The 72,089-nt window shown below is 46.7% G+C and overlaps 1 long non-coding RNA gene across 1 annotated transcript; it reads right to left on the bottom strand.

Moving 5' to 3' along the window:
- Positions 1–46,468: 46,468 nt before the first annotated feature.
- Positions 46,469–52,680, bottom strand: LOC116969640. Its single transcript, XR_004410873.1, has 3 exons — positions 52,670–52,680; positions 48,766–48,768; positions 46,469–46,525 (listed from the first exon to the last, which is right to left on the bottom strand). It is a non-coding gene; the product is annotated as an uncharacterized LOC116969640 (long non-coding RNA).
- Positions 52,681–72,089: the final 19,409 nt, after the last annotated feature.

Raw genomic sequence — 72,089 nt, 5'->3', positions numbered from 1 at the left:
CAAATTCCTCTGAAGGAATCAGAGAAGAAATACACTGCGTTTGAACCAAATGGGAAATTATATCACTACTGCAGAGTTCCTTTTGGGGTAACTAATGGCGTGGCTGTTTTTCAGAGAGAGATGGACAAACTTGTTAAACAGGAAAACCTTAAAGATACTTTCTCTTATCTTGATAATAGAACTATTGCAGGAAAAGACCAAGATGAACATGATGAAAATGTACAACGGTTTTTAGATGTTGTACATTCTAAAAATCTAACATTAAATGAGGCTAAGTCAATAACATCAGAATCATCAATTAATATTCTTGGTAATTGGGTTGGAAATGATATAATCAAGCCTGATCCAGAAAGCCTCCGCCCACTCCAAGAGATACCTGTTCCAGCAACATTAAACTCTCTACGAAGGGTTCTTGTGATGTTTGCATTTTATGCTAAATGGATACCAAATTTTTCTGAAAAAAATCAACCTTTGATTAGAGCCAAATCTTCCCCCCTTGACTCTACAGCAATTGGTGCCTTTACTTCTTTAAAGAAACAACTGGAATCTGCGACATTGCACGCCATTGATGAGGATCTCCCCTTTGTTGTTGAATGTGATGCCTCTGATGTAACAGTATCAGCAACATTAAATCAAGGAGGACGACCAGTGGCTTTCATGTCTCGTACTCTCCAAGGTAGTGAATTGCACTACCCATCCGTCGAAAAGGAAGCTACAGCAATTATTGAAGCAGTGAGGAAATGGAGTAATTTCCTTGCTCGCCAGCACTTCACGTTGATAACAGATCAGCGTTCAGTAGCTTTTATGCTGGATAATCGGAAACGAACGAAGATTAAAAACAGTAAAATTCATGAATGGAGGATTGAATTATCCGCATATAGTTATTCAATTGAGTTCTGCCCTGGTAAGGATAATGTTTCTCCGGACACATTAACTCGAGCATTTTGTGCCTCTGTTCATTCTTCTGCACTCACTGATCTTCACAATGGGTTGTGTCATCCTGGAGTCATTCGTTTGTTACACTATGTTCGTTCTAAACAATTACCTTTCTCTACAGAAGATGTGAAGATGACGTGTGCTTCATGTAGAATCCGTGCTGAATTAAAACCAAGGTTCTTCCGTCCTGAAGAAGGTAGATTGATCAAAGCTACTCAACCTATGGAACGTTTGATTATTGACTTCAAAGGGCCTTTACCATCCTCCTCTCAAAATTTTTATATACTTACCATAGTTGATGAATACTCAAGGTTTCCATTTCCCTTTCCTTGTCCAAATATTTCAGCTGCTATGGTTATCAAATGTTTAGATCAACTGTTTTCATTCTGTGGATTTCCAAGTCACATACATTCTGATAGAGGCACCTCATTCATGTCAAAAGATTTAAAAGACTACATTTCTAAGAAAGGAATTGCAACAGCCCTGGGCGTGAGTTGCTTCGTCGTTATGTCCGATTAAATAAGAATGAACCTTTTGTTGATGAAGTTGAACTGACTGATGTCAACCCTTCTTATGCAACTATCAAGTTTCGGGATGGACGTCAGTCAACTGTCTCACTTCGTGACCTTGCACCATGTCCATCTTCTCCATCAGCTCCGTTACTTCCTGATAACACTAATCGAGAACTTCCTCCGTCAGCTCCGTCGCTTCTTGATAACACTAATCGGGAACTTCCTCCAACACTTCCAGCATCCTCTGTGGAAACTTTTACAAGAAATTCTAAAATTGAAAATCTAAATAACAATATGAGTGAAGTTGATGACCAAGCAATATATCCACCCCCAGCCATTGAATCTCCTGAGGCTCCAGTGCTGCGACGGTCATCAAGATGTATTAAACCTCCTGACCGTCTCAACTTATAAATAGGAGGGGAGAATGAAGTGGGCGCCTGTGCGCATGTGCTGAGCTCTTCTAGTGGGTGCGCATGCGCAGGACATTTCTAGAGTGTGCGCATGCGCAGGACATTTCCGGATTGTGCGCATGTGCGAAGTATTTTGGGCGGGAAAAGCCTGCGGAATCAGCCATGTTTGCCAGACGTTTCTGAGTTTGAGTATTGCAGAAATAGGTTGCTCAAAGCTTAAATAAAGTTAAGTTAATTAAGAGTAGCGAAAGTTTCATTTATCTCACAACACTTCGGTGGCAATGCAGATAGTTCAGATTGATGCACAGAGATTATACCCTTTAAACTGGGTATAAACATTGCATGGTGGGTTATTAACTTTAAACTGGACATATAAACATTGCATTAGGGTTAAATTCACTGCACACTGGGGGCATCGGCTAATGCAGAGAGGTCAGGCTGATGCACAGATATTATACACTTTAAACTGGGTATCTGGAGGGATACAAATATCAAATGATGTGGAATAGATGTAATGCAGAGAGTCCAGGCTGATGCACACAGATTACACACTTTAAACTGGGTATAAACATTGCACAGAGGGGTATTAATATTAAGTGCTGTGGTGTAGATGTGATGCTGTGGTATAGATGGAGAGAGAGAAGGAGAGAAGAAGGAAGGAAGGAGGGGAGAAGAGGAGGGAGCGAAGGAGGAGAGAGAGAGAGAGAGAGAGAGAGAAGAGGGAGAAGGGAAGATGGAGAGGAGGAGGAGAAGGAGAAAGAGACGAGAGAGGCCTGAGGCCCAGGTGGGAGAGAGAGAAGAGAAGAGAGTGAGGAAAGGGAGATAAAGAGAAGAAAGAGGGAAAGAGAAGGAGAGAGAGAAGGAGGAGGGAGAAGGGGAGGAGGAGGAAAAAGAGAGGGGAGGAGAGATGGTATTTAGAGGGACATAAATATTAAATAACGGGGCATGGTTTGCAATGCAGAGAATCCTGACTGATGCACAGAAATTATACACTTTAAAGTGGATATAAACATTGCACAGAGGGATATCAACTTTAAACTGGACATATAAACATTGCATCAGGGTTAAATTCACTACACACTGGGGCAGGGTTGCAATGCAGAGAGTCCTCGCTGATGCACAGAGATTATACACTTTAAACTGGGTATAAACATTGCATCAAGGACACATTCATTGCACACGGGGGGCATGGTGGCAATGCAGAGTCCAGGCTGATGCACGGAGATTGTACACTTTAAACTGGGTATTTAGAGAGATATTAATATTAAATGCTGCGGTATAGTTGCAATGCACAGTTCTGACTGATGCATGGATTATCAACTCTGCACAGAAATTATATAAACCTATAAACTTTATAAAAAGGTATAAACATTAACTGGGATTAACTAAAGATTAGAGGCATATATTAGACAATATTGAATGCTGTTGTACACATGTGATACAGATATCTCATTGATGCATGAATTATCATCTCTGCACAGAGAGAGATATCAACTCCAAACTGGATTTTAAATAAAGCACAGAGGGATATTAATATTAAATGCTGTTGTATAGATGTAATGCACAGAGTCCTCACTGATGCACAGAGATCACACACTTTAAACTGGACATAAACATTGCATTAGGATCAAATACACTGCACACTGGGGAATGGACGAAATGCACATGCGCGCTGATCAACCCGGATCTCTCTCACTGCCGGCCGCCGGCACCACACGGGGAGGGTGACGGTGGCGAGCGTGCGCAGTGTGACGGGAGCCAGGGGGTTGCCGCGCGCCTGCGCACTGCCGGGGGGGGCGGGGGCTGCAGGGGAAGAGAAGTCCCGGACACAGATGGTTTGAAAATAAATGAAGATTAATTTAATATCCGGAACGGGGTTTGTTGCAGCGGGAGGAGCGGGGTTCAGGTGGAATGCAGGGACGGCTCACTCATGCATGGGTTTTTACCATTGCACAGAGGAATATTTACTTTAAACTGGAGATATAAACATTGCATTAGGCAAAATTCATTGCACACTGGGGCACGGTTGGAATCAAAGATCTTTGCTATAGGATATTTGGTTGCAATGCACAGAGTCCAGGCTGATGCACAGATATTATACACTTTAAACTGGGTATTTAAAGAGATATTAATACTAAATGCTGTGGTATAGATGCAATGCAGAGAGTCCTCACTGATGCATGGTTGCAATGCACATAGTCCTGACTGATGCACAAAGATTATACACTTTCAACTGGGTATAAACATTGCATTAGGGTGAAATTCACTGCACACTGGAGGCATGGTTGCAATCAAATAAACATTAACTGGGTATAAAGGTTAGAGGCATATAGATCTTTGCTATGGGATCTGTTGTTGCAATGCAGAGAGTCCTGACTCAAGCACAAAGATTATTACCTTTAAACTGGGTATTTAGAGAGATAATAATATTAAATGCTGTGGTATAGATGTAATGCAGAGAGTCCTCGCTGATGCACAGAGATTATACACTTTAAACTGGGTATCTAGAGGGACAAAAATATTAAATGCTGTGGTATAGATGTAATGCAGAGAGTACTGACTGATGTATGAATTATCATCTCTGCACAGAGAGAGTTATCAACTTTAAACTGGATTTTAAATAAAGCGCAGAGGGATATTAATATTAAATGCTGTGGAATAGATGTAATGCACAGGGTCTTCACTGATGCACAAAGATTAAACACTTTAAACTGGGTATAAACATTGCATTAGGGTTAAATTCACTGCACACTGATGGCATGGGCGAAATGCACATGCGCACTGATCCCCCCCGATCCCTTTCACTGCCGGCTGGTTGCCGCGCGCCTGCGCACTGCCAGAGGGGGTGGGGGGTGGGGCTCCCGGGGTAGAGAAGTCCCGGAAACAGATGGTTTCAAAATAAAAGGAGATTAATTAATGTCCGGAACGGGGGGTAAACGGGGTCGTTGCAGCGGGAGGAGCATGGTGCGGGTGGAATGCAGGCACGGCTCACTCATGCATTGGTTTTAACCATTGCACAGAGGGATATTAACTTTAAACTGGAGATATAAACATTGCATTAGGTCAAATTCACTTACACTGGGGGCATGCGTGCAATGCAGAGAGGCCTGGTTGATGCAAAATGATTATACACTTTAAACACGATATAACATTGCATTAGGGTCAAATTCACTGCACACTGGAGGCAGGGTTGCAATGCACACAATCCAGGCAGATGCACAGAGATTATACATTTTAAACATTGCATTAGGGACAAATTCACTGCACACTGGGGGAATGGTGGCGATGCACATAGTTCTGACTGATGCATATAGATTATACACTTTAAACAGGGTATAAACATTGCATCAGGATGAAATTCACTGCACAATGGGGCAGGATCGCAATCAAAGATCCAATAGCAATAATATGGGACCTTTGCTATATCTTTGGTTGCAATGCAGAGAGTTCAGATTGATGCACAGAGATTATACACTTTAAACAGGGTATAAACATTGCACGGAGGGATATTAACTTTAAACTGGACATATAAACATTGCATCAGGGTTAAATTCACTGCACACTGGGACAGGGTTGCAATGCAGAGTCCTCACTGGTACACAGATTATACAGTTTAAACTGGTTATAAACATTGCATCAAGGTCAAATTCACTGCACACTTGGGGAATGGTGGCGATGCACAGAGTCCTGACTGATGCACCGAGATTATACACTTTAAACTGGGTATTTAGAGGGATAAAATATTAAATGCTGAGGTATAGATGCAATGCACAGAGTCCTCACTGATGCACAGAGATTATACACTTCAAACGCGGTATGACATTGCACGGAGGGATATTAACTTTAAACAAGATATATAAACATTGCATTAGGGTCAAATTCACTGCACACTGGGGCATGGTTGCAATCAAAGATCTTTGCTATAGGAACTGTGGTTGCAATGCACAGGTTCTCCACTGATGCACATAGATCATACACTTTTAGCTGAGTATTTAGAGAGATAATAATATTAAATGCTGTGGTATAGATATCCTCACTGATACATGGATTATCAATTCTGCACAGAGATTATAAACGTTATAACAAGGTATAAACACTAACTGGGACTAAAGATTAGAGGCATATATTAGACCATATTTAATGCTGCTGTACACATGTGATACAGAGATCTCATTGATGCATGAATTATCATCTCTGCACAGAGAGATATCAACTTTAAACTGGATTTTAAATAAAGCACAGAGGGATATTAATATTAAATGCTGTTGTATAGATGTGATGCACAGAGCCCTCACTGATGCACAAAGATTATACACTTTAAACTGGACATAAACATTGCATTAAGGTCAAATTCACTGCACACTGGGGCATGGGCGAACTGCACATGCGCGCTGATCAACCCGGACTCTCTCACTGCCGGCCTCTCTCACTGCCGGCCGCAGGCACCACACGGGGGAGTGTGACGGTGGCGAGCATGCGCAGAACGGGGTCGTTGCGGCGGGAGGAGCGGGGTGCAGGTGGAATGCAGGCACGTCTCACTCATGCATGGGTTTTTACCATTGCACAGTGGAATATTAACTTAAAACTGGAGATATAAACATTGCATTCGATATTAATATTAAATGCTGTGATATAGATGCAATGCACAGAGTCCTGACTGATGCGCAGAGAGTATACACTTTAAACTGGATATAAACATTGCACAGAGATTATACACTTTAAACTGTGTATAAACATTGCATTATGGTCAAATTCACTGCACACTGGGGCATGGTTGCAATGTACAGAGTCCAGGCTGATGCACAGAGATTATACACTTTAAACTGGGTATTTAGAGAGATAGAATATTAAACAATGGGGGCATGGTTGCAATGCAGAGAGTCCAGGCTGATGCACAGAGATTGTACACTTTAAACTGGGTATTGAGCGCCCTGGAGAGGAAAACACTACAAAAAGTAGTAAACACTGACCAGTCCATAATCGACTCTGACCTTCCTTCCATCGACGGGAACTATCGTAGTCGCTGCCTCAAAAAGGCTGGCAGCATCATCAAAGACCCACACCATCCTGGCCACACACTCATATCCCTGCTATCTTCAGGTAGAAGGTACAGGAGCCTGAAGACTGCAACAACCAGGTTCAGGAATAGCTACTGCCCCACAGCCATCAGGCTATTAAACCTGGCTCGGACAAAACTCTGAACGTTAATAACCCATTATCTGTTATTTGCACTTTATCTGTTTTATTTATACATGTGTGTATATATTTATATAATGATATAATTGACACACTGAACTGTTCTGTATTCATGTCGCCTATGTTCTATGTGCGGAAGCAATGCAACAATTTCATTGTCCTATCCTGGACACATGACAATAAACTCACTTGAATCTTGAATCTAGAGAAATATAAATATTAAATGCTGTAGTATATATGCAGTTGAAGTGGAATGCAGAGGATTTGTTGCGTCATCTACCATCAGACTGCTGAAGGAGCTTGGAATCCACGGCCAGGCTCTGCGGAAGACCATAAGCTCACTCTCAGAGGCGGCTGAAAGAAGCAGCCGGTGGATTTGGCTCAAGCAGAAAGACCCATGCTGGGGCCCCAAGTACGTTAGGGTGAATATTTGGGACGGTTTCACTCGGGACACGAGCTGAGGCCTTGTGGAGGGTGTACAGTGTTAAAAGGCAGAACACCCAGTGATGCAAAGGTACATTACTGATGATGTGTCCTGTGCCCAACTGTCCTGAAGGTTACCCAGGCCAAGATATACGTAACCCCCCTCCGCCCCCACCGATGTTGAGCGTCTACCACTCTCAACAATCAACGAATGTCGTGAAATGCTCCCCACCTATTGGCACAAGGGATTTCTTAACATATTTTCCTGTGTATTTGATTCCGATGCAGAGATTAGAAACATAGAAAACAGGTTCAGGAGGAGGCCATTCGGCCCTTCGAGCCAGCACCGCCATTCATTGTGATCATGGCTGATCGTCCCCAATCAATAACCCGTGCCTGACTTCTCCCCATATCCATTGACTCCACCAGCCCCTAGAGCTCTACCTAACTATCTCGTAAATCCATCCAGTGACTTGGCCTCCACTGCCCTCTGTGGCAGGGAATTCCACATATTCACACAACTCTCTGGGTGGAAAAGTTTCTCCTCATCTCAGTCCCAAATGGCCACAGATTTACACAACTCTCTCGCTGTGTCGCGGCCCCTGGTTCTGGACTCCCCCAACATCACCAGCTGTGGGCAATCAGTGGGCATGGGTCAAGCCAGCGGTTCCTCAACATCTGCTCGTTAGTGAACCAGTTCACCCTGTGGCCACTGGACAACTGGACTCAGCTCGCACATTAGGCTGTGGGCCGAGGAGCTTTATTCTGCAGTTTCGTGACCCAAGTCACCAAACTACATGAACATTTCACATATTGTGTAAAAAAATCTATATAAATCACCCTTGATACTCGATATGAAGAAGACTTGCACATTTTTATTAAATTAGAGAAAACCGGAAAATGTTCGGTTAATTTTTAGTCCAATCAAAGGACGTTTAACATTGAGTTACACAAAATTGCTGGAGAAACTCAGCGGGAGCAGCGGCATTTATGGAGCGAAGGAAACAGGCCACGTTTCAGGCCGAAACCCTTCTTCAGACTGATTGGGGGTGGGGGGGAGAAGGAAGGGAAAAGGGAGGAGGAGACGCCCGAGGGCGGGGGGATGGGAGGAGACAGCTCGAGGGTTAAGGAAGGGGAGGAGACAGCAAGGGCTAGCAAAATTGTGAGAATTCAACGTTCATGCCATCAGGACGCAAACTACCCAGGCGGAATATGAGGTGCTGTTCCTCCAATTCCCGGTGTTGCTCACTCTGGCAATAGAGGATACCCAGGACAGAGAGGTCGGATTGGGAATAGGAGGGGGAGTTGAAGTGCTGAGCCGGTAGGTAGGTTATTGCGAACTGAGCGGAGGTGTTCGGCTAAACGATCGCCCAACCTCCACTTATTCTCACCGATGTAAATCAGCTGATATCTAGAGCAGCGGATGCAGTAGTTGAGGTTGGAGGAGATACAGGTGAACCTTTGTCGCACCTGGAACGACTGATTGGGTCGTTGAAATGAGTCGAGGGGGGAGGTGAAGGGACAGGTGTTGCATTTCTTGCGGTTGCAAAGGAAAGTGCCCGGGGAGGGGGTGGTACGGGAGGGAAGGGAAGAATTCTTGAACACTTTAACATTGAGTTGTCGCCAGTTGGTCAATCACGCGCTTTGTTTCAGGCTAGCTCACAACATGGCTTCACAGATGCCTGTTTTACTGGAGATTCCCATTTGTTGTTCTGTGGAATAAATGTCGTGGAAACTTGCAGCAGGCAATTGTATTTAGTGGGGAAAGCAATAAAAATGCTGAAGAAAGTGCTGCGAACTGGATTAAAGTGCAAGAAAGCCTTGAAAGCAAAGTCCCTGCTGAGGTCCTGGAATATAGATTTCCATAAATTCAGACTTTAGATATTCCCTTTTAGTTAGAGATGGTCCATGGCTGTCTAAATCTTTGCGTTCCAGGACCTCAGCAGGTACTTTGCTTTCAAGGCTTTCTTGCACTTTAATCCACTTCGCAGCACTTTCTTCAGCCTTTTTATTGCTTTTCCCACTAAATACAGTTGCCTGCTGCAAGTTTCCACAACATTTATTCCACAGAACAACAAATCGGAATCTCCAGTAAAACAGCCATCTGTGAAGCCCCCTCAGCCATTTGTGAAGCCCCCATCAGCCATTTTGTGAGCTAGCCTGAAACAAAGCGCGTGATCGGTCAACTGGCGACAACTCAATGTTAAACGTGCATTGATTGGACTAAAAATTACCCGCCATTTTACCGTTTTTTCTCTAATTTAATAAAAATGTGCAAGTCTTCTTCATATCGAGTTTCAGGGGTGATTTATATAATTTGTTTTACACAATATGTGAACATTTCATGTAGTTTGGTGACTTGGGTCTCAAACTGCAGAATAAAGCTCCTCGGCCCACAGCCTATCAGCAGTTGAGGGACACAAAATAGTGGAGTAACTCAGCGGGTGTAGAAGGGGCTCGACCAGAAACGTCGCCAATTTCCTCTCCATAGATGCTGCTTCACTCGCTGAGTTACTCCAGCATTTTGTATCCACCAAAGCTAATGGTATGTTGTTCTTCATTGCAAGAGGATTTTAGTTTACGAGGAAGGAGGTCCTACTGCGGTTGTGCAGGGCCCTGGTAAGCCCGCACCTGGAATAGTGTGTGCAATTTTGGTCTCCTAATTTGAGGAAGGACATTCTTGCTATTGAGGAAGTGCAGCTAAGTTTCACCAGGTTAATTCCCGGCATGGCGGGACTGTCATATGATGAAAGGATGAGAGAGGATCTTATTGAAGCATAAAAGATTATAAAGGGATTGGACACGTTGTTGGGGGAGTCCAGAACCAGGGATCAATGTTCAAGAATTATCAATGTAGGTCATTTAGGACTGAGATGAGGGATAGACGGCGGCCGAAAGATAGATGCGAGATCGAGTGTTCGAGAGTGGGCGACGAGGGCCTGTTTGCACACGAGAGGGTGGGGGGGGGGGGTCTCCTTTGTTGGAGAATTCAATGTTCATGTCATGGAAAGATAGAAAATAGATGCTGGAGGAGGCCATTCGGCCCTTCGAGCCAGCACCGCCATTCATTATGATCATGGCTGATTGTCCCCATCAATAACCCGTGCCTGCCTTCTCCCCATATCCTTTGACTCCACTAGCCCCTAGAGCTCTATCTAACTCTCTCTTAAATCCATCCAGTGACTTGGCCTCCACTGCCTCTGTGGCAGGGAATTCCTCAATCCACAACTCTCTGGGTGAAAAAGTGTTTTCTCACCTCAGTCTTAAATTGCCTCCCCTTTATTCTAAGACTGTGGCCCCTGGTTCTGGACTCGCCCAACATTGGGAACATTTGTCCTGCATCTAGCTTGTCCAGTCCTTTTATCATTTTATATGTTTCTATAAGATCCCCCCTCATCGGGTGCCGGAGCACCAGCTCCCCTCAAGGCTGTGTGCTCAGCCCGCTGTTGTTCACGCTGCTCACACATGATTGTGCTGCCAGATGCAGGGACAATAAGATCATGACATTCGCGGATGACACAACAGTGATGGGACTCATCAGCGGAGGTGACGAATCAATGTACTGGGAGGAAGTAAAACAACTTGTGGACTGGTGCGGCAAAAATAATCTAGCATTAAATGTCGACAAAACAAAGGAGATGGTTGTCGACTTCAGGAGGGTGCAGCCAAAACATACACCCCTCAACATCAGATGCACCACGGTGGAGAGAATGGAGAGCATAAAGTTCCTCGGAGTTCAAATTACAGACAGTCTCAACTGGTCCAGGAACAACACTGGGATGTCAAACGGGCCCATCAGAGACTGAACTTCCTGAGGAAACTCAAACATGCCTCACTCCCCACCAACAACCTCAGGACTATTTACAGGGGTACGGTGGAGTCTGTACTCTCGTACTGCATAAATACGTGGTACTCCAACTGTAACTGCTCGGACAGGAAGGCTCTGCAGAGGGTAGTGAGGTGAGGGGAGGGGAGGGGGAGGGGAGGGGAGGGGAGTGGAAGGGAGGGGAGTGGAGGGGAAGGGAGGGGAGGGGAGGGGAGTGGAGGGGAGTAGAGGGGAAGGGAGGGGAGGGGAGGGGAGGGGGGGGGAGGAGAGGGGGAGGGGGGGGAGGGGAGGGGAAGGGAGGGGAGGGGAGGGGAGGGGGAAGGAGAGGGGAGGGAGGGGAGGGGAGGGGAGGGGAGGGGAGGGGAGGGGAGGGGAGGGGAGGGGAGGGGAGGGGAGGGGAGGGGAGGGGAGGGGAGGGGAGGGGAGGAGAGGGGAGGTGAGGGAGGTGAGGGGAGGGGAGGGGTTGGGAGGGGAGGAGAGGGGAGGGGAGGAGAGGGGTGGTGGGAGGGGAAAGGGGAGGGGAGGGGGGGAGAGGAGAGGAGAGGGGAGGAGAGGGGAGGAGAGGGGAGGGGGAGGAGGGGAGGAGAGGGTGAGGAGAGGAGAGGGGAGGCGGGGGGAGGGGAGGCGAGGGGAGGGGAGGGCAGGGGAGGGGAGAGGAGAGGAGGGGAGGAGAAGAGCGGAGGGGAGGGGGGGGGAGGGGAGGGGGAGGGGAGGGGAGGGGAGGGGAGGGGAGGGGAGGGGAGGGGAGGGGAGGGGAGGGGAGGGGAGGGGAGGGCGAGGGGAGGGGAGGGGAGGGGAGGGAGGGGAGGGGAGGGGAGGGAAGGAGAGGGGAGGGGAGGGGAGGAGAGGGGAGGGGAGGGGAGGGAGGGGAGGGGAGGGGAGGGGAGGGGAGGGGAAGGGAGGGGAGGAGAGGAGAGTGGAGGGGAGGAGGGGAGGAGAGGGGAGGAGAGGGGGGTGGAGAGGAGAGGGGAGTGGAGGGGAGGGGAGGATAGGAGAGGGGAGCAGAGGGGAGGGGGAGGAGAGGGGAGGGGAGGAGAGGAGAGGGGAGGGGGGAGGGGAGGAGAGGAGAGGGGAGGGTGGAGTGGGGGGGTACGGAGGGGAGGGGAGGGGATGGGAGGGGAGGTGAGGGGAGGGGAGGGGAGGAGAAGGGAGGAGAGGGGAGGACAGGAGGGTGGAGAGGAGAGGGGAGTAGAGTGGAGGGGAGCAGAGGAGATGGGAGGGGAGAGGAGGAGAGGGGATGGGGGGGAGGAGAGGAGAGGGGAGGGGAGGGGAGGAGAGGAGAGGGGAAAGGAGGGGAGGGGAGGGGACGGGAGGGGAGGGGAAGGGAGGGGAGGGGAGGGGAGGGGAGGGATATTAACTTTAAACTGGACATATAAACATTGCATTAGGGTCAAATTCACTGCACACTGGGGCATGGTTGCAATGCAGAGTCCTCACTGATGCACAGAGATTATACACTTTAAACTGGGTATTTAGAGAGATATAAATATTGAATGCTGTGGTATAGGTGTAATGCAGAGTCCTCACTGATACATGGATTATCAACTGCACAGACATTATATAAACCTCTAAACTTTATACCAAGGTATAAACATTAACTGGGACTAAAGATTAGAGGCATATATTAGACAATATTGAATGCTGTTGTACACATGTGATACAGAGATCTGACTGATGCATGAATTATCATCTCTGCACAGAGAGAGATATCAACTCTAAACTGGATTCTAAATAAAGACCAGAGGGATAAAAATATTAAATGCTCTGGTGTAGATGCATTGCAGAGAGTACAGACTGATGCACAGAGATTATACACTTTAAACTTGGTACAAATATTGCATTAAGGTCAAATTCACTGCACACTGGGGCATGGTTGTAATGCAGAGAGTCTAGGCTGATGCACAAAGATTCTACACTTTGAACACGGTATAAACATTGTACAAATAAATATACATATTAAATGCTGTGGTGTAGATGTGATGCTGTGGTATAGATGGAGAGAGAGAAGGAGAGAAGGAAGGAAGGAAGGAGGGGACAAGAGGAGAGAGCAAAGGAGGAGAGAGAGAGAGAAGAGGGAGAAGGGAAGATGGAGAGGAGGAGGAGAAGGAGAAAGAGACGAGAGAGGCCTGAGGCCCAGGTGGGAGAGAGAGAAGTGAAGAGAGTGAGGAAAAGGAGATAAGGAGAAGAAAGAGGGAAAGAGAAGGAGAGAGAGTAGGAGGAGGGAGAAGGGGAGGATGAGGAGAAGAGAGGGGAGGAGAGAGGGTATTTAGAGGGACATAAATATTAAATAATGGGGCATGGTTTCCAATGCTCAAAGTCCTGGCTGATGCACAAAGAATATACAATATAAACTGGGTCTAAACAATGCACAGGGAGATATCAACTTTAAACTGGAGATAAACATTGCATTAAGGTCAAATTCACTGCATACTGGGGGCATGGTTGTAATGCAGAGAGTACTGACTGATGCACAGATATTATACACGTTAAACTGGACATATAACCACTGCTTTAGGTACAATTCACAGCACAATGGGGGCATGGTTGTAATGCAGAGAGTCCAGGCTGATGCACAGAAATTATACACTTTAAACTGTATGTAACCATTGCATTAGGGTCAAATTCACTGCACACTAGGGGCATGGTCCTGGTGGCGGCGCGACTCATTGCAGCGGCTCCTACAGCCTGTCTGACTTTTTTTTATTTTTTGTCTAGTTAAATGTAGTGTTTGGTGTTTTTTAAATACTGGTTTTTAAATGTGTATATGTGGGGGGCGGGGGGGGGAGGGGGAAACCGTTTAAAATCTCTTCCCTGTCCGGGAGACCCGACCTTTTCCCTGTCGGGTCTCCGTTGTCGTTGGGGCCTAGCACCGTGGAGCGGCCTCCAACCTGAACGACTCGGGGGCTCGGGAGACTGCGCTGCGGACTACTCACCATCGTGGGGCTGGCCGGCCTCGGAACGTGGGGAGAGGTGGTGACTCGCTGCTGCGACTCGACTCCTGGGGCTCGGAGGCTCCAGCAACGCAGCCGCAGGTCCGGTGGACTGGGACATCGGGAGCTCACGGGTCCGGGGGGAGAGAGAGACCGCTTCCCGGAGCTCCCGCAACGCGACTTCTCCAGCCCGTGTCGCGGGGTTTGGAACGACCCGGAGCGGGGAAGTACATCACCCGGCACGGCTTCGTGGCCGTGGGACATTCCAGCGCCCGCCGGGGGCTCCAACTTCGAGACTTCTAGACCGGGAGCGGGGCCGTAAATCGCCCGGCACGGCCTAAAATGGCCGTGGGACTTATCATCGCCCGCCTGGGGCTTGGACATCGGGAGAGACATGGAGAACAGGGGAGAGAAAATACTTTCGCCTTCCATCACAGTGGGTTCCCTGTGATGGATGTTTGTGTGAACTTAATTGTGTGTATGTCTGTAGGACATTGTTTTTGTTTGTATGGCTGTGGAAACAAAATTTCGTTTGAGTCTCACTGGGGCTCAAATGACAATACATTTGTATTGTATTATTGTATTGTTTGGTGGCAATGCAGAAAGTTCTCACTGATGCACAGATGTGAGATTCAAATTCACAAATGCTCAGAGGCAAAGTCAGAGAAACAAGTTTATCTCATTTATTACATTTCTGCGCAGGCAAGAGTGCCTCTCTGTCGCCCTCTAGAGACACACCGAAGATGGACATGCTTTCTATCTTTATACATTTTCATTTCACGTTGTCACACCCTCATCCCTCCCCATTTAGCTTCTTCCAAACATAACATAAAGCCCAGATTCCCTCGAGAACGTCAAAGACACCTACCCCAACGTCAAGGTTACCTCCTATTACATGCATCGCATGTGCATTTGAATTAGGCATCTTGTCATAGTAGGTGTGTGTACACATGCATGCAAGTTCATTAGGCATGCGTGGTTGTTTATAACCCCTCGCCCTTTTCAACTCTGCCTTACTTCTCTTAAACTTCTACTGAAGTATTTCTATTTCTACTTTTTATCTAGAATTTCTCTCTGTTCTTTATGTTTTTACTTTCCATTCTACTAGCAGTCTGGCTTCTGCTGACACCTTATTTCTTTTTAAGTTATATTTCAGAGTTTTAGTATAAATCAACCATCTCTATTAACCCTTTTCTCACAATTCACCATTTCTCTTTTTGCTACGCAGCTTTTGATTTATACTATATCCTCCATTTCTAGTGCTAGCAGATTATTCGCCCCGCTATCCTCCTCTCGTCGGTCATACTGTGTTCTAAGGCCCAGCGCAGGGAATGATACAACATCCGAAACGTCACAAAGTCAATGTTTCCTTCCATTCTCGCACAGTCCACGGGCTGATATTGTCTGGTGGGGCCTCCACATGACCCTTGAATCGGTTTGCGTGTTTCCACCCTTTTTCTTTTGTTCGTACTGCTGTCTCGGTGATTAATAACACAAGCTAGGGTCCAGTGCACTTAGGTTGCAAGTTTTCTTCTTTCCATGATTTTACAAGATCCCAATTTCCTGCTTTCACAGAATGGATTGGAAAGTCGAGATGGGGGACTCTGTGCCAGCAGCCCCTTGGTTTTTAATTCTGTAATAGAACGAGATACTGCCAGTAAATAGTTCCTTAAGAAAACATCACTGCGCTCTATGGTGGGTATTCCTTCTAACTTTCCCAAATAATAAAGACCTAACTTGCTCAACCTTTCTCTTAGTTGCTGAAACCCAATCAACATTCTAATTGATCTCCTCTGTACTCTCTATTTTGTTAACCTTTTTCCTATAATTATGCCTACCAAAATTATACACCATACTCCACAATCGACCTCATCAATAGCTTGTACAATTTATTATTACAACCCTTCTATACACAATGCTCTGATTTATAAAGGCCAACACATAAAAATCTTTCTTTACCATCCTATCTACATGAGATTCCACCTTCAGGGAACTATGCAGTTGTTCCTAGATCCCTCTGTTCAACTTCATTCCTCAATTCACAATCATTTACCATATAAGTCTAATTTGAATGTGTCCTGCCAAGATGTATCACGTCACACTTATCAACATTAAACCCATCTGTCATGTTTCAACCCACTCTTCCAAATGACCTAAATATATCTGTACATTTTTAAAATCCACTTCATTATTCACAACACCACCTATCTTAGTATCATCTACATATTTCTTAATCTATCTTACCACACCAACATCCATATTATTGATTCACATGACAAACAACAGTGGACCCAACATATATCCCCGAGGTACCCCTCTAGTCACTGACCTCCAACCTGATAAACATCCATCCACCATTACTCTCTGACATTTCCCATTCAGCCACTTTTTAATCCATCTTGCTATTCCTTACTAACATCTTCTTAACCTACCTTATTTCCTTTATTGAACCGTGTCCAAGGCCTGACTGAAGTTCACCACTTTAACCTCATCAATTTCCCTAAGGAAATATATCAAAATTAGTCAAATATCATAATCACAAATCCATGCTAATTCTTTCTAATCCTACCCTATTTATCCAAATTCCTATAATATTGCCTTTAGTATCCTTTCCATTATTTCCCACCACTGATATCATACAAAGTCCTTGTTAATACTCTACTCTTCTTTGTGCTCTTGTTCACTTACCTCAGGGCTATTCGTACCTGTGGGACAGCCCTCATGTAATTATTTAAATTGTACTATGTATCTCAACCTTCTAAACGAACATCGGTCGGTGATTTAGAAAACTCATACATACACATTGTCTTCAGGTTTAATGGGTCCTTCCTCCTGGTCCATCTCCGACAGCTTTTAATTTACCTGTTCATAAATAGACTTGTATATCATAATTAACTGTTTCATATACTTTTTAAATGCTATCTTTAACTGTTCCAAACTCGGTCCCTTGTAGGGATTTCTCCATTGTGCCACCTGCTGGTTAGTTGGCATGCAACGTTTCTTCAGTGCCAATGGCAGGGCATTACACAAATCTTATTTATTTTAACCTTCAATGTTCCATTTATTCTTTTCATCAAATGAAAACAATCCGTTGTCAAAGCTGATTTCTGTAGGTCTACCAAACCTCTCAATTACCTTATACATCATAAACGACACTACAGTGCTCATACCTAAATCGATTCAGACTTACCCTAGACATATCTTCCAGATGCTGTTCCTGCTGCTTTGTCTGCATTTTAATTTAACTTCTTTGACATGTACTTTTTTTCCGTTTCACCATACAATTTCAGCATATTCCAATCTAGTCTGAACTGTATCCTTCCTTTCCCAAGGTCATCATCCGCTGTCTTATATTATGAAGTATTTCTCTCTCTTTCTCTCTTCACTTGTGGAACAAACCAACAAATTGTCCACATCATCAAATACTTTCTAAGGGTATACCTTCCAACCTTGCCTTTATCATCTAATTAAAAAAACCACCTCATCCTAGCCTTTCTAGACATCCTTCTTTAAATCCCTTTCTCTCTCTTGGGGCTTATCTCCAGATTAATTTCACTCCTAGTAGGACTTTACGAGGAAAAGTTCCCCAAGACATGTATGATTGGCATTTAATTCTCTGGCCTCGCTTGGTTCCGTCATAGGACTCACTTGTGTCAGTTCATCACTGAAGAAGGGGTTCGGCCCGAAACGTCGCCTATTTCCTTCGCTCCATAGATGCTGCTGCACCCGCTGAGTTTATCCAGCAATTTTTTGTACCATCACTTATTTCAGTCTTTTCAACCAGGTCCTTTGTTCATTGACATCGACTGCATAGACCAACTGTTTGCTGAATCGGGGATTGGAAATAAATGACAATTCTGCTTGACTTTAAGAAGAATGACTTCCACTTCAATAGTTCATAATTTAATGTTCACTGGTTGCCTTCTATTTCTTGTTCATTTTCAACTCTCCACCTTTTCAGCTGGTTTTCCAGATAGGCTACATTATTTGCCTTTCCTTGTGTATTTCCCCTTTGTTCCTTGGGGTTCACCTTAAGTGGGTGATGACGGCATCCAACCAGAAGATGGCACTGTGGCCGGTAGTCAGGCTGCAGTGACGGTATCCAACCATAAAACGGCACGGTGGCCGGTAGAGAGGCTGCAGTGACGGCAGCTGTCCTGACGGTGGCGCTGTTGCCGGTAAGTTTGTGAGCGGCGGCCATGTTTGTAGTCTTTTGCCGACCGGCTGTATAAGTTTATATCATCCATCTTTATCTGCCACTTAGCGGTCCCTACCACTTTTACCAATGGTGCGTTCAAATCTGTCATGACCAATAGTCCTCCCACGTTCTACTCCTCCAAAGCCCTAATCCATTTCCTTCCCCATCAGGGATATAGGGTGAGGTATTTTTATTTATCATTTATCTATTTATTTATTTATTTATTTATTTATTTTTAGCCCTCTCAGTTTATGGGTACCCCAAGGGATAATCTTGTCCATCCTGTCGTCTCCTACTTCTGTATCTCTGTCTCTGTCTCTCTCTCTCTCTTTCTGTGTCTGTCTTCCCTCTCTCTGTGTCTGTCTTCTCTCTCTCTGTGTCTGTCCCTCTCTCTCTCTCTCTCTCTCTCTCTCTCTCTCTCTCTCGCTCTCTCCTCTCTCTCTCTCTCTCTCTCTCTCTCTCTCTCTCTCTCTCTCTCTCTCTCTCTCTCTCTCTCTCTCTCTCTCTCTCTCTCTCTCTCTCTCTCTCTGTCTCTGTTCTGTGCCTGTCTCTCTCTCTCTCTGTTTCTCAACTTGAATGTCTACCATAAAACAACAAACCATAAAAGCTGGTCATGTTTCATCAATTAACTTATTTCCAATTATTTCAATCCATATTCACCATTGTTTTAAATGTTCAATTCCTAGCACTAGTAACAATTTTCCAAATTATCTTTACTGACAAGAAATCTAATAGAACATCAAGAAACGATTAAAAGAAAATCAAAAGCTGATTTTTACTACTTCCCTTTTTCAGGTTACGAGGATACAAAGAGTTAATTTTACAGCTTGTTCCTAATCCCCCACGACTTGCAGTATTTTTAACTACAGTGGAAATTCTCGCCCCCGCCACGGGGGGGGGGGGGGGGGGGGCGTCTGTGTTCAATTTTACAACTTGCTCATTCCAACCTTTCATCTTAAATCCATTCGTTCCAAACCGGGTTTTACATACAAATCGCATTCGTTCCGTTCATACTTCGAATAGATTATTCAATTGATATTTGCTCCCCGTCCTGCACTCTTGTCCCCGGCCTTTGCCGTCTTCTTATCTGCTACTTTCGGGAGTAACTTCCTCATCATCCTGTCTCTCTCTGTTCCTTATTTGCTGTTTTTCTACTGCCCGCAACATAATCTTTACTACTTGTTGTTCCCTTCTGTGAAAAGGAATTGATTTAACTGTTCTTGTCAGACTAAGGATCTTCAAGGAGGCTATTTAACAAACCCCCTTCCCCCTCAAGGTCCTCTCCTAGGTACCTCCCTCAGGGGTCTAATTTTTACCGATCATCTTATCTTCCCCTTCCGACCTTTTGACTCCCCATCCTGGTGGCCGGTTGATCTTCGTCCACGCCGGCTCCTGTCTGCTCTCTTCCCTGGGTATTTTGGCCCCCCGCGGCTCTGCATTTGCCCCAACGGACTACACCGTATCATTGTTGTCTTCTCCAACCCCTGGGTATTTCATGCCCCCCAGAGGTTCAGCATTTGCCCCAACGGACTATTGGGCAGAATGCGGGGATTTGGTCTACAGCCTTTTCCCCTCCCTTTTCAGTTTGCCTTGCCGATACAGCCGCCTGAATCCTTCAGGGCGTTAACCACAAGGTATTTTCAATCGTCCAGGAAGTACTTTATTAGTCATTGTTCCTACCTCGGTTCTGTGCACATAAATTGCTCGATTGACTTTTCGCGATCTCCAACCACTTTCACTTCTTTGCCGAGTCTCTGTTTGGTCCGGGCATCACTCGCTCAAACCTTCTGACGGTAAGCAAGGAGTCTGAGACCGCTGAACTCAGCAGGGTGCACCTTCTCTTCGTCCGTGTACTCCCGTCAGCTGTCCAGAGTAATTAAATCCCGGAACCGATCCCCCAAATTGTGAGATTCAAAATCACAAACGCTTTAGAGACAAAGTCAGGCAAATAAGTTTTTATTAAGATAATATTCCGCAGAATAGGTGCCTCTCCTCTGCTGTCCCCTAGAGGAACAACGAAGATGGAGATGCTTTCTATCTTTATACATTTCATTTCACTATTGTCACACCATCATCTCTCCCCATTGAGGTTCTTCCAATCATAACATAAAGCCCACATTCCCACGAGAACGTCCTGGTCCTGGAACGTCCACCCAACGTCAAAGACACCTAAGGCTTCTGCTGAAGTTTCTATCTGTTTGCTACTTTTTTATCTAGAATTTCTCTCTGTTCTGTATATTGTTACTTTATTCTACCAGCAGTCTGGCTTCTGCTGACACCTTATTTCTTTCTAAGTTATATTTTTCAGAGTTCCAGTATAAATCAACCATCCCTGTTAACCCTTTTCTCACAATTTCCACCTATGTGCCATCCTTTCCTCTCACTTCCTCCCTCCCCCCGAACGGGGCATTCTCCCGGGGAAGAACCCGGGGTCAGCAGGGCTCCAGGGGTGAGATTAAGGAAGGATGGAAGATTGGCCAACTATGGAGGTTGACAACAAACTGGCCACCATCAGGGTAAGTGTCTTCTCCAGCATGTCTGCCTCCGTGCCCCTCTCTTCCTCCCTCTCTCCCTCCCTCCCAACGGGGCGCTCTCCCAGGGAAGAACCCGGGGTCAGCAGGGCTCCAGGGGTGAGATTAAGGAAGGATTGAAGATTGGCCAAATATGGAGGTTGACAACAAAATGGCCGCCGGGAAAAGAGGAGCTAAAGAGAGATGGAGAGGAGAAGGAGATGGAGAGAGGGAGAGAGAGCGAGAGGGTGGGAAGGAACGAGGGTAGGGGAGAAGGGAGGGGGGTTGGTGAATAGGCAATCCCCAGACACGCACCCATACACCCCCGCTCCCTCTCTCTACCCCTTTTATCTATCTCTCTCTCTCCCACGTTCACCATCTATTCTCCTCTCATTTCCCCAAAGAGCCATGTTCCCCCTTTCCCCCTCTCTCTCTTCCCCCTTCTAACCCCCCCCCCCCCCCCCGCCCCCCCCCCCCCCCCCCCCCCCCCCCCCACACACCTACCCTCACCACCGCGATTTTAGCTACTGGCAGCCAGAAGTCAATGAGTGTGAATCCGGGGGCGGCCATTTTGGATGCTGGCATTTCTCTATGGTGCTGCAGGTGGCCATCTTCTCTACAGGCAGTTTTCCATTGCCGTCCATTGGGAGTGAAACCCTGGGCGTCCATCTTAGTTACTGGCAGCCTTCATTTTTTTTCTCTGTCTCGTTCCTTCTTTCTTTCTCTCCCCTTCTCTGGCTTCCTCTTCTCCTTCTTTTCTCTCTCTCTGTTTTCCCTCTCTTTGCTGATGCGTGTGAGTGTGTACACGTGCATGAAAGAGAGATGAAATTATGAAGAGAGGGGGAGAGAGAAAGGGTGAGAGAGAAGGGGGGGGTAGAGGGGGGGGAGGGTGTGTGTGTGTGAGAAAGAGAGTGTGTGTGTGTGTGTGAGAGAGAGGGAGCGTGTGTGTGAGAGAGAGGGAGTGTGTGTGTGTGAGAGAGATGGAGTGCGTGTGTGAGCAGGGCTCTCGCTTAACTTTTTTGCCCTGTTGCCAGCCGGGCAGCCTTGGCAGCTTTTTAGGTTGCCAAACGACAGTTTAGGTGGTCATTTAAGATGGCTTGCATGACGCGTGCGATAAGATGGCTTGCATGACGCGTGGTCAGGTACAAACACGGGTCTCTGGCGCTGTAAGGCAGCAACTCTACCACTGCGCCACAAAGTGCTGGAATCAGTCAGCTCACTCCATAGATCTCAGCTTCACTTTATTCTTCCACATGGTCCACACGCTCAATCAAAGTTCCTCCACTTACCGAACCTCCACACAGGATCACACACCTGCCTTTCTCCAGACCAGGCCCCCCAGCGACTGCGGAGTTACTCCAGCACTTTGCCTATTTGTAAAGAAGGAATGGGTGACGTTTCATGTTGAGACCATTCTTCAGATTGATGATGAGAGTGGGCACAGAGATAAAATGTAGTCAGAGACAGTGAGAATGTTAAACTGAGTTATTTTGTCAATTTAAAGTCAAGAAGACTTGACTCAAATGCTTGTAGCTGTTGGAATTGATTCTTTATTCAGTACTGAGACAATTCTTTGAATCTTCCAACACAGAGCTAGAAGCTCCGGGGCAGCTCTTAAGTATTTGTGTTTTTGATACAAACTCATTGCTTTTTACAGGTATTTAGACATTTCACATACAGAGGGTAGGACAACTGGTAACCAATCATCTGAATCCTTTTGGTGATGTACAACATCAGTCACATGATCTCCACTTTCCTGACGTCTTTTTACAATCTTTGTTTGTCTATGGTATAACTCTATAACTTTGTCTTAGAATTATTTTATTTCAACACAGCAAAACCCCTGTAGGCTTTTATCAAAGACCACTCTTCAAAATATAAGATACATACAATGATCACCCAAGTCATACACACTTTCTATACCAAGAGAAAATATATTTCTATAAATCTCAACAATTACTCTGTCTAAAGTGTACCTTTCTACTAAGACAATACATTGCATAATTGGTGTTACTATAATTTTACACATTTTGAAATACCATTGCCTATGTCTTTAAAACAAACTCTTTGAATCACTTCTCTCTGGGAGGCGACTCCGGACTATCAAAGCTGCCACAGTCAGACATAAAAACAGCTTCTTCACACGAGCAGTAACTCTATTCAACAGCCAAAAGACCGTAGCCTCTTTTTACTCCGGTACTTTATTTTCACATGTTTGAATTATAATATTTTATTTTTAATTGTTTACTGAATATCTTGTAGTTCCTGCGAGCAATGCTCCAAAATGAATGCCTTGGATGTGGACCTATTTGGCTAATAACATTTTTATTAATTCATTATTTTTCATTGAAGACAATAGAAAATAGGTGCAGGTGTAGGCCATTCTGCCCCTCGAGCCTGCACCGCTATTCACCGTGATCATGCCAATCATCCACAATTAATACCCTGGTCCTGCCTTCTCCCTATATCCCTTGACGCCACTATCTTTAAGAGCTCTGACCAGCTCTCTCTTGAAAGCATTCAGAGAAACGGCTTCCACCACCATCTGCGGCAGATAATTTCACAGACTCTCAACTCTCTGTGTGAAAAAGTATTTCCTCATCTCCGTTCTAAATAAATTACCCCATATTCTTAAACTATCCCTCAGACTATCTTTAATCAGACTTTACCTTGCACTAATCGATATTCCCTTAATCCTATATCTGTACATTGTGGATGGGTAGATTGTAATCCTGTATTGTCCTTCCACTAACTGGTTAGCATACAACAAAAAAGTTTTACACTGTACCTCTCCCTGCAGCTGAAGCCCTCTAATCCAGGAAGTATTCTGGGAGAACATTTTGTTTTCATAAAGTTAGAACAGTCTCGTCGTAAAACATTTTGTGCTTGAAACATCAGGCTGGGACACTTGCACCTCACTGAGTTACTCCAGAACTTTGCATCTTTTTTTTAAAGTACGCAGGCATCTACAGTTCCTCATGGCTATGTTTTCATTTTTTTTACGCGTCGACCAGCGATAACCTGTGCATTAGGTCTACCCTACTCACTGGAGGCAATTTTCAGAATTAACCTACACACCTGCACATCTTTGGAATGTGGGAGGAAATCGGAGCACCCAGAGAAAACACACACAGTCACAGAACAAACGTACAAACTCTAGTCCCACCTGCCTGCATTTGGCCCATGTCCCTCTCAACCTTTCCAGACCTGTCAAAATGTCTTTTAAATCAAAGATAAGAAACCTAATGCTGGAGTAACTCAGCGAGACGGGCAGCATCTCTGGAGAGAAGGAACGGGTGACGTTTCATGTTGAGACCCTTCTTCAGAGTGATGATGAGAGTGGGCACAGATAAAATGTAGTCAGAGACAGTGAGAATGTTAAACTGAGTTCTTTTGTCAATCTAAAGACAAGGAAACTTGACTCAAATGCTTGTAGCTGTTGGAATTGATTCTTTATTCAGTACTGAGACAATTATTTGGACCTTCCAACACAGAGCTAGAAGCTCCGGGGCAGCTCCTAAGTATTTGTGTTTTTGATACAAACTCATTGCTTTATACAGGTATTTAGACATTTCAAATACAGAGGGCAGGACAACTGGTAACCAATCATCTGAGTCCTTCTGTTGATTTACAACATCAGTCACATGATCTCCTCTTTCCTGACGTATTTTTACAATCTTTGTTTGTCTATGGTATAACTCTATAACTTTGTTTTAGAATTATTTTATTTTAACACAGCAAAACCCCTGTAGGCTTTTATAAAGACCACTCTTCAAAATATAAGATACATACAATGATCACTCAAGTAATACACACTTTCTATACCAAGAGAAAAGATATTTCTATAAATCTAAACAATTTCTCTAAGTCTAAAGTGTACCTTTCTACTAAGACAATACATTGCATAATTGGTGTTACTATAATTTTACACATTTTGAAATACCATTACCTATGTCTTTAAATCATTAATATATTCGTTTGCTGAATTACAGTTTCTAAGTTCAAAACGCACATTTCCATCTCCCATCCAAAGATACATGGGTCGTAAATCTGTCAATTTACTTAATATGAGTTTGGTGCCTTTCCTGTTATCGGGAAGCAGGATTTCCAATCTCATGTACCAGACAGAACACAAGGTACAAGGTACAACCCAGACCATTATGTCAGAATTCCATCTGCTTCGACCTTCTATAAACAACTCCCTCAATCTAATTATGTCTCAAAGCAACTATTCCTTCACTTACATCTTATTCCTTATCACACTCATTATAATTTTACACAGCCAAGGCTAACTGCAGTCTATCATCTCTCAGCCTTGAATTCTGTCTCAAACCTAGCATGACAAGCCATAACTCATCACGTTTATGTCACATTCAGAGCTCAAAAATGTGCCATAGAGACAGAGCAGATGGCCTAAGAAGAGGCCCCTTATTCAGCTTCCTATTCTTCAACACAAAGCCATATCAATTATAATTTCCTCCAGTGCTATAATTGCCCCAAACAATAACCTAAGCTAAGCAGGTTCAGGTTCAGGCCTCCATGTTTTGATTCATCTTTGCCTGTGTGTATGTGTCAGTTTGCACTTTATTTCAGTTCAGGAAAACTTTAAGCTTTTCTTTTGCAATTCACTAAGCTTATATAAAAGTCTCTATCCAAGCGGTTCTATTTGTATAATATTTCCTCATTCCTCACTCTGGTCATTTTATGACCACTAATAGGATAATAACACAAGGCAGAGATTCATCAGCATTAGCTTATTAGTCATCCACGTTTATACCTAACCTCGAGATGCTTTATAGCCCCCAAAACTTGGACCATGTAGGTCAGCAGGCTGGCTTGTTGACACCAATGATGTTCCCTACTTCTCTGCTTTGCTTCACACCCTAGCCCTTATGGTGCTCAATTATTCTGGACTTAATAACATTCCTCCTTCTCCACATTATTAAGTCTATTACACTCCTCCTCCAACATTTCCTTCCCTACCTGCTGGTTCACACGTACTCTACTTCCATCAGACTCCAACATCGTAATGTCTTCTTCTAGGTGCTGCAATAAGACCTGCCCACCAGTTTCCACAATACCCAAGGCTGTCATTAGTCTGGTGATGATACATTTAACAATAGCTATTCCCACTAACAAACACATGATCACTATTGCTGCATTTATGGCCATGCTGATGATCCAATTATATAATCCCCAAAACCCCAGTTTCCCCATCCAACACCCTCCTTCATTCCATCAAGCAGGGTAGTAATGTCCTCTTGATGTTTGGTGATATGACTAGTTCTATCCTGAACTCCCATCATACATTTTTCTTTTACAATAGCACACGTCCCTCCCTCACGGGCCAACAGATAGTCTAATCTATTCTGTAAAGAGAACAGACGCGTTTCTGATAGTTGGGTTTTTATTGCTTTCAAGGCACCAGTAGTGGCATTTCCCAAAATGGTTAGTCCATAAATCATATAGTTTCGATGTTTGGCTGCCAATCCTCCCCCTACACCTCTGAAAGTAAGCAGGCTTAGTACTCCCCATTCCCCAGCATCCCACCTAGATGTTCCCATTGTAGTTGGGTTTCTCCAATTGGCACAGAATTCGGCGGATACTGCCCAGCGCAGAGTCCTTTGGTTTTGTCGGGACCAACTCACTGGGCAGGGAACGGTGGTGGGGACAAGGGTCCCGACGGCTACGTTATTTGGAAAAGGAGGTTTTAGCACATTGGTCCCTTTGTCATTGAAAAAGAAGTAATACCCTTCTTCGGTGTATATGGACCCATGACAGTCCCTGCGTGTATTAATCACCTCGCCACCCTTTGCCCAGTCCATCCAATTGCTTGAAATCCAATTGCTGTATCTTGGAATGGGCAAGTGATAGACTCCTACAGTTAGATGGGTTCCATTGGCCCACCCACAAAGCAGTTGCAACCCTGCAGAGACTGGGACACATCTTTTGGGAATGGTGCATTGGATGCCCTTAGATGTGCTGTTGCAACTAGGTTGTCGTGGGGTTCGTACTATGCACGTAATGTTGGAAGGGACGTCAACAACTATGCACCCGTATCCCTGGTTAGTGAAGCATCTTCCGTATTGTCTATTATCGGTGTTAGGGGTAAAGTTACACGGCATCAGTGGTTCTACTCTGGTACCCGAAGAGTTTTGACAGCCTGGGTATGAATGCTTATTGTCGCCAGGTAATGGCAAACAGTTAGCTGGTGGGGCTAAGGACTCGTCATAATAGATGGTGACAGCTTTGACCGGAACTGGCTTCTCTTCTTGACACTTTACTAATCATTAAATCCTTCCCCACTCAGGAGATACTGTAAATAGGTCAATAACATATTTCATAGCGGGGTAACACACAACTTGCCCTTTACCAAATAATTCATTATGGGCCCGTATAAACACGTTAGTGTCTTTTTCTACAAATTCTCCTTTTTCCCGTATGTTTTGTTCAGGTTCTGTCCTTTGTAGCCCCGGGTGGACCTTTAATGCTTCTTGATAACATAGTCCATCATACAAGTGTTTATTTAGAGTTCGGTCCTCCCCGAGGTTCCTCCTGCATGATAAGTCAACCCTGCATATCTGGTACCCACATGGAAACTCCCAGAGTGACTGATCAATTAGGTAGAGGCTTTAGTTAGTCTGTTGCATTTTGCCATGGCAGTAGTTAATTTTAGTTATGTTCCATCTTCCAAGGACTTCTGGGCCTCTACAATGTACAACATCTCCTTTGCAGAGGTGAAAGATCCTATATGCGTGTCCTGGGACACATCGTCGAATCTCTCCTTTATTTCCCTCTGTCAGCAGTAGCATTAGGTTGCATGGCAGGATAAATCGCCTCATTTGAATTTATATGGAAAATGCAAAGGCTTACAAAAAGTTAATTTCTTACTTAATTGACTTAATCTACTATTCACTCAAGTTAACCATCCTTCAGTCAGTCCAGTAATCAGTCGCATATTCTTAGCCATATAGCAAAATAAGGATTCAAAACTAAACTTATAATGCTACAACTAAACTTATAATGATACAACTAAACTTATAATGCTACAACTAAACTTATAATGCTACAACTAAACTTATAATGCTACAACTAAACATATAATGCTACAACTAAACGTATAATGATATAACTAAACTTATAATGCTACAACTAAACGTATAATGCTACAACTAAACTTATAATGATACAACTCCCAAGCAAAGCAGCAATGTAAAAACTAAAAACTCCGAGTTGAAAATAAAATGACTCTTCTCCCCCCTTTTGATTGGGCTCCCCAATCAGTTTGCAGTGGTGCAGATGAACCCATGCAGCACGACCCTTGACCTTGGCAGCGGTTGGAGTGGTGAGGAGGACCTGGAAGGGACCATCCCAACGTGAGTCCAAGTGCTTACACTTTCAGTTCCTGACCAGCACATAGCAACATGTCTCAATATTAGATGGAACTTTGAGCGCTGGCGTCTCACCATTTGCAGCCCTGACCCGTGAATGAGAAGTTCGCAATGCACGGGTTAAAGTTAATACATAGGATGTCATTTCCTCAGTCATCTGGTGGAAATGGACCGCTGCGGGGTCATGGAAATGGACCGCCTGGTCATGCCATGGCATCCGTAAAGGTCGACCATATATTATTTCCGCAGGCGTCAGTCGTGCCGTACCAGAAGGAGTGGTCTGTATCTGAAAAAGAGCTACAGGAAGCAGTTTTAACCATGTTTAGCCAGCCTGTGCCACTAATTTAGCTAATTTGGTTGTCAAAGTCTGATTTGCCCGTTCCACCAATCCGGCGGCCTGAGGTCTATATGCACAATGGAACTGTTGATGTATCTGTAATTGTTGGCACATTTTTTTGTTTACTGCAGCAATAAAATGAGGACCATTATCGGAACTTAAACGCGCAGGAACACCGAATCGCGGTATGATTTCGCGTAACAATATTTTAACAATGATAGACGCCTTATTGTCAGTGGGCAGGTATGCTTCAATCCATTTACTGAAAACATTGACAATTACAAGAACATACTTATAACACTGACACCTTTTCAACTCAATGTAGTCCATTTGCAAGGTCTCAAATGGACCTGCTGGTAAAGGGGTCTTACCTGGTCCACAGGGCAAGCCTTTACCTGGATTATGCTGCTGGCAAATCAGACATCGCTAGCTGATACGCTGGGACAAGTCCAGAAGTTTTGGATGCCACCAGGTGTCTAAAAGCATTTCATTTACGGCCTTGCCACCACAATGAGTTGCAAAGTGTACACATTCAATAATCCATAACGCAAGTTCATCAGACATGCAAGCCTGGCCTGCAGGTGTAACCCATAAGCTAGTGACAGGATCAAACACACAGCCCTGGTCCTGCCACAGCTGTTTTACCTGTGCAGGAGCGTCCCCCTGTATTTGAAATACTTCCTGGATGGTTGACATTCCTTTTTCCGGGGGAGACTGATTATTACTAGAATTTTTAGTCTGCCTCATCATTCGGGGCACAACAACCTGGTTAGTCCAAGAAGCTTTTTTAGCGGACACATCGGCAAGGCGATTGCCGATATCTATAGGGCTCTGGCCTGATGTGTGGGCACGAACTTTAATAACTGCAAGCTGAATGGGCAATTGGATTGCCTGTAAAAGGTTGGAAACTAACTTCTGGTGTGAAGCAACTGTTTCTGATGAGGTCAGGAAGCCTCGATCTTTCCACAATTGCCCATAATCGTGAACGACTCCGAAAGCATACTGTAAATCAGTGTAAATATTAGCTGAAATACCTTCAGCTAAGGTACATGCCCTAGTTAATGCGAAAAGTTCAGCTTGTTGTGCGGAAAATGGATTTTCAAACGCTGCTGACTCGACGGTGTCACCGTCTTGATTGACGATTGCGGACCCAGACAACCGTCTTCCTTGCTCATCTATGGAAGAACTTCCATCAGTGAAAAATGAGACATCAGGGTTGGCCATGGCAGTGTCTCTGAGATCAGGCCTTGGCGATGTGTCCTCTTGTATCAATTGATGGCAGTCATGGCCGGAGAACTCCTTTTCTTCTGGAACGTGTTCCAGAAAGGTTGCAGGATTGATGGTATTGCAGCACTGAAAGGAAAGATTGGTATTGTTCAAAAGGTAAATCTCATATTTATTCTGTCGTACCATGGTTAGATGTTGGGTTTGAAACTGCCCCACAGTGCTGTCACAGAATGGTTACTGAAAACAACAACATCTTGTTGCAGTATCATATTGGCAGCTGATTGGAGGCTGTGGTAGATGGCCGATAAAATATGTGTGCAGTGAGGGTAGCCCAATGCTACAGGATCCAACTTGGACGAATAATATGCTACGGGGCTTGTTGCCATGTTTCTGAGTCAAGACAACCGTTGAGCAGCCATCCATTACTGTGCAATAAAGCTGGAAAGGTCGGTCATATAGTGGTCGGCCAAGGGCCGGAGCACTGGCTACGTCAGTCTTTAATTGTAGAAAGGCCTTATCGTCAAGCTGAAAGGTGCCATTCATAGAGGTGTTCGGAGTCAGGTGTTTGGTCATTGTGGTGATGTTAGGGATCCACTGTCTGCAGTAATTGATCATTCCCAGACATTTTCAGACCTGTTTGGCGGTTGTTGGCTGGGGCGCATGGCAAATGGGCTGAATCCTTGTTGGCTCTAATCGTCGGCTTTCAGCTGAGAGGACAACACCAAGGAATTTAACTTCTTTCTGTCCGACGTTTACTTTTTGTGGGAAAACCACATAGCCCAACTGCTGCAGATAATTAAGGAGGCTGCTGGTATCGAGGCATGGATATGCTCAGGATTCGGGACTAGTACATGTAGTGGTTGGACAATGGTATTGATAGCTCTCAAGTCTTGCACTAGTCTGTACTGATCAGGTTTCCCAGGCTTAGGTACAGCTAGGATTGGGGTATTGCAGGCTGACTGGCAAGGGAGCAGAATACCCTTTTCTATCAGTCTCTTAATTAGTTGGTCAATGCTCAGCACAGCTTGGTACTTCAGGGGATATTGGTGGACAGATGGTAAGGTGACCCCTTCTTTGATTACTACCCGAACAGGGGGCACCCATGTCAGCCCCGCATGTGTGGCGTCCTCAGTCCACACTTCTGGGTGAGTGTATTCTAGAACATCTTTTCCACTATGGTGATGAAGTTTGGTGGACTCTTTCTTTGGCCAGGGGTAAAACTGAATCTGTATGTCCCCTTATATCAGCTGAATCTCAGTGGACAATGGGTCTGAATGTTCCACAGCTTGTTTGACCATTAGTCCAAGATTTTTAGCATGGTATCGGAGGTTTACCTTTCTGGTGATATGTGGAGCGACCTCTGGCCCTTGTTTCCACTGGTGTTTCGGAATGCTGACAAACTCAGCTTCTCATGGCGGTCCCTTTACCATGGCGCGGAGCTCGATTGTCCATGAAGAATTCAGTTTATCCTGATAGCATTGCTGCAACTCAGTGTTAGACCCACTTGCATCATAGGCTAAGGTAACATGGTATATCCCCCCAGGCAAATCCATAGTCCACCACTGACATAACATTGTCGAATACCCGCCGTGACAATCGTAATCCCCTCTTCACTGCACTGGAGCTTAAATTGGAAGGCGCATAATAAATCTCTAGCCATTAGGTTGCATCCCGGGCCGTTGATAATAATAAATTCATGCGGGACCTGTAAGTTTTGGTACCCGACAGTAACTGGTGTGGAGATAGGATAGTCTTTAGGTTGTCCCTCGAATCCTGATAGACGTTGGGTTTTGCCTGATTCCATCAGTCATACTGAGGGCAGGACAGTGGAACCGGCAGCCCCCGTGTCCACCAAGAAAGGGTGCCATTTGTTCCCGACCTTTAGCATCATCATGGGCTCCCGATTGGAAATAGGAAATCCCACAACCAGGATGCTCAGTCAATTTTGATTGAAGGGGATTTCAGATGAAAAGTTGGTATATCCCCTTCCTCCACCTCCTAACCTTTAGCATTCCCTTGCCCTGGACCCCGGTAAGGCTCTTTGCATTCTCTTGCACAGTGTCCTGGTTCACCGCAATTAAAACAACCGCCGTCAGGTCGCTTTCCTTGATAAGGGGCCGGCGGTCCTCGCTGTCCTCTCCCCCTGCCCCTTGGTTGCCCCTGCATCACATACAGAGGTCCGTAACTTGGTGCTGAGGGTCCATTTGGATAAGTATGGTAGCCATAGCCCCATCTGTCAACCCAGCCCGGGTAACTCATCTGTGGTTCTACTTGATAACTGACATTGTCAGCCGCTGGTGGCCGATGGTCCTGACTTGTTTCCCTCATAACATATTCATTCTTGATATTTTTACCGGTGCCACTACCCCTACAAGGACTATCGCACCAGAATGCGATAACTGCCCTGCTCATTCTGCTTGGTGTGGTCTCGGACCAATCCATATTATTAGTCTTAATGCTCTGAGCAACGGCCAGGGGCAAACAATTCATCAGCATGGCACAAAATTGTGGTGACGCATTTCCACCTGCGTAATTTAGGTCTCTGGACTGATTGCCATATACTTATTTAAATCGGTCTAGAAATTCTTCAGCTGACTCGCCCTTTTTAGGTTTCATGTCCAAGATTTTGGTTAAATCCACTGATTTTTGTAAAGTCAGGGTGGCAGCTGTTAACATACGGGCCTGTCTTTGATCGTCCTGATTCTGTGCAGCTTCTAATGCAGCATGGTCATTAAATGTCAAATGTTCCTTGAACCTGGCGTACTCTAGGGTAGTCAAGACCTGTTCTACCAGGGACCATAAATCTGTTGAGTTAGCCTGGTACACAGACATGGTTGTCCTGAGGAAATTGACGGACTCTTATTTTTGTCGGGCGCCCCCATTAAGATGGCCATCATCTCGTTAGGTTTCCATGGTGTATACACTGGAATTAAAGCCTGCTGTGCCTGTTGTCCAGCACCGGCTGGTGCCATTGCCACTGGGTTAGGAACCATACGGACTGGATTCTGCCGTGGTACTCTTTCCCTAGACTGATTTTGGTCACTATCAGTATCCCGTGATCTTTCATGTTTTCCGGTAGACCCATCCTCTAACCCCATTCATATTGATCAATGTCTTCCTCTGAAGTCTCTTCCGATGAATAGTCCCTTTTGGCTACTAGTAATACCCTCTATCGGTAATGTTTTCTTATTTGCTGTTTTTCTTTAATACTGGGGGTTGGTGAGGGAGGAAGGACTGGGAAACTCTCAGGGTGTACCCCTGTCTGGGTCCTGGTTCGTCCGGAGACGTGGTCGGTAAAGTTTTTTTTCTTTTTTTTTCTTCACTCTGGTGGAGGTTGCGCAACTGGCGCCTGATCCTGGTCCTGGTAATTGGGGGTAGAGACCTAATATGCCTGCTTGGGCAGCGGGTTGTGGCGCTGGTGGAGCTTGACCGGGGAGCTGGTAGGGAGGTGGGGGTGCACTAGGGACCATATTCCAATCATTTTCCCATTCCTCGTCTTCCCCCCTGCCAACTGAAGGCCAACCATTGAACTGCACAGTCCATTTTTACCTTTCTCAGGTTCTCCTTCCACTTTGTTTCTAGTTTTATCTTTTTCTTCTCCTTCTCTCTCTCTCTCATGTGCACATTCCCATTTTATGCACATGCACTAGGGATCCCTCCGTCGGTTAGTCTGATATTGTGGCGGTCCCTGCGGGGTAGGCCACTCCTTGGATCATCCCCCTCGCCGATTGAGGGACAGGTGCGTTGGTCTGCAACGGGGTTTCCTGACGACTCCCTAGGGGTAGAGATAAGGGTGTCGTGGTGTGTGTACTCGGACTGCTGGAATTAAATAGCTTCTTTTGAATCCGCCTGCTGTCCGGTCTTTTCCTGACCTTGACCAGGCCACTACACTGGTGACCCTGCGTCGTTCATCACGCATCGTGATGGATAATAACGCTGTTGCGTTGAAGCTCCCAACGCTGTGGACCGAAGAACCCGAAATCTGGTTCCAGCTGGCAGAGGCACAGTTTGCTGTGAGAGGTATCACGCAGGATGAGACTAAATATTATTACGTGGTTGGCTCGCTTGACCAACTAACTGCGAGGCGAGTTAAGCCTTTCCTCAGGGCCCCCCGGTAACAAACAAATATACTGGCCTTAAAGCATTTCTCATCAGGAGGTTTGGCCTGGGTGACGCCGAGCGGGCAGCTCGCATTTTCAGAATGGACGGCCTGGGCGACCGCCAGTCGTCTGCCCTGCTGGAAGACATGCTCACCCTAATGGGGGACCATGAGCCGTGTTTTTTATTTAAATATGCCTGCCTGCAGTAGCTGCCTCCCGACATTCGCATGCAGCTCGCCAGGGATCCGTTTAACGACATGCAGGCGCTGGGTGAACATGCCGACGAGCTGTGGAATTCTCACCATCACAACCTGGAAGCAGTGGACGTCCTTCCCGAGGCGTTTGGAGACTCAGAGCAGGTCGGGACCGCTATCCACCGCGTCCGCTGTTCCCCGTCGGCACCCGCGGCAAAATCCGGCGGCCATTGCGCATTCCACAGCAGGCACGTCCTTCCAGCACGGCCAGCCTGCAGTTCAAACCAATGCCAGCAGAGGTCGCTGGCGTTCAAACTAGCCAAATTGGCTTGCAGATTCACCAGACGCCAGCAGAGGTCGCCGGCGCTCAAACCAGCCTAATTCGCCTGCAGTTCAACCAGACGCCAGAAAAGTTGGTTGGTGTTATTACCATCGCCACTGGGGAGCTTCAGCTAGGCTTTGTCGCCCACCCTGTTCGTTCTCGGGAAACTAAAGGGCCGGTCGTCAGTGATTCCTTCGGCGGCCGGCACGATTCATCGCGTTTTCGCTTGGGATCGCCGCGGTGCGGGACGTTTCCTCGTCGACACAGGTGCTGAAGTGAGTGTTTTGCCTCCCTCCATTGCCTACATCCGTGCGGGCATACAAGGCCCCCTCCTCACCGCGGCGAACGGGAGTGCTATTCGCACCTACGGGTTTCGCACCTCCCCCCTCAACTTTGGCCGCAACTCGTTTTCGTGGAGGTTCGTCATTGCAGACGTTTCCCAGCCGCTGCTGGGCGCCGACTTTCTTCGAGCCCATTCACTGCTCGTGGATGTCAAGCGGCGGCGCCTGATGCACTCGGTCACGCTGGAGTCGGTCTTCCTCCGTACTGGTGATCCTGTGGTACGCCCTGATGGCCCCCTGTCATCCGTGGATGCGACTTTCGCACGCATCCTGGCAGATTTTCCCGGCATTCTCGAACCCCATTTCCACTCCTCCACCCCGAAGCACGGGGTGGAGCACCATATCCCCACTACTGGCCCGCCTGTGCACGCCCGGGCACGTCGTCTCGCCCCAGACAAGCTCCTTCTAGCTCGGGAGGAGTTCCGCCAGATGGAGGCGATGGGCATCGTGCGTCCCTCCGGTAACCCATGGGCCTCACCGCTCCACATGGTCCCTAAGAAGAACGGGGGCTGGCGCCCGTGTGGGGATTACCGTCGCCTGAACGATGCGACCGTCGCCGACAGGTATCCGGTCCCGCACATTCAGGACGTCAATGCCCATCTGTCTGGAGCATCCATATTTTCCAAGGTGGACCTCGTGCGGGGGTACAATCAAATTCCGGTCCGCCCCGACGATATCCCGAAGACGGCCATTATCACACCATTTGGCCTGTTCGAGTTTGTGCGGATGCCGTTTGGGTTGAAGAATGCCGCGCAGGCCTTTCAGCGGCTTATGGACTACGTGTGCCGTGGATTGGACTTTGTCTTTGTGTACCTGGACGACATACTCGTGGCCAGTCGCTCGCGGCAGGAGCACTGCACCCACCTCCGTCAACTGTGTCAGCGCCTCAGCAATTTCGGTTTGGCTATCAACGCGTCCAAGTGCCGTTTCGGGGTGACGGCTATCGACATGCTCGGCCACCGCGTGACTGCCGACCAGTGTGGACGCTATCCGCAGGTTCCCCCGTCCGACCACAGTTAGGGGCCTGCAGGAATTCGTGGGGAAGGTCATTTTCTATCACCGCTTCCTGCCGTCAGCGGCTGCAGTCATGCGTCCGCTTTTCCACCTGATTGCTGGTCATCGCAGGGAGGTTGATTGGTCCGTGGAAGCAACAGCGGCATTTGAGAGGGCTAAGGAGGCACTGGCTGAGGCCACAATGCTCGTCCACCCACGAGAGGACGCCACGACCGCCTTGACGGTGGATGCTTCTGAGGTTGCGGTTGGGGCAGTGTTAGAGCAGCCCGTTGAGGGTTGCTGGCGGCCACTTGCCTTCTTCAGCAGGCATCTCAGTGGTCCTCAGCGTCGTTACAGCGCCATCGACCGTGAGTTCCTTGCCCTGTATCTCGCCGTACGCCATTTCCGTTCTTTTCTGGAGGGGAGACCATTCACTGCATTCATGGACCACAAGCCACTAACCTTCGCGTTCGCCAAGGTATCAGACCCGTGGTCTGCCCGGCATCAGAGGCAGTTGGCGTATGTGTCCGAGTGCACTACCTCCATCCGGTTCGTTGAGGGCACATTTAACAGGGTGGCCGATGCCTTATCAAGACCTGCAGTCCACACGGTTCTCCAAGTCGGTGAGGGGATCAACTATTCCGCCCTGGCAGCCGCTCAGCTTGTCGACGAGGAGATGGCCGCCTATCGTACGGCGTGCCCCCTTGGGTTAGTGAAGACGGAACTTTGGTTCCGTCTTCACTAAGGAAGACATAAATAATCTGCCGGAAATAGCAGGGGACCGCGGGTCAAAGGAGTTGGAGGAATTGAGTGAAATCCAGGTTAGCCGGGAAGTGGTGTTGGGTAAATTGAATGGATTAAAGGCCGATAAATCCCCAGGGCCAGATAGGCTGCATCCCAGAGTACTTAAGGAAGTAGCTCCAGAAATAGTGGATGCATTAGTAATAATCTTTCAAAACTCTTTAGATTCTGGAGTAGTTCCTGAGGATTGGCGGGTAGCAAACGTAACCCCACTTTTTAAGAAGGGAGGGAGAGAGAAAACGGGGAATTACAGACCAGTTAGTCTAACATCGGTAGTGGGGAAACTGCTAGAGTCAGTTATTAAAGATGGGATAGCAGCACATTTGGAAAGTGGTGAAATCATTGGACAAAGTCAGCATGGATTTACAAAAGGTAAATCATGTCTGACGAATCTTATAGAATTTTTCGAGGATGTAACTAGTAGCGTGGATAGGGGAGAACCAGTGGATGTGGTGTATCTGGACTTCCAGAAGGCTTTCGACAAGGTCCCACATAAGAGATTAGTTTACAAACTTAAAGCACACGGCATTGGGGGTTCAGTATTGATGTGGATAGAGAACTGGCTGGCAAACAGGAAGCAAAGAGTAGGAGTAAACGGGTCCTTTTCACAATGGCAGGCAGTGACTAGTGGGGTACCGCAAGGCTCAGTGCTGGGACCCCAGCTATTTACAATATATATTAATGATCTGGATGAGGGAATTGAAGGCAATATCTCCAAGTTTGCGGATGACACTAAGCTGGGGGGCAGTGTTAGCTGTGAGGAGGATGCTAGGAGACTGCAAGGTGACTTGGATAGGCCTGGGTGAGTGGGCAAATGTTTGGCAGATGCAGTATAATGTGGATAAATGTGAGGTTATCCATTTTGGTGGCAAAAACAGGAAAGCAGACTATTATCTAAATGGTGGCCGACTAGGAAAAGGGGAGATGCAGCGAGACCTGGGTGTCATGGTACACCAGTCATTGAAAGTAGGCATGCAGGTGCAGCAGGCAGTGAAGAAAGCAAATGGTATGTTAGCTTTCATAGCAAAAGGATTTGAGTATAGGAGCAGGGAGGTTCTACTGCAGTTGTACAGGGTCTTGGTGAGACCACACCTGGAGTATTGCGTACAGTTTTGGTCTCCAAATCTGAGGAAGGGCATTATTGCCATAGAGGGAGTGCAGAGAAGGTTCACCAGACTGATTCCTGGGATGTCAGGACTGTCTTATGAAGAAAGACTGGATAGACTTGGTTTATACTCTCTAGAATTTAGGAGATTGAGAGGGGATCTTATAGAAACTTACAAAATTCTTAAGGGGTTGGACAGGCTAGATGCAGGAAGATTGCTCCCGATGTTGGGGAAGTCCAGGACAAGGGGTCACAGCTTAAGGATAAGGGGGAAATCCTTTAAAACCGAGATGAGAAGAACTTTTTTCACACAGAGAGTGGTGAATCTCTGGAACTCCCTGGCACAGAGGGTAGTCGAGGCCAGTTCATTGGCTATATTTAAGAGGGAGTTAGATGTGGCCCTTGTGGCTAAGGGGGTCAGAGGGTATGGAGAGAAGGCAGGTACGGGATACTGAGTTGGATGATCAGCCATGATCATATTGAATGGCGGTGCAGGCTCGAAGGGCCGAATGGCCTACTCCTGCACCTAATTTCTATGTTTCTATGTTTCGGGCCTGCAGTTGGAGGACGTTGTCTGTGGCCCTGGGGGTACCACGCTGCTGTGTGATGTCTCCTCTGGAGTTCCGCGACCCGTCGTCCCCATCGCCTGGCGGCGCAGGGTGTTTGAGGTGATCCATGGACTTGCACATCCCTCCATCAGGGCAACAGTAGCCCTGGTAGCTTCCCGCTTCATGTGGCACGGGCTGCGGAAGGAGGTTGGACATTAGGCGCGCACTTGCATCCCGTGCCAGACCGCCAAGGTGCAACGACATGTGCACGCGCCATTGCAGGAGTTTCCCATTCCACATAAACGTTTCGACCACATTCACGTGGACATCGTGGGGCCGCTGCCGTTGTCCCAGGGCATGACGTATCTATTCACCGTTGTGGACCGCTTCACGCGGTGGCCTGAAGCCATTCCGCTACATAATTCCACAACAACCACCTGTGCTCGAGCATAGTTGGGGCACTGGATCGCCCGGTTCGGTGTTCCACTGGACATAACTTCCGACCGGGGGCCTCAGTTCACGTCAGAGCTGTGGTTGGCCATGGCAGGCCTCCTGGGTGTTCGTCTGCACCACACGACGGCGTACCACCCGCAGTCGAACGGCTTAGTGGAGCGGTTTCACCGGCAGCTTAAGGGTGCCCTGAGGGCGCGGCTCACTGACCCAGTCTGGGTAGACGCTCTACCATGGGTTTTGCTGGGGATACGCACCGCACCCAAGGAGGACTTGGCCTCCTCCTCCGCCGAGTTGGTGTATGGGTCTCCGTTAACGGTGCCCGGGGAGTTCATCCCGCCGACACGTGGTCAGGTGGAGCAGCCTTCTCACGCTCTGCAACGTCTTCGGCAGATGGTGGGCAAGCTGGCGCCGGTGCCCACGTCTCGTCATGGGTCCTTCCGTCCGCACGTTCCCTCTGCTCTGGAGGACTGCCAGTTTGTTTTTCTGCGCAGGGATGGACATCGGACACCTCTACAGCGGCCGTACGAAGGTCCCTTCCGGGTCTTGGAACATGGCTCGTCGACTTTCGTCCTGGACACGGGGGGTCGGCGTGAGACTGTTTCAGTTGCGCGGTTGAAGCCAGCCCATATCGATATCGATCGGCCGGCGCTGGTAGCGCTGCCCCGAAAGCGAGGGCGGCCTCTGTCTAGGGTACCTCCTCCTCTGGCTACTTCGTCCCCCGCACTTGTTGACCAGGCGCCTGTTCCGGGGCCGAGCGTTGTGTGCACCCGTGCTGGCCGCCGTATACGCCCTCCTGTCCGTTTCGTACCTCGGGTACTTGGGGGGGGTCCTGTGGCGGTCCCTGGGGGGTAGGCCACTCCTTGGATCATCCCCCTCGCCGATTGAGGGGCAGGGGCGTTGGTCTGCCACGGGGTTTCCTGACGACTCCCTAGGGGTAGAGATAAGGGTGTCGTGGTGTGTGTACTCGGACGGCTGGAATTAAAAAGCTTCTTTTGAATCCGCCTGGTGTCCGGTCTTTTCCTGACCTTGACCAGGCCACTACAATATCGAATTTACCCGCATTATCTTGCCAACTGGCCAGAATAGTTTTGTCTCGTTCTTCTTTGCACCAATTTCTCCACACCCTGATTAAGGTTTGGTTTTCATGTCAGAATTTCTTTTCCAAATCAACTCCTGTGCTTGTTTTATCAGGTCCAGATTTCTCGGACCACCCAAGGGCCATTGCTCACTTCCTAATTTCTTATTCAAAGCCCCTGACAATTTCCGAAGATATTGAGAATCATCAGGATACTTTCCACACAAATTCTGTAGAGGGATATTAGAACCTGTGGTGGTGTCTAATTGATTACCCATTTTATTTACTTTAATCAACTGGTGGGTGGTTTTTAATCTAATTCTTAATTTAGACTCATTCCCAACGACAAACTTCTTCTCTAATCAAAACGTTGCCAACGCTATATTACTCTATCACTTTACTTGGTTATTTCAAATCCCCAAGTCCCACCACTACGTTTTCCACCAATTTGATTTAGATTGACCTGATTCTGTCGGGATCACACACAACGCAATAACGGAAGGTCTACTACCCACAGAAAAATGGAAGAGAGGAAAACAAAGTGGTGGAAATACTCACTTTGTTTGGCCAATTCCTCTGGTCCTATCCGTAGGTAGTTCACCTCTTAACATTGTTATCTGATTGGCTGAGAATCAAAGAATTCCACTTCTGACACCAAATGTTAAACTGAGTTTTTTTGTTAATCTAAAGTCAAGAAAACTTGACTCAAACGCTTGTAGCTGTTGGAATTGATTCTTTATTCAGTACTGAGACTATTCTTTGAACCTTCCAACACAGAGCTAGAAGCTCCGGGGCAGCGCCAAAGTATTTGTGTTTTTGATACAAACTCATTGCTTTATATAGGTATTTAGACATTTCAAATACAGAGTGTAGGACAACTGGTAACCAATCATCTGAGTCCTTTTGGTGATTTACAACATCAGTCACATGATCTCCCCTTTCCTGGCGTCTTTTTACAATCTTTGTTTGTCTATGGTATAACTCTATAACTTTTTTAGAATTATTTTACTTCAACACAGCAAAACCCCTGTAGGCTTTTATCAAAGACCACTCTTCAAAATATAAGATACATACAATGATCACTCAAGTCATACACACTTTCTATACCAAGAGAAAAGATATTTCTATAAATCTCAACAATTTCTCAAAGTCTAAAGTGTACCTTTCTACTAAGACAATACATTGCATAATTGGTGTTACTATAATTTTACACATTTTGAAATACCATTACCTATGTCTTTAAAACATTAATTATATAAGTTTGCTGAATTACAGTTTCTAACTTCAAAACGCACATTTCCATCTCCAATCCAAAGATACATGGGTCGTAAATCTGTCAATTTAGTTAATATGAGTTTGGTGCCTTTCCTGTTATCGGGAAGCAGGATTTCCAATCTCATGTACCAGACAGAACACAAGGTACAAGGTACAACCCAGACCATTACGTCAGAATTGCATCTGCGTCAAGCTTCTATAAACAACTCCCTCAATCTAATTATGTCTCAAAGCAACTATTCCTTCACTTATATCTTATTCCTTATCACACTCATTATAATTTTACACAGCCAAGGCTAACTGCTGTCTATCATCTCTCAGCCTTGAATTCTGTCTCAAACCTAGCATAACAAGCCATAACGCTTCACGTTTATGTCACATTCAGAGCTCAAAAATGTGCCATAGAGACAGAGCTGATGGCCTAAGAAGTGGCCCCTTATTCAGCTTCCCATTCTTCAACACAAAGCCATATCAACTACAATTTTCTCCAGTGCTATAATTGCCCCAAACAATAACCTAAGCTACGCAGGTTCAGGTTCAGGCCTCCATGTTTTGATTCATCTTTGCCTGTGTGTATGTGTCTGTTTGAACTTTATTTCAGTTCAGGAAAACGTTAAGCTTTTCTTTTGCAATGCACCTAGCTTATATAAAAGTCTATCCAAGCGGTTCTATTTGTATAATATTTCCTCAAGACTAATGTGAGAACTGGGAAGGGGGAGGGATGGAGAGAGAGGGAAAGCAAGGGCTACTTGAAGTTAGAGAAGTCAATGTTCATACCACTGGGGTATAAGCTGCCCAGGCAAAATTTGAGGTGCTGTTCATAAGTTCATAGAAACAAAGGAAATAGGTGCAGGAGTAGGCCATTCGGCCCTTCGAGTCTGCACCACCATTCAATATGATCATGGCTAATCATCCAACTCAGTATCCTGTACCTGCCTTCTCTCCATACCCCTTGATACCTTTAGCCACAAGGGCCACATCTAACTCCTTCTTAAATATAGCCAATTAACTGGTCTCAACTACCTGCTGCGGCAGAGAATTCCAGAGATTCACCATCTCTGTATGACAAATGTTTTTCTCACAGATAATGTTTCATAAGTGATAGGAGCCGAATTAGGCCATTCGGCCCATCAAGTCTACTCCGCCATTTAGTCATGGTTGATCTATCCCTCCCTCCTAACCCCATTCTCCTGCATTCTCCACGTAACCCGACACCCGCACTAATCAAAAATCTATCTATCTCTGTCAGTCTGAAGAAGGGTCTCGACACGAAACGTCACCTATTCCTTCTCTCCATAAATGCTGCCTCACACACTCAGTTCCTCCAGCATTTTTGTCTAACTTCGATTTTCCAGCATCTGCGGTTTCTTTCTTAAACAAAATTCTATCTATCTCTGCCTTTGAAATATCCATTGATGGCCTCCGCAGCCTTCTGTGGCAAAGCATTCCACACAATCACCACCCTCTGACTAGCAGCAATTGTGAAACCGACAACTGGGTACCTCCAACCACCCTAATGTCAGGCCTCAGGAATCATACATGTTTACCTGTATCCAACATTGCTAATTACGACCAATGCAGTGAGCTGCAGCCAAAGCTCACGCTAAACCCATTAAATTATTTAATCTGCTTCAAACAGATCTCCTGGCAACAACATCAAGGAAGCAAATTTCAATTTGATCGTCCAAATCCTACCTCCGGTTTGCGCTGGGCCTCACTCTGACAATGGAGGAGGCCAAGGACAGAAAGGTCAGTGTGGGAATGGGAGGATAATTAAATGTTGAGCAACCGGGAGATCAGGTAGGTTCTCCTGTAAAGTCTTGGAGGATAATCCAGAAAGGCTCTGGAACCAAAAGACTCTACTCACCATGGAGGGCAATGTCAAAGATCAATAAAAAACCAAAGATAGACACAAAAGGCTGGAGGAACTCAGCGGGACAGACAGCATCTCTGGAGAAATGGGGCAGGTGATGTTTCGGGACTGAAATTAAATCTTTCCCTTCTCACCTTCAACCTATGTCCTCTGGTTCTTGATTCCCAAACCCAGCATAACTGCGTTCACTTTATCTATTCCCCTCATGGTCTTGTACACCTCTCTAAGGTCAGCCCTCACCCTCCTGCACACCAAACCTGCTCAACCTCTCCCTATGGCTCAGGCCCACAAGTCCTGTCAACATCCATCGTAAATAGATACAAAAAGCTGGAGTAATAATAATAATAATAATGGATGGGATTTATATAGCGCCTTTCTAATACTCAAGGAGTAACTCAGCGGGACAGGCAGCATCTCTGGAGAGAAGGAATGGGTGACGTTTCGTGTGACCCTTCTTCAGACTACCAAAGTAAATCTCGAAAGATTGCAGCCAAAAATGCCTTGCGCATTCTAAATGGCCAATTAATGGAACAGAGCATCTATTAATTCATTATTACACTAGGCGTGCTGCGGAGTAGGAATAATTGATTACTTCATCACTTGCCTGAGCTCTGCATTATTTCCCCTCTGTGTGATGTACGGAAATAGCATAAAATAGTAAGGCAGTGGTTTCACATGGATAGTTCGATAGTAACGGTGAATTTTTAACTCAAAGTACCTGCTCAAAGAGAGATACAGTGTGGAAACAGGCTTCTCAACTCAACTTGTCCACACCGCCCAACATGTCCCTGCTACACTATTCCCACCTGCCTGTATTTGGTACACATCCCTCTAAACCTTCCGTATCCATCCAAATGTGTTTTAAATATTGTTATAGTCCACTTCCCCCTCTGGCAGCTCGCTCCATACACCTTCTAACCTCTGTGTAAAAAAGTGGCCCCTCAGGTTCCTATTAAATCTTTCCCCCCACACCTTAAGCCTATGTCCTCTGGTTCTCGATTTCCTCAATTCTGGGTAAAAGACTGTGCATTTACCCAATCTATTCCTTTCATGATCTTATACACTTCTATAAGATCAGCCTCCTGCACTCCATGGAATAAAGTCCTAGCCTGCCCAACCTCTCCCTATAGCTCAGGCTCTCGAGTCCTGGCAAAATTGCGTAAAACTTCTCTGCTCCCTCTCCTGCAGATTGACAACATCTTTCCTCTAACAGAGTTCATATGTGAAGCATAATGGACGGGTACATGGATAGGAACAGTTTAGGAATGTTATGGGCCAAACACAGGCAAGTGGGACTAGTGTAGGGGGCGCTGCTCTGGCAGCAGCCATGTCATGCAGCTCGTCAGTTTTTCAACCTTTTTTAATTTTTTTAGTATGTTTTAAAGTCTGTATTTAATGATTCTTTGTGTGTTTTATGTGGGGGGTGGTGTGGGGGGGTGAGGGGGAAACCGCTTCGGTCGCCTCCTCCACGGAGAGGCGAGTTTTTCCAGGTCGCCTCCCCCGTGGCCTAACATCAAGGATCGACGCGGCCTTTCCCGGAAACGCGCCCGGGGCTTCAGCGGCGGGCGCAGCGTGGACTCTCGGCGTGGAGCGGGTGAGCCCTCGCTGGAGGGGAGCGCTCCGTTTCGCTGACCCGGGGCAGCCGGCAGCCTGAAGTCGCAGCCGGAAGTCGCGGTATGCAGAGCTCCAGCTGGTGCGGCTTCCACAGCCCGGGATCTCACGTTGGGGACCCGGGGGAAGAAGAAGCCATCACTGCCGGCCCGCGGCCAACTTCTACCGCGGGTCCGGCATGGACTTACCATCACCCCTGGAGGGGAGCTTCGACCGCCGGCCCTGCAGTCTACGGTGCTTCTGGCTGCGGCGGGGACTTTAAATCTCGACCGCCGGCCTGCGGCCTACAACAATCTAAATCCGCGGTCTCCGGTGAGGAAGAGCCGATCCTGGACTGACTCTGGACTCTGGTCCTGACCACGGGGGGGGGGGGGGTAATGGAGGAGGACTGGCCAAATTTTGTGCCTTCCACCACAGTGATGAATGCTGTGGTGGATGTTTGTGTTACAGTTTTATTGTGGTTGTGTGTTCTTTATTATTGTATCGCTGCAGACAACCCAAATTTCCACCAGCCTGGATGTGTGGCAATAAATGATATCTATCTATCTATCTATCTGTAGATGTTGGTCAGTTTGAGTAAGTTGAGCCGAATGACCTGCTTGCATGTTGTGTGACTCTAGGCAGGAGAGATAGTTATCCAGTGTTGACTGAATCCATGAGTGGCTATTTATCCCAACCCCGGGAAAAATACCTCAAACACTAACATCAAGCAGTGCGCATACGCAAACACACACAATGTACAGGTCCACCACCGATTCTGCGGCAACTGGTGGTCCAGACAAAATTACAAGTGCACTCTTGAAATGCCCCCGGAACTTCCCCTGAAAATGTGGTACCCAGTCCGGGTGAGGGGGCTTATCTTAACGTCACCGGGACTTCTGTGCCGATCGGTGGGATGAATTTGCCCCTTGCGGCCAGAGCCGGCAGATCCGTTCCAATTGCCCACCTACACGGCCAACTTTGTGAGCCGATATCTCAGCCCACCAGTGGCTTAGGTGGATGGCTCCAGTACCATTGAACTCCCCTCGAGACCATGACCTCTTTTTGTCCGGCAAAAAGGTTAATTCAGAAAGGCCCTGGAACCAAGGGTGCCGGAAAATCGGTGGTGGACCTGCACATGGCAGCATCTTTGACTGGTTTCATCACGGCCAGGTTTGACAACTCGAAAGCCCAGGTAAGGAGGAGATTATAAAAGGTGGTGGACACTGCCCGGTCCATCGCGGATACTGACCTTCCCAGCATTATACGGTCCTGAGAATACAAGGCCTGTATAACATAAGGCTCTATTCACCATGGAGGGCAATGTCAAAGATCAATGAAAAACCGAAGATAAACACAAAAGGCTGGAGGACCTCAGTGGGACTGACAGCATCCCTGGAGAAAAGGGGCAGGTGATGTTTCGGGTTTGATTACACTGTCCTGATTAATTTTACTGATTGTATGCCTTGTTGTCATCTTCTCCCCTGCCAACAATGAACCATTCTAGTCTGCAGAAGGGTCCCGACCCGAAATGTCACACGTACCTTCTCACCAGAGAAGGTATGTCCCACTGAGTTACTCCAGCATTTTGTATCTACCTTCGAATGAACCAATCTACTATTCCTTGATCATCATCTGCTTTCAAATGTCTTCCATATCTCTCATTTCCCTCACCCCTGACTCTCAGTCTGAAGAAGGGTCTCGACCCTAAACGTCACCCATTTCTTTTCTTCACAGATGCTGCTTGACCCACTGAGATATTCCAGATTCGGTGTCTATCTTTGGTTCAAACCAGCATTTGCAGTTCTGGTCCTTCCCACACATCAATGAGGGACCGTGTTCTCTGGGTCAAGCAGATGCAGTGTTATTTTATTCTACTCACAGCATGAGACGCTTCACCATACTAGTGCCTCGACACGGGGGCTTGGATCGCCCCGACACATCGATCAACTGCCCCGACTGCAGGAGAAAAATGAGGGAAGAAGGTTAGACTTTATTGCCTTCCATCACAGTGAGGAATCCGCTGAGCTTCTCCAGCATTTTTGTGTACCTACCATTTAGATAGTAATCTGTCTTCCTGGTTTTGCTACCCAAGTGAATAACCTCTCATTTATCCACATTAAATTGACAAGCACCTGCCCATTCACCCAACCTGTCGAAATCACCCTGCATTCTCATAGCATCATCCTCACAGTTCACACTGCCATCCAGCTTTGTGTCATCTGCAAATTTGCTAATGTTACTTTGAAACCCTTCATCTAAATCATTGATGTATATTGTAAATATCTATGGTCCCATCACCGAGCCTTGCGGTACCCCACTAGTCACTGCCTGCCATTCTGAAAGAGACCCGTTAATCCCTACTCTTTGGTTCCCGTCTGCCAACCACTTCTCTATCCATGTCAGCACTCTACCCCCAATACCATGTGCCCTAAGTTTGCCCACTAATCTCCTATGTGGGACCTTATCAAATGTTTTCTGAAAGTCCAAGTACACCACATCCACTCGCCCCTCTCCCCTGTCCATTTTCCTCGTTAGATCCTCAATAAATTCCAGAAAATTAGTCAAGCATGATTTCCACTTCCTAAATCCATGCTGACTCGGACCGAGCCTGTTAATGTTATCCGAATGCCGCTATTTCATCTTTTAATGATTGACTCCAGCATCATCCCCACCACCGATGCCAGGCTAACTGGTCTATAATTCCCTGTTTTCTCTCTCCCGCCTTTCTTAAAAAGTGGGATAACATTAGCTACCCTCCAATCCACATGAACTGATCCTGAATCTATAGAACATTGGAAAATGATCACCAGTGCATCCACGATATCTAGAGCCACTTCCTTAAGTACCCTGGGATGCAGACCATCAGGCCCTGGGGATTTATCGGCCTTCAGTCCCATCAGTTTATCCAACACTATTTCCTGCTTAATGTGGATTTCCTTCAGTTCCTTTGTCACAAAAGGACTGGGGACAAAATTCCCCCTTGTCTAACACCATTGCTAACCCCAAATGGGTAAGTCCCATTAGGGTATTTTTACCCTTACACTTCCTTAGTTCTATCCATACTGCCTCCACATCTCCTGTTTCAATGTCACCCCTTGCAAGGGACTGAATTTCATTCCTCACCAACAGAGCAACCCAGCCCCTCTGCCCATCTGTCTGTCTATTGTATAGGAGATATATCCTTGAATCTTCAGTTCCCATCACCAGCCCTCTTGCAGCTATGTCTCTGTAATTCCTACAACCAGCCGTGCGTGTGAGTTTAGTTTTAGATTTAGAGATGCAGAGTGGAAACAGGCCCTTCAGCGCACCAAGTCTGCGAAGGATATTTAAAATAAAAGGGCTGTTTAAAGTTCACAAGCTGAAACTTTTTATAAAAATCGAATTTGAAGGAAAAGTGAAGAATCATAATGAAAATGTTCCCAAGAGATGGCATCATTCCGGGGGAGCACATGGTAATTTTGATAACCAATTCGACAGAGATTTTTGGGTCTCCAATTCATGGTTCAAAGATGCAAACAGTTGGGTCTTCAAGTGAAGATTTGACTAAGTCAAACCCTATTTTAAAAGAATTTTAAATTAAAAGGAGTCTGCAGATGCTGTAAACGAGTTCACGTGGAAGAATAAGCAACGGTTAAACAAGCCAATTTATTTCATTTGAAGTGAAAATGCAATTTGTCCAATTTAAACATGTTTGCCTGACCTATGGATATTTGCCCAGCCTCAAAGATTCACGTTTTCTCACCCCATCAACAACAAAAGCATGATTAGTTCAAAACGGAATAGATTATGCTACAGTGGCATCGTTTAAGACTCGGCTGAATCCAACATTCCTAAAGTTCCTACCATAATTAACTTGTTTAAGAAAGAACTTCAGATGCTGGAAAAATCGAAGGTTGACAAAAATGCTGGAGAAACTCAGCGGATGAGCCAGCATGCATCTAGACGCTGCCTCACTTGCTATGTTTCTCCAGCATTTTTGTCTACCATAATTAATTCACTCCCTTCACCCAGGAGATGGGTATATGGAACAAGCTGCCAGAGGAGGTAGTGGAGGCTGGTACAATGGCATTTAGAAGATATTTGGACAGGACTATTTGGACTAATTGTCAGTTTCTCTAATATACACTGAACTTTTTGCTGTTTCGTAAGTGTTTTACAGTGCAATATGTTACACTACTGTTGTGCTGCTACGTAACCCACTCCATGACACACTGAGGAACACCTTCAGCAACAGACTGGTTCTATCAAGATGCAGCACAGAACCCCACAGGAGATCCTGCTCCACAATGGCTATCAAACTGTACAACTCCACCCCCTTCTGTCGTGGGGTAGACTGACTGCCACTCTCCCCCTCCCCAATCTTTGCACATCCCCAATCCTTTCCACTCATCACTTTAATTTCATGTTTAGTTTAGTTTAGTTTAGAGATACAGCGCAGAAACAGGCCCTTCGGCCCACCGGGTCTGTGGCAACCAGCGATCCCCGCACATTAACACTAACCAGCGATCATCCCGTACACTAGCACTACTCCACACACTAGGGACACTTACAATGTTACCAAAGCCAATTAACCTACAATCCTGTACCTCTTTGGAGTGTGGGAGAAAACCGAAGATCTCAGAGAAAACCCACGCAGGTCACGGGGAGAACGTACAATTTCCGTATAGACAGCACCCGTAATCGGGATGGAACCTGGGTCTCCGGCGTGCATTTGCTGTAAGGCAGCAACACTACCGCTGCTCCACCATGACCGTCTTTATCTTGTGTTGTACGACTGTTGGCAGATCAATTTTCCTCCTTGGATAGATACAGTTCTATCGTATCGTAAGTCAGCATTTAATAGTTCAGTTTGTGACATATGACAATAAAATACACTTGACTCTTGACAGGTACATGGATAGGATAGGTATGGAGAGATGTGGAGCAAATGCAGGCAGGAGGAACTAGTGTAGATGGGGCATCTTGGTCAATGTGGGCAAGACAAAATGTGCAGGAACAGCAGATGCAGGATGACACTGAAGATAGACACAAAATGCTGGAGATACTCAGCAGGACAGGCAGATTACAACTCAGCGATATGAATGTTGATTTCTCCAACGTCAAGTAACCCTTGCCTTCCCTCTCTCCATCCCTCCCCAACCCTAGTTAGAAACATAGAAAATAGGTGCAGGAGCAGGCCATTCGGCCCTTCGAGCCTGCACCGCCATTCAATATGATCATGGCTGATCATCCAATTCAGTATCCCATCCCTGCCTTCTCTCCATACCCCCTGATCCATTTAGCCACAATGACCACATCTAACTCCCTCTTAAATATAGCCAATGAACTGGCCCCCACTACCTTCTGTGGCAGAGAATTCCACAGATTCACCACTCTCTGTGTAAAAAATGATTTTCTCATTTCGGTCCTAAAAAACTTCCCTATTATCCTTAAACTGTGACCCCTAGTTCTGCACTTCCCCAATATCGGGAATAATCTTCCTGCATCTAGCCTGTCCAACCCCTTAAGAATTTTGTAAGTTTCTATAAGATCCCACCTTAATCTTTTGAATTCTAGCGTGTACAAGCCGAGTCTATCCAGTCTTTCTTCATATGAAAGTCCTGCCATCCCAGGAAGCAATCTGGTGAACCTTCTCTGTACTCCCTCTATGGCAAGAATGTCTTTCCTCAGATTAGGAGACCAAAACAAAACGCAATACTCCAGGTGTGGTCTCACCAAGATCTTGTACAACTGCAGTAGAACCTCCCGGCTCTTATACTCAAATCCTTTTGCTATGAATGCTTTCTTTCTTCACTGCCTGCTGCACCTGCATTCCTACTTTCAATGACTGGTGTACCATGACACCCAGGTCTCGTTGCATCTCACCGTTTCCAAATCAGCCACCATTCTCCAACTAGCTTCATTGTCCTGTGAAACGTCACCTATCCATGTTCTACACAGATGCTGCCTGACCCGCTGAGTTACTCCAGCAATCTGTGAAACGCCATCTATCCATGTTCTTCACAGATGCTGCCTGACACGCTGAGTTACTCCAGCACTCCTTGAAATGTCATCTATCCATGTTATAACCATATAACAATTACAGCACGGAAACACGCCATCTCGGCCTTTCCAGTCTGTGCCGAACACTTATTTTCCCCTAGTCCCATCTACCTGCACTCAGACCATAACCCTCCATTCCTTTCCCATCCATATACCTATCCAACTTATTTTTAAATGAAAACATCGAACCTGCCTCCACCACTTCCACTGGAAGCTCATTCCACACAGCTACCACTCTTTGAATTAGATTAGATTAGATTAGATTAGATAGCCTTTATTGTCATTCAGACCGAAGTCTGAACGAAATTGAAGCAGTCATACATACAATACAATACAATACAATAAAAAACAACAATAAACACATATTAACATCCACCACAGTGAGTCCTCCACCCAACGTCTCCTCACTGTGATGGAGGCAAAAGTCTTAGGTCTCCAGTCTCTTCCCTCCTCTTCTCCCTCTGCGCTGAGGCGATAACCCCCGGGCGATGTTACAACTGTCCCGCGGCTCAAACACCGCGGCCCGGGGTGGTCGAAGCTGCCGCCCATCAGTCCTGCTGACACAGCCGCTGGCCCGCGGCCGAACCCCGGACTCAGGCCACCGCCGCCAGAACACCGTCCCAGCCACCGGAGCACCGTTCAAGCCCCGAGCCGGATCGCCCTCACGTGAGTACCGTTACCGTCTCAACCTCGCGCCAGGCCGCCCCGACATGGGCGCCGCTCCTCCCTCGGGCTGGGCCGCCCCGACTGGGCACCGCTTCTCCCTCGGGCTGGGCCGCCCCGACATGGGCGCCGTACCTCCCTCGGGCTGGGCCACCCCGGCATGGGCGTCGCTCCTCCCTCGGGCTGGGCCGCCCCGACATGGGCGCCGCTCCTCCCTCGGACTGGGCCGCCCCGGCATGGGCGCCGCTCCATCCTCGGACTGGGAACGCCGTACCTCCCCGAGCTCGGCCACTCCGACGGGAGCACCGTTCCTTCCTCGGGCCGGCCGTCCTCACGGGAGCGTCACAGCCCCTCACGGAAGCCCTGTTCCAGCCCGAGCCGGGCCGTCCTCACGGGAGCGAGCTCAGTGCGAGTCCTGGCGGGCTCTGCCTCCTGAGCCTCGAGGTCGCCAGCTCCGCTATTAGGCCTCAGCGCAGAGGGAGGCAGAGAAGGGGAATACGACAAAAAAAGTCGCATTCCCCCGCAGGGAGAGACAGCAAGCCCCGTTTTCAACCCCCCCCCCCAAAACACAAACTAAAAACCAAAACTAGACTAACCAAAACGAAAATAAACAACACAAAAAAACACAAAACAAACAGGGCTGCCGGTGCGCCGCTGCAGCCAGAGCCGCGCCGCCACAATAATGGAGTTTCCCCTCATGTTACCCCTAAACTTCTGTTCCTTAATTGTCAAGTCATGTCCTCTTGTTTGAATCTTCCCTACTCTCAATGGGAACAGCTTATCCACGTCAACTCTGTCTATCCCTCTCATCATTTTAAAGAACTCTATCAAGTCCCACCTTAACCTTCTGCGCTCCAAAGAATAAAGACCTAACTTGTTCGACCTTTCTCTGTAACTTAGTTGCTGAAACCCAGGCAACATTCTAATAAACATCCTCTGTACTCTCTCTATTTTGTTGACATCCTCCCTATAATTAGCCGACCAAATTTGTACACCATACTCCAGAATTGGCCTCATCAATGCCTTGTACAATTTTAACATTACATTCCAGCTTCTATACTCAATGCTCTGATTTATGAAGGCCAGCACACCAAAAGCTTTCTTTACCACCCTATCTACATGAGATTCCACCTTCAGGGAACTATGCACAGTTATTCCTAGATCCCTCTATTCAACTGCATTCCTCAATTCGCTACCATTTACCATGTACGTCCTATTTTGATTTGTCCTGCCAAGATGTAGCATCTCACACTTATCAGCATTAAACTCCATCTGCCATCTTTCAGTCACACAGCCGGCCTAAATCTCTCAGTAGACTTTAAAAATCTACTTCATTATCCACAATACAACCTATCTTAGTATCATCTGCAATCTTACTAAACCAATTTACCACACCATCATCCAGATCATTAATGTACATGATAAACAACAGTGGACCCAACACAGATCCCTGAGGCACCTCACTAATCACCGGCCTCCAACCTGACAAACAGCCACCCACCATTACTCTCTGGCATCTCCCATTCAGCCACTGTTGAATCCATCTTGCTATTCCACCATTAATACCCAACAATTGAACCTTCTTAACCAACCTTCCATGAGGAACCTTGTCAAAGGCCTTACTGAAGTCCATATAGACAACATCCACTGCTTTACCCTCATCAATTTTCCGAGTAACCTTTTCAAAAAATTCAAGATTAGTCAAACATGACCTTCCAGGCACAAATCCATGTTGACTGTTCCTAATCAGATCCTGTTGATCCAAATGCTTATATATATTATCTCTAAGTATCCTTTTCATTAATTTACCCACCACTTACGTCAAACTAACAGGTCTATAATTGCTAGGTTTACTCTTAGAACCCTTTTTAAACAATGGAAGAACATGCGCAGTACGCCAATCCTCCGGCACTTTTCCCGTTTTGAGTGGGCCAGTGGAGTTGAGAAGCCAAGACAGTTGTTGCACCAACAGTGGATATAAAAAGGTCCAGAGAGGGTAGAAGGCTGGGTAGGGGGAGAGGCGGGGGGTGGGGGGATGTTGAAGACTGGAGACAGGATTGTCACTGGATGGATAGGATTCTCTCCTATAAAGAAAAGCTCAGAGGTGGCAGTAGAGCCCTGCGTCCCTATGTTCCCAATGTAGGGGGTCCAGAACCAGGTGGTCGCAGTTTAAGAATAAGACCCGCTGAGTCACTCCACCTTTTATCTTGGTCTATTAACAGATTCAAATCTACCTTAGATCTCCTTTTATCATCCTGCTTGGCATTCTCCACAGGCATTTTTGATACAGGTTCCATTGTTTCTAAATGCGTAGAGTGAATTTTAAAACTGTGATCTGTTCAATATCTCGCAAACTGTGAACCCACTTCAAGTTGATGGATGTAATGAAGCCCGTCCGTCTCACATGGTTACGGATGCAGTTCAATGTGATGTCACCTGCCAGGCACATTATGAGGTCACCTCTGATTATGATGGTTTACAAACTTGTGATCTTATGAATGGAAGGCCGGCCCAGAAGGGAATAAACCACTTCACCATATGACCACAGGTCACAGTGGTTATAACTAACTGGACTCAAGTGTTAGATACAAGGAACTCAGTTCAATTGAGTTTGTTGTCACGTGTACAGAGAAATGCTTTTTGTCGCATGTTAAAAACAGTTAGCAGAAAGACAATGCATGATTACAATCGAGCCATTTACAATGTATAGATACATGGTAAGGGAATAACGTTTAGTGCAAGGTAAAGCCAGCAAGGATAGTCCGAGGGTCACCAATGAGGTAGATAGTAGTTCAGAACTGCTCTCTGGTTGTGGTAGGATGATTTAGTTGCCTGATAACAGCTGGGAAGAAACTGTCCCTGAATCTGGAGGTGTGCGTTTTCACACTCCTGTACCTTTGCTAATTTGCAGAAGGACATTCTTACTATTGAGGGAGTGCAGCGTAAGTTCACCAGGTCAATATCCGGGGTGACGGGACTTACGTATGATGAAAGAATGGGTAGACTGGGCTTGAATTCGCTGGAAATGAGAAGGATGAGAGGTTCTTATGAAAACATATAACATTCTTAAAGGAGTTAAGGCTAGATGCAGGAACAATGTTCCTGATGTTGGGGGAGTCCAGAACCAGGGGTCACAGTTTAAGAATAACGGGTTAGGCCATTTAGGACTCAGAAGAGGGAAAACATTTTCACGCAGAAAATCTGTAGAATTCTCTGCCACAGAAGGCAGTGGAGGCCAATTCACTGGATGTTTTCAAGTGAGTGTTGGATGTGGCTCTTTGGGCTAACAGCAGGCATGGGGTATTGATTTTGGATGATCAGCCAAAATCATATTGAAAGGCGGTGCTGGCTCAAAGGGCCGAATGGACTACTCCTGCACCTAGTGTCTATGTTTCTACGTCATGGTGAGTCTATCACTCGTTGACGTCTGGTCCTGAAGATGGGTCCTGAACCAAAACTTCACCCACTCATGTTCTCCAGAGATGTTGCTCAACCCGCTGAGTTACTCCAGCACAAACAATGTTAAATCTCAAGTGTTTTCATTTCGAGATACAGTGTGGCAACGGGCCCTTTGGCCCACCGAGTACACGCCGACCAGTATTCACCTCTAGACCCGCACTATCCTACACACTGGGGGCTTTTTACCAAAGCCAATTAACCTACAAACCTGCACGTCTTTTGAGTGTGGGAGGAAACCGGAGCACCCGTAGAAAACCCATGCGGGTCACGGGGAGAACATACAAACTCAGTACAGACAGCACCTGGGTCACCGGCGCTGTGAGGCAGCAACTCTACCGCTGAACCACACTGCCATGTTGGGGAAAAATACTTAAAATGCAGCAGAATATTTTTGACATTTGCCGAATGAGAGTTGTCTATAGTCAAAGTGGGTGTAGTTTGTTCCTGGCACGAAAATACTTCTGCTTTATCAGTTTCACACTTAAGTCTATAAACCAAAAGACTCCATTGTTGGAATGCAATTCAATATTTGACAAATCTGAACACCTTAACAGACAGATATAAATCACACAGAGGGATTACTGGAGTACATTTTCCCTTTGTAGTCCCTGAGAAATCAGTGGCTGTGGCAGAGGGTTGTTCTGATGTTCTAAGCCATGCCAATCCAGATATGATTGAATGACGGTGAGGACTTGATGTGCCAAATGGAGAAGGAACATCTCATTGGGTTTTAAAGTCTGCAGAGGACTGACATACAACTTCCTTAGCATCAAGTGAATTGATCAGCATGGTGGCGCAGCGATAGACTAAGAATTGCTGCCTTACAGTGCCAGAGACCCGGGTTCGATCCTGGCTACGTGTGCTTGTAGTTTGTACGTTCTCCCTGTGACCGCGTGGGTTTCCTTCGGGTGCTCTGGTTTCCTCCCACATTCTAGAGATGTGCCGATGTGTAGGTTAATTGACGTCTGTAAATTGTCCCTAGTGTGAAGGATATAGGACTAGTGTACAGGTGATCGTTGGTTGGCGTGGACTCGGTGGGCGGAAGGGCCTGGTTTCACGCCATCTCTCTAAAACAAACTATTACCGTTACCTCGTTGGTCTCAGTTTAACATTGCTTGTACAAGATCCTTTCTATAGCCCTCAGACCAGTGAGCCCATGTGTTCATACCTTTAACCAGACAGTCAGAACCTTTTTTAGTTTAGTTTAGAGATACAGCACAGAATCAGGCCATTCAGCCCACCGCGTCCACGTCAACCAGCGATACCCGTGCATTAAACTACCCCGCGCACACTAGGGACAAATAGGACACCTACGTGAGAATGCTGTTCATCTCAGCATTTAACATCATTATCCCCTCAAAACTGATTACCAAACTCAGCGACCTGGACATCGACCCCTCCCTCTGCAACTGGATACTGGACTTTCTAACCAACAGACCCCAGTCTGTTAGGTCAGACAACCACACCTATTCAACTCTCACCCTGAACACCGGCGTTCCACAGGGCTGTGTGCTGAGCCCCTCCTCTACTCCCTCTTCACCTACGACTGCAAACCTGTACATGGTACTAACACCATCATCAAGTATGCAGATGATACAACGATAATTGGCCTCATCAGCGACAACGATGAGTCGGCCTATAGGGAGGAGGTCCAGCTCCTAGCAGCATGGTGCGCTGACAACAACCTGACCTGTAACTACAAGAAGACCAAGGAGCTCATTGTGGACTACAGAATGTCTAGGGGTGGCACGTACACCCCCATCCACATCAACGGGACGGAGGTGGAACGTGTTTCCAGCTTCAGGTTTTAGGGGGTCAACATCTCTGATGACCTCTCTTGGACCCACAATACCTCAACACTGGTAAAGAAGGCTCACCAGCGTCCCTTCTTCCTGAGGAGACTAAAGAAGGTCCATCTGTCTCCTCAGATTCTGGTGAACCTCTACTGCTGCACTATCGAGAGCATCCTTACCAACTGTATCACAGTATGGTATGGCAACTGTCTCCGACCGGAAAGCACTGCAGAGGGTGGTGAAAACTGCCCAACGCATCACTGGTTCCTCACTCCCCAGAGTAGGGTAATCGAGGACCAGAGGACATAGGCTTAAGGTGAAGGGGAAAAGATTAAATAGGAATCTAGGTGGTGACGTTTTCATACAGTGGGTAGTTGGTATAGGGAACGAGCTGCCAGAGGAGGTAGTTGAGGCAGGGACTATCCCAGTGTTTAAGAAACAGACAGGTACGTGGATAGGACAGATATGGAGGGATATGGGCCAAACGTGGGCAGGTGGGACTAATATAGCTGAGACATGTAGGCTGTTGATAGTAAGTTAAGCCGAAGGGCCTGTTTCCACACTGGATCACTCTCTGTGACTATGACTTTAAGGCTCTATAACTGTATGAGAAGGCAGTAGAATGGGGTTAGGAGGGAGAGATAGATCAGCCATGATTGAATGGTGGAGTAGACTTGGCCATTCGGTCATCTAATTCTGCTCCTATCACTTATGACCTTATGATGTTTCGAGGGATATGTCAGTGTGTGTCTACTCACATTCTACAGTGAGGGTCACATCCCTCTCTACTGTCCCGTGTCCATTCTCCGCCACACACTGATAGACCTCAGCATCCTGCCGTGTCAGCTGAGGGAACTCCATCCACAGCTCGTTGCTGGAACGTGTTGTGTTCAGCGTGACACCGAGATGTCTCCACGTCAGGTTAGATGTTGGGAAACTCTGGACGTTGCAGAGGATCGCTGCAGAGTTTCCTTCCTTTACACTGACCCAGGAACTGTTCACGTTGTCGGGGGAAGTGATTGAGAGATTCTGTGGAGCATCTAAAGACAAACGGAGATGTAAACGTGTTCACACGGCAGAGTTCCACGTGTCACACAGGACAATACGGAGAGAAACGGTAAAGTACGGATGTGACCAATCTGCAGAAGGGTCTCGACCTGAAACGTCACCCATTCCTTCTCTCTAGAGATGCTGCCTGACCCGCTGAGTATCTCCAGCTCGTTGTGTTTAACCTTGGTTTAAACAAGCACCTGCAGTTCCCTCCTACACATTTCGTCAAGATATCTCCTCAAGATACAGCTATGTCTACTTTGAAGAGGTTCTCCTCCTCTTTCCGACGAGAGTTGGACATAGGGTGATAGTGTGGAAACAGGCTTTTAGGCCTAATTTGCCCACACCGGCCAACATTTCCCAGATACACTAGTCCCACCTGCCCGCATATGGCCCATATCCCTCCAAACCTGTCCTATCCATGTACCTGTCGAACTGCTTCTTAAACACTGGGATAATCCCTGCCTCAAATACCTCCTCTCACAGTTTATTTCATACACCAACAATCTTTTGTATGAAAAAGTCACCCCTCAGATGCCTAATAAATCTTTTCCCCTTCACCTTGAACCTATGTCCTCTGGTCCTCGATTCCCCTACTCTGGGCAAGAGACTCTGTACATCTACCCGATCTATTCCCCTCATGATCTATACACCTCTATACGATCCTCATCCTCCTGCGCTCCAAGGAATAGAGACCCAGCCTGTTCAACCTCTCCCTCTAGTCGCGGCAACATCCTCATAAATCTTCTCTGAACCATTTCCAGCTTGACAATATCTTTCCTATAACACGGTGCCCAGACTTTACACAATATTCTAAATGTTGTCTTACCAACGTCTTATGCAACTGCAACATGACCTCCCAACTTCTATAATCAATACTCTGACTGATGAAGGCCAAAGTGCAAAAAGCCTTTTTGACCACATTATCTACCTGTGTCTCGACCTTCAAGGAACCATGCACCTGGACTCCTAGATCCCTCTGCTCTACAACACTACCCAGAAGCCGACCATTAACCGTGTTGGTCCTGCCCTTGTTAGATGTCCCAAAATTCAACATCTCACACTTCTCGGTATTAAACTCCATCAACCATTCCTCAACTCATCTGACCAATCGATCAAGATCCTGCTGTAATCTTTCACAACAACGCAGTTCTGCCACATTCTCTCTCACTGCTCCCTCTCTGTGATGCCTCCTGCTCTCCGACCTTACATTCATTGTTTTTTATCTCTCTACATCAACGTCTATATCTCTCGTTTCCCTTATCCCTAACCAGTCTGAAGAAGGGTCTCGACCAGAAACCTCGCCCGTTCCTTCTCTCCAAAGATGCTGCCTGTCCCGCTGAATTAGTTCAACTTTTTTGTGTCTATCTTCAGTACGGATGTAAGCTGGCCAATAATGTAAAAGTGGATAGCAAGTGTTTCTACGGATATATAAAGAATGAAAAAGGAGACAAGAGTGGATGTTGGATCGCGGGAGAATGATGCAGCAGAAATCAAGCAATTGAAGAGGAATTGAATAACTTGTTTTGCATCAATCCTCACCGTGGAGGACACCAGCAGTGTACCTGCAATCCTAGAGAGTCAGTGTGGAAGTTAGTGAAGTGGCTATTACTAAGGAGAAGGTTCAAGAAGGAACTGCAGATGCTGGAAAATCGAAGGTAGACAAAAATGCCGGAGAAACTCAGCGGGTGCGGCAGCATCTATGGATCGAAGGAAATAGGCAACATTTCGGGCCAAATCCTTCTTCAGGTCTGAAGAAGGGTTTCGGCATCGAAACGTTGACTATTTCATTTGCTCCATGGATGCTACCGCACCCACTGAGTTTCACCAGCATTTTTGTCTACTAAGGAGTAGGTGCTCGGAAAACTGAACGGGTTGAGAGTGGATAAGCCACCTGGACCGGATGGACTGCACCCCAGGGTTCTGAAGGAAGTGGCCTCTGAGATTGCGGAGGCATTAGTTGTGATATTTCAAGAATCACTAGAGTTAGGAGTGGGTTCATGAAGATTGGAAATTTGCGAATATCGTCCCGCTGAACAAGAAGGGAGTGAAACGGAAGGGTGGAAACTATAGGCCGGTTAGCCTGACTTCGGTGGTTGGTAAGATTTTAGAGTCAATTGTAAAGGAAGAGGTTACGCAGTACTTAGATGTTCAGGATAAAATGGGCTGAAGTCAGCATGGTTTTGTGAAGGGAAGATCTTGCCTGACAAATCTGCTGGAGTTCTTTGAGGAAGTTAATATCAGGACATCAGACAGAGGAGTGGCTGCGGATGAAAGAAAGCAGTGAAGAAATCAAATGGCATGTTGGCCTTCATAGAAACATAGAAAATAGATGCGGGAGTAGGCCATTCGGCCCTTCAAGCCTGCACCGCCATTCAATATGATCATGGCTGATCATCCAACTCAGTATCCTGTACCTGCCTTCTCTCCATACCCCCTGATCCCTTTAACTACAAGGGCCACATCTAACTCCCTCTTAAATATAGCCAATGAACTGGCCTCAACTACCTTCTGTGGCAGAGAATTCCAGAGATTCGCCACTCTCTGTGTGAAAAAAGTTTTCCTCATCTCGGTCCTAAAAGATTTCCCCATTAAACTGTGACCCATTGTTCTGGACGTCCCCAACATCGGGAACAATCTTCCTGCATCTAGCCCGTCCAACCACTTAAGAATTTTGTAAGTTTCTATCAGATCCCCCCTCAATCTTCTAAATTCTAGCGAGTACAAATTGAGTGTATCCAGTCTTTCTTCATATGAAAGTCCTGACATCCCAGGAATCAGTCTGGTGAACCTTCTCTGAACTCCCTCTATGGCAAGAATGTCCTTCCTCAGATTAGGAGACCAACACTGTACGCAATACTCCAGGTGTGGTCTCACCAAGACCCTGTACAACTGCAGTAGAACCCTCCTGCTCCTATACTCAAATCCTTTTGCAATGAATGCTAACATACCATTCGCCTTCTTCACTGCCTGCTGCACCTGCACGCCTACTTTTAATGACTGGTGTATCATGACACCCAGGTCTCGTTGCATCACCCCCTTTCCTAATCGGTCACCATTCAGATAATAGTCTACTTTCCTGTTTTTGCCACCACTGGATAACCTCACATTTATCCACATTATACAGCATGTGCCATGCATTTTCCCACTCACCCAGGAATCCAAGTCACCTTGCAGCCTCCTAGCATCCTCCACACAGCTAACACTGCCCCCCAGCGTTGTGTCATCTCCAAATTTGGAGATGTTGCATTCAATTCCCTCATCCAAATCATTAATATATATCGTAAATAGCTGGGGTCCCAGCACTGAGCCTTGCGGCACCCCACTGGTCACTGCCTGCCATTGTGAAAAGGACCCGTTTACTCCTACTCTTTGCTTCCTGTCTGCCAGCCAGTTCTCTATCCACATCAATACTGAACCCCCAATACGTTGTGCTTTAAGTTTATATACTAATCTCTTATGTGGGACCTTGTCGAATTACAATGGTCCTAGTCTCAACTCCCTCCTCCAGCAGCTCGTTCCATACACCCACTGTGTGGAAAAATGTTAACCCTCAGGTTTCATTAAATTGTTCAGAGCGAGAGGATTTGAGAAAGGAGCAAGGTGATCCTATTGCAGTTATACAGGGCCCTGGTGAGACCGCACCTGGAGTATTGTGTGCAGTTTTGGTCAACCAATTTGACGAAGGACATACTTGCTATTGAAGGAGTGCAGCGTAGCTTCACGAGGTTAATTCCCGGGATGGATGGACAGTCATATGATGAAAGAATGGATTGACTGGGCTTGCATTCACTGAAATTTAGAACGATGTGAGGGGATCTTAGAGAAACAGATAAACTTCTTAAGGGATTCGATAGGATTGATTTGAGAATTAAGGGACAAAAGTTTAGGGGCAACATGAGGGGGAACTTTACTCAGAGAGTGGTAGCTGTGTGGAATGAGCTTCGAGTGGAAGTGGTGGAGGCAGTTTCGATTTTATCATTTAAAAATAAATTGGATAGGTATATGACCGGGAAAATAATGGTTTCGGCCCGAAACGTTGCCTATTTCCTTCGCTCCATAGATGCTGCTGCACCCGCTGAGTTTCTCCAGCTTTTTTGTGTACCTTCGATTTTCCAGCATCTGCAGTTCCTTCTTAAGCACAAGGAATAGAGGGTTATGGTCTGAGTGCAGGTAGATGGGACTAGGGGAGAATAAGCGTTCGGCATGAACTACAAGGGCCGAGATGGCCTGTTTCCGTGCTGTAATTGTTATGTGGTTATATGGTTATATGATAGGCTAGATGCAGGAAAAATGTTCCTGATGTTGGTGGAGTCCAGAACCTGGGATCACAGTTCAAGAAAGGTCGGACACTGAGTGGGAGGGGGAGTTGAAGTGCTGAGCCACCGGGAGGTCAGGTTGGTTATTGAGGACCGAACGGAGGTGTTCGGCCAAACGATCGCCCAACCTGCGCTTGGTCTCACTGATATAGATCTGCTGACAAGGAGCTGAGGATACTGGTTTAACATAGAAACATAGAAAATAGGTGCAGGAGTAGGCCATTCGGCCCTTTGAGCCTACACCACAATTCAATATGATCATGGCTGATCATCCAACTCATTATCCTGTACCTGCCTTCTCATCTCGGTCCTAAAAGATTTCCCCCTTATCCTTAAAATGTGACCCCTTGTTCTAGACTTCCCCAACATCGGGAACAATCTTCCTGCATTTAGCCTGTCCAACCCCTTAAGAATTTTGTAAGTTTCTATAAGATCCCCCCTACGTCTTCTAAATTTTAGCGAGTACAAGCCGAGTCTAACCAGTCTTTCTTCATATGAAATTCTTGACGTCCCAGGAATCAGTCTGGTGAACCTTCTCTGTACTCCCTCTATGGCAAGAATGTCTTTGCCTTAAACTGAAGATTGGCACAGAAATCTGGAGTAACTCAGTGGGACAGGCAGCATCTCTGGAGAGAAGGAATAGGTGACGTTTTGGTTCAAAACCCTTCTTCAGTCTGAAAGTCACGGGAGATGGAAACACGAGATATGGACGATGATGTAGAGACACAGAACAATGAATGAAATATGTAAAAGAGTAATGATGACAAAAAACAAGCCATTATTAGCTGTTTGTTGGGTGAGAACAAGAAGCAGGTGCGACCTGTGTGGGGGAGGGATGGAGAGCGAGGGAATGCAGGGGTTACTTGAAGTGAGATAAATCAATATTCATACCGCTGGGGTGAAAGCTGCCCAAGTGAAATATGAGATGCTGTTCCTCCAATTTGTAACTGGCCTCACTCTGACAGTGGAGGAGGCCCTGGACAGAAAGGTCAGTGTGGGAATGGGAGGGGGAGTTAAAGTGTTTGGCAACCGGGAGATCAGGTAGATCCAGACGGACTGAGCGGAGGTGTTCAGCGGAATGATCGTAGCAGCCCCAGCACCGACCCCTGCAGAACTCCGCTAGTCACTGGCAGCCAACCAGTTAAAGCCTCCTCGCCCCTAAACACTTCTGAGTTGCTGCTGATGGTACCTTGGAGGAGGGAGAGGAGGAAGAATGATCTCCTGATCATTGTCCGATCCCAGATATTCCGTCAGTCCCCGATCTCCTGGTCTGGAAGAGAAAGTGATTGCAGTAAAATTCCAGTGACCAATATACATTATACGACACGGATGGAATGCTGAGGCTGTTTCAGGTGCTGGTCAGGCCACACTTGGAATATTGTGAGGAATTTTCAGTCCTATGTCTGATGAAGCATGTGCAGGCTCTGGATGGGTCCAGAGGTTTACAAGAATGATCCCAGGAATGAGTGGGTTTACATAGGATGAGCGTTTGACGGCACTGGGCCTGTACTCGCTGGAGTTTAGAAGAATGAGGGGGGACCTCAATGAAACTTACAGAATAGTGAAAGGCCTGGATAGAGTGGATGTGGAGAGGATGTTTCCACTAGTGGGAGAGGTCATAGCCTCAGAATGAAAGGACATTCTTTTATGAAGGAAATGAGGAGGAATTTCTTTAGTCAATGTGGTGAATCTGTGGAATGATTTGCCACAGACGGCTGTATAGGCCAATTCAAGATTTCAAGGTCAGTTTATTGTCACGTGTACCATTTAAGGTTAATGAAATTCCAATTACCAAAAAAAAGCAACAAGAGATACATAAAAGTTAACATAAACATCCACCACAGCGGATTCCCCACCATCATCAATGTGAAGGAAGGCAATAAAGTCCAAACTTCTTCCTCTTTTATTCTCCTGCAGTCGGGGTAATCGAACCATCTGCAGTCTGGGCGATCGAAGACCCCGCATTGGGGCAATCGAAGACCATGCGTTTGGGCGATCGAAGACTCCTCGTCGGGGCGATCAAAGCTCCTGTGGTTTGGAGTTTCCCCAAAGTCGGTGTCTAACCAGACAACAAGCTCCGTGATGGTAAGTCCTGCAGGCACCAGGGTGCTGCTCTCGAAGTCGTTCTCCAGCAAAGGTCACCAACTCCTCGATGTTAGACCGCAGTGCGGACGCAGATATGATACGGAAAAAAATCGCATCTCCATCGAGGTAAGTGATTAGGAAACGTTTCCCCCAACTCCCCCCCACTCCCCACATAAAACAACCTAAAAACATTAGAAACATACATTTAACACACAAACAGACAACAAAAAGAGGAAGGGACAGACATACTGTTGGCGAGGCAGCCATTGCTGGCGCCACCTGGTGGTTAAGTCAGTGGATATTGTTAAGGCACGGATAGATAGATTATGAATTAGTGCGGGCGTCAGGGGTTATGGGGAGAAGGCAGGAGAATGGGGTTAGAAAAGAATGGTATATCAGCCATGCTTGAATGGTGGAGTAGATTTGATGGGCCAAATGGCCTAATTCTACTCCTATCACATGACCTTTTGACCAATCTAGTTGCCTTCTTTGGTTTTTAAAAGCTTACCAATCGTTAGACTTCCCGCTAATCATTGCCAAGTAAGATGACGGGGCACGGTGGCGCAGCGGTAGAGTTACTGCCTCACAGCGCCAGGGACCCGACCGATCCTGACTACAGGTGCTGTCTGTACGGAGTTTGTACGTTCTCCCTGTGATCTGCGTGGATTTTCTCCAGGATCTCCAGTTCCTTCCACGCTCCAAAGACGTACAGGTTTGTAGGTTAATTAGACTTCGGTAAAAAAAATAATTATTTGTCCGAAGTGTGTGCAGGATAGCGTTGGTCACTGGTCAGCATGGGCCGAAGGGCCTGTTTCCACGCTATGTCACTAAACTAAACACAGAACTTGTATGTGAACAGTGATCGCTGGTCGGCACGGACTGGCTGGGATGATGGACCTGTTTCCGCGCTGTGTCTCTAAACTAAAGACAGAACTAGTGTGTGAATGGGTGATCGATTGTCGGCACGGACTCGTTGGGCCGAAGGGCCTGTTTCCGCGCTGTGTCTCTAAACTGTAAAACTAACCTAAACTGACATCACGGCTACTGTTCTGCCATTTGGTTACGTCCCACAAGTGACTGGTTCATGAATTCGGGAAGGTATCTGAGGAACAGCCTAGGGCTCTAAGCTGATGATTACTAATGTTGAAGTAAGCGGCTATTCATACAGAGGTTGATGAGGGATTGTGTGGATATATGGAACAAGCTGCCGGTGGAAGTAGTTGAGGCAAGTACAAAAACAACATTTAGTTTAGTATTGTTCAGTGACGAGATACAGTGCGAAAACAGGCCCTTCGGCCCAACGGGTCCGTGCTGACCAACGATCACCCATGTACAGACTAGTTCTTTGTTTAGTTTGGCAATACAGGGTGGAAACAGGCCCACCGAGTCTGCATTGACTATATCGATCACCCGTGCACACACTAGTTCTGTGTTCAGTTTAGAGATCCAGCATGCAAACAGGCCCTTCGGCCCAACGAGACCACGCTAACTATCAATCACCCCGATCATTAACACTACCCAACACATGCTTGGGATTATTTAATATGACAACATGCCAATTAACCATCAAACCAGGAATGTGGGTGGAACCTGGATATCCCGGAGAAACCCCACGCCAGTCACGGGGAGAACGTACAAACTCCGTACAGACAGCACCCGTAGTCAGGATCGAACCCGGGACTCTGGCGCTGTGAGGCAGCAACTCTATCGATGCACCATCATGCTACACTTTAAAAGACACTTGCGCAGGTAGGTGGAGAGGAAAGGTTCAGTGGGATACGGGCCAAACGCAGGAAAATGGGACTAGTTTGGATGGGGGGTTCTTGGTCATTATGGATGAGATGGGCGGAAAGGCCTGTATCCCTGCTCTATGACTCGATGAGGTTGCAGGAATTCCTCCCCTCACCTCCTCACCAGACAATATTGCGAAGTGTATTAGGCCCCGCCTCCGAGGCAGGATGTGCTGGCGATGGAGAGGGTCCAGAGGAGGTTTACGAGAACGATTCCAGAGAATGAGTGGGTTGACTAACGTACGATGAGCATTTGCCGGCGCTGGGCCTGTACTCGCTGGGGTTTAGAAAGATGAGGGGACAACCTAATTGAAACGTTCAGAATAGTGAAAGGCCTGGATAGAGTGGATGTGGGGAGGGTGTTTCCACTAGTGGGAGAGGTCATGGCCTCAGAATTAAAGGACGTTCTTTTAGGAAAGCGGTGAGTAGGAATCTCTTTAGCCAGTGGATGGTGAATCTGTGGAATTCGTTGCCACAGACAGATGTGGAGGCCAAGTCAATGTGTTTTCAAGGCGGAGATTGTCAGATTCTTGATTAGTACGGGGGTCGGTAGTTATGGGGAGAAGGCAGGAGTATGGGGTCGAGGGAAAGATAGATCAGCCATGATTGAATGGCGGAGTGGACTTGATGGGCCGAATGGCCTAAGTCTGTTACTATATCTTACAAACGTATGAAATGCTGCCTGACTCACTGAGTTCCCTCAGCAGGTGGAATGTCGCTACAGATTCCAGCATCTGCATCTTTTGTGTCTCAGTGGGAGAAAGTATAATTTGCAAATTTCAGGTGATATGGAAATTTGTGATGTTGTGGTTGGCAAGGAAGGTGGTGTAAGTTTGCAGCAGGATAACGGTCATGAGGTATCAATATGCAGGTAGACTGGGAAATTCAAGTTGGTACTGGATACCAAGGGAAATAATTTGTAGAGTGCCTTTGAGATGGCTTCTAAGAGTAGCTTGTAATCGAACATACTGGGCAATTTGGTTTGGCATTGGTACAGTGGCTTGCAAAAGTATTCATACCCCTTGAACGTTTCCACAATTTGTCACGTTACAACCATCAACGTAAATGTATTTTATTGGGATTTTCTGTGATAGACCAACACAAAGTGGCGCATAATTGTGAAGTGGAAGGAAAATGATACATGGTTTTCAAATTTTTTTACAAATAAAAAACTGAAAAGTGTGGCGTGCAAAAGTATTCAGCCCCCTTTACTCTGATACCCCTAAATAAAATCCAGTGCAACCAATTGCCTTCAGAAGTCTCATAATTCGTAAATAGAGTCCACTTGTGTGTAATCTAATCTCAGTATAAATACAACTGTTCTGTGAAGGCCTCAGAGGTTTGTTAGAGAACATTAGTGAACTAACAGCATCACGAAGCCCAAGGAACACACCTACAAGTCCGTGCCGAACAACTTTTTTCCCTTAGTCCCACCTGCTTGCACTCATACCATAACCCTCCATTCCCTTCTCATCCATATGCCTATCCAATTTATTTTTAAATTATACCAACGAACCTGCCGCCACCACTTCCACTGGAAGCTCATTCCACACCGCTTCCACTCTCTGAGTAAAGAAGTTCCCCGTCATGTTACCCCTAAACTTCTGTCCCTTAATTCTGAAGTCATGTCCACTTGTTTGAGCATTTGTCATCATTGGGCCTGTACGCGCTGGAGTTTAGAAGGATGAAGGGGCACCTCATTGAAACTTACCGAACAATGAAAGGCTTGGATAGTGTGGATGTAGAGAGAATGTTTTCACTAGTGAGAGGTCACAGCTTCAGAATTAAAGGACATTCCTTTACAAAGGAGACGAGGAGGAATTTCCTTAATCAGTGAGTGGTGAATCTGTTGAATTATTTGCCACAGACGGCTGTGGACGACAAGTCAATGGATGTTTTTAAGGCAGAGATAGATAGATTATTGATTAGTGTGGGTGTCGGGTTATGGGGAGAAGGTAGGAGAATGGGGTTAGGAGGGAGTGATAGATCAGCTGTGATTGAATGGCGGAGTAGACTTGATGGGGGGGAATGACCTTATTCTCCTATCACGTATGACCTTAAATATCATCAACAACATAATTGAAGCTGTGGTCAATAAGGCACACTGGTGTCTCATCTTGCTCAAAAGATGAAGGAAGTTCGTCATTTCTCCAGTGACTCACACCAACATCTGCACATGAATTGTGAAAGAACACCGTTAGGTTGCTTCACACCATGGTTTGGCAACAGCTCTGCTCAAGACCACAAGAAATTGCTGAGAGCTTAGTTTAGTTTAGAGATTCAGCACGGTAACAGGCCCTTCGGCCCACCGAGTCCGTGCCATGCTAGTGTGCGGGGACCAGCGATCCCCGCACACTAGCACTATCTGACACACACTCGGGCCAATTAATAATCTTGCCACGCCAATTCATCTACAAACCTGAACGTCTTTGGAATGTGGGAGGAAAGCTCAGTTAACCCAAGCTGGCCAAGAGTCCAGATTGAAGAATGCTTTATTGTCACATGTCCCAGACAGTACAATTACATTCTTTAGCAGGTCAACAGAATATGTAAACGGGCAAGGTACACAAAAATGCGGCTCAGCGGGTGCAGCAGCATCTATGGAGCGAAGGAAATAGGCAACGTTTCGGGCCGAAACCCTTCTTCAGACAGGCAAACTCTGGAGGGACAAGCACCTGACATCAGGATCGAACCTAGGTCTCTGGCACTGTGAGGCAACACTACCACTGCACCACTGTGCCGCCCCAATCGTGGATATCTCAGTCCATCACACAAAGCAGTCTCTCCATTCCACCCCCTGAAGGACCTGTTAGAAAGCATTTTATCAGCTTGGTTTTGGAACAGCTCCAACCACACAACCTTTCTTTGGCCCATCTATTGGTTTGGTTGGAAATTGCCATGTGTACCAGAATTGAGTGTTTGCATGCAACCCAGGCAAGTCGTACTATATAAGGTCATGATGATAGGAGCAGAATTAGGCCCATCAAGTCTACTCCGCCATTCAATAATGGCTGATCTATCTCTCCCTCCTAACCCCATTCACTTGCCTTCTCCCCATAACCTCTGACACCCGTACTAATCAAGAATCTATCGATCTCTGTCTTAAATACATCAACTGATTTGGTCTCCACATCTTCTGTGGCAAAGAATTCCACAGATTCATCACCTTCTGACTAAAGATATTCCTCCTCATCTCCTTCCTAAAAGAACATCCCTTAATTCTGAGGCTATAACCTCTGGTCCGATACTCTCCCACAAGTGGAAACATCCTCTCCACGTCCATTCTATCCAAACCATTCACTATTCTTTACGTTTCAAAGAGGTTCCCCCCTCATTATTCTAAACTCCAGCGAGTACAGGCCCAGTGCCGTCAAACGCTCACCATATGTTAATCATCTAATTCCTGGGATCATTCATGTAAACCTCTCGACACTCTCCAGAGCCAGATACGGTGCTCAAAACTTGAGTACAAGTAACTCACAATATTGAGTACAATTAAGAGTCAAGAGAGAGGGAGACACAGAGACACCTTTCTGACCTTTCTGTCCTGGGCCTCCTCCACTGTCAGAGTGAGGCCCAACACAAACTGGAGGAACAGCACCTCATATTTCACTTGGGCAGTTTACACCCCAGCATTATGAATAACATAACATAAGCAAGTAACCCCTGCTCTCCCTCTCTCTCAATTCCTCCCCTTTCCTATTCTAGGATCAGTCTGCCCTCCTGATTAAATCTTATCTCTGTTTATTTCGTTGTCCCCTTCTCCCCACTAACAATGATCTATCTACATTTCCCTCGAACTTCATAACCTTTGTCTCGTTTTCACACCTTTCACTTCATTATCTCCGTGTCTCTCTCTCCCCCCTCACTCTCAATCTGAAGAAGGGTCACGACCCGAAACGTTACCCATTCCTTCTCACCGATTTGCAGATTTGGGGACAGTTTCCTCACAGTTATTATCAGGTAACTGAATCATCCTACAACAACCAGAGAGCAGTGCTGAACTACTAACTACAGCTTTGATAGAAACATAGAAAACAGGTGCAGGAGTAGGCCATTCGGCCCTTTGAGCCTGCACCGCCATTCAATATGATCATGGCTGATCATCCAACTCAGTATCCTGTACCTACCTTCTCTCCATACCCATTGATCCCTTTAACCATAAGGGCCACATCTCACTCCCTCTTAAATATAGCCAATGAACTGGCCTCATCTACCTTCTGTGGCAGATAATTCCACAGATTCACCACTCTCTGTGTGAAAAATGTTTTTCTCATCTCGGTCCAAAAAGATTTCCCCCTTATCCTTAAACTGTGACCCCCTTGTTCTGGACTTCCCCAACATCGGGAACAATCTTCCTGCATCTAGCCTGTGCAAACCCTTAAGAATTTTGTAAGTTTCTATAAGATCCCCCCTCAATCTTCTAAATTCTAGCGAGTACAAGCCGAGTCTATCCAGTCTTTCTTCATATGAAAGTCCTGACATCCCAGGAATCAGTCTGGTAAACCTTCTCTGTACTCCCTCTATGGCAAGAATGTCTTTCCTCAGATTAGGAGACCAAAACTGTACGCAATACTCCAGGTGTATTCTCACCAAGTCCCTGTACAACTGCAGTAGAACCTCCCTGCTCCTTTACTCAAATCCTTTTTCTATGAATTCTAACATACCATTCGCTTTCTTCACTGCCTGCTGCACCTGCATGCCTACTTTTAATAGGTACACAAAATTGCTGGGGAAACTCAGCGGGTGCAGCAGCATCTATGGAGCGAAGGAAATAGGCGACGTATCGGGCCGAAACCCTTCTTCAGACTGATGGGGGTTGGGGGTGGAAGAAAGAAGGAAAATGGGAGGAGAAGGAGGAGCCCGAGGGCGGGTGGATGGGATGGTGGGAGGAGACAGCTAGAGGGTTAAGGAAGGGGAGGAGACAGCAAGGGCTAGCAAAATTGGGAGAATTCAATGTTAATGCCATACGGACGCAAGGTCCCCAGACGGAATATGAGGTGCTGTTCCTCCAATTTCCGCTGGTGCTCACTCTGGCAATGGAGGAGACCCAGGACAGAGAGGTCGGATTGGGAATGGGAGGGGCAGTTGAAGTGCTGAGCCACCGGGAGTTCAGGTAGGTTATTGCGGACTGAGCGGAGGTGTTCGGCGAAACGATCGGCCAACCTACGCTTGGTCTCCCCGATGTAAATCAGCTGACATCTAGAGCAGCGGATGCAGTAGATGAGGTTGGAGGAGATACAGGTGACACTTTGTCGCACCTGGAACGACTGCTTGGGTGCTTGAATGGAGTCGAGGGGGGAGGTGAAGGGACAGGTGTTGCATTTCTTGCGGTTGCAACGGAAAGTGCCCGGGGAAGGGGTGGTGCGGGAGGGAAGGGAAGAATTGACGAGGGAGTTGCGGAGGGAGCGGTCTTTGCGGAAGGCAGACATGGGGGGGAGATGGGAAGATGTGGCGAGTGGTGGAGTCACGTTGGAGGTGGCGGAAATGGCGGAGGATTATGTGTTGTATTTGCCGGCTGGTAGGGTGAAAGGTGAGGACCAGAGGGACTCTGCCCTTGTTGCGAGTGCGGGGATGGGGAGAGAGAGCAGTGTTACGGGGTATGGATGAGACCCTGGTGTGAGCCTCATCTATGGTGGCGGAGGGGAATCCCCGTTCCCTGAAGAACGAGGACATTTCCGATGCCCTGGTATGGAATGTCTCATCCTGGGAACAGATGCGGCGTAGGCGGAGGAATTGGGAGTAGGGGATGGAGTCTTTACAGGGGGCAGGATGGGAAGACGTGTAGTCAAGATAGCCATGTGAGTCAGTGGGTTTGTAATGTATGTCGGTCAGGAGTCTGTCCCCTGCGATGGAGATGGTGAGGTCAAGGAATGGTAGGGAAGTGTCGGAAATCGTCCAGGTGTATTGGAGTGTCGGATGGAAGTTGGTGGTGAAGTGGATTAAGTCAGTCAGTTGTGTGTAGGTGCAGGAGGTGGCCCAAAAGCAGTCGTCAATGTAACGGAGGTAGAGGTCGGGGATGGGGCCCTGGTACGTCTCGAACAAGGATTGTTCAACGTACCCGACAAAGGGAGGCGTAGCTGGGGCCCATGCGTGTGCCCATAGCTACGCCTTGTGTTTGGAGGAAATGGGAGGAGTCAAATGTAAAGTTGTTGAGGGTGAGGACCAACTCCGCTAAGCGGAGGAGAGTGTCAGTGGCTGGGTATAGGTTGCTCCTCTGGTCGAGGAAGAACCGGAGGGCTCCGAGGCCATCCTGGTGGGGGATGGAGGTGTAGAGTGACCGGACATCCATGGTGAAGATGAGGGGTGAGGGCCCAGA

Source organism: Amblyraja radiata, unplaced genomic scaffold (assembly GCF_010909765.2).
Source record: "Amblyraja radiata isolate CabotCenter1 unplaced genomic scaffold, sAmbRad1.1.pri S92, whole genome shotgun sequence".
NCBI classification, from domain to species: Eukaryota; Metazoa; Chordata; class Chondrichthyes; order Rajiformes; family Rajidae; genus Amblyraja; species Amblyraja radiata.
The sequence above is the reverse complement of the archived record's forward strand: the minus strand, read 5'-3'. Positions and strand labels throughout refer to the sequence as shown.